We start from the raw sequence: 70,931 nt of genomic DNA, 5'->3' as shown, positions 1-70,931 counted from the left end.
ACGAAAAAACCAAACCGGGAGCACGGGTTTTTTCCCTTTCCGAAAGAGGCACGCCCGTTCCTCTCACGAAATCACAACCGTGCCTCTCGCGGAAGCAAAACCGTGAGTCTCGCGGAAGGAAGGAAAAAAAGAGAAAGCCCATTTTTTTTTCGTTTCCGAGGAGGCACGGCCGTGACTATCATGAAAGCACAACCGTCCCTCTTGCGGAAGCAAAATCGTGACTCTCGCGAAAGGAAAAAAAAACAGAAAACGTGTTTTTCCCTTTCCGAGAGGCACGGCCGTGACTCTCGCGAAAGCACAACCGTGCCCCTGCCGGAAGCAAAAACCGTGACTCTCGCGAAAGAAAAAAACAGAAAACGTGTTTTTTTTCGTTTCCGAGAGGCACGGCCATGACTCTCGCGAAAGCACACCCGTGCCTCTCGCGGAAGCAAAACCGTGACTCTCGCGAAAGCAAAAAACAACAACAGAAAAACGCGTTTTTTTTCATTTTCGAGAGGCACGGCCGTGCCTCTCGCGAAAGCAAAACCGTGCCTCTCGCAGAAGCAAAACCGTGACTCTCACGAAAAAAAAAGAAAAAAAAGCGTTTTTTCGTGCAAAAAGTTTATATTTTCCAAAAAAAATTGATTGAAAAGCTAAGGAAGACCGCGGAAAACCAAAACATTGAAAAAACCCGGGAAAAAACCGTTTAAAAAGCCGAAACGCGTGCGGAAAAGTAAATAAAAAACAAAATCTTGAGGGAGCGCCCAAAGCGTGACACGTGGCGAATGGCAGAGAGCGCGCCAAGTGGCGCTAATCATTGCGAGGCTCCCGAAGAAGTGCTCGTTAACTAGTTACGTACCCTCGAGCGCTCGAATTTCTATGGGCCGGCCCATTAAATTTGGGATTTAACCCCAACTGGTTTTGGGAAGGTTCTAGGACTTTCCTTGAACCAATTTTTTCTGGTTTTCTCCTTTTGATTTTTTCTTTCATTTTTTTCCTTTTCCTTTTTCTGTTTTCCATCCTTTTTATTTTATTTTTTCATTCTTCCTTTTGATTTTTTCTTCTTTATTTTTCACCTTTTTGTGAATTTTCTTTTCAAATCCATGAATATTTTTTTGTTCATCAAATTCAATAAAACTTCATTGAAAGTAAATTTAGTTCATTGAATTCAAAAAAATTATCGAATTCAAAATAATTCATCAAGATTTAAAAAATGTTAATCAGAATTTAAAATTTGTTCATTGTTTTAAGAAATGTTCTTCAAATTAGAAATTTGTTCATCAATTTTAAAAACATCATCAAATTCAAAATATGTTCTTGCATGTTTTTCAAAATGTTCATCTAACTGAAAAAATGGTCATCATATTCAAATTTGTTCCGCATAATGTTTAAAAATGTTCACAAAATTTAAAAAAATTTACCAATATCCAAATTCACTAGCATTATTTGAAATAAGGAACATCTTTTCAAATTCATGAACATTATTCGAATTCAGGGACATTTTTTGGCTCCATGAACTTTTTTGAAATTCGCATTGTTTTTGGAATTTTGGAAAGTTTTCGAAATCCCGAATTATTTTAAAAAGAAAAATGAAGCAAGACAATAGGGGGCTTCGCGCTGCACTCATGGGCCGGCCAAAAATAGGCGCGCGCGTCCGCTCCTTAGCGCGTGCTGCACCATATAGGAGGAACCTTAACCCTGCTCTAGCGAGGCGCCGGCCACGGCCGTCGACCTGGGAGGTCGGCACTTTCTTCATAGCTGCCAACATCCGCGTGCGAGCGTCGCTTCGCAAGCTTGTGATCGTGCAAGTCTATGGACCAGTAGATCACTCACTCCCGGCCGAGTTCTTGGGAGAACTTGAAGCCAAGGTGAGGGTGGTATCTGCAGCTCAAATCCCTTTAATGGTGGGTGGTGACTTTAACCTGATTCGTTCGGGTGCAGATAAAAATAACGACAATATCAATTGGCCAAGGGTGGCCATGTTCAACAATGCTATTGCGTCAATGGCACTTAGGGAAGTGGCCAGAACTGGGGCAAGGTATACTTGGACTAACAAGCAGCTAGCCCCGGTGCGATCCGTCTTGGATCGTGCTTTCATGTCTCCGGACTGGGAAGTGGTGTTTCCTTTATGTTCGCTCCTTGCTGAAACAAGGATTGGATCGGACCATGTTTCCCTCATCTTATCTTCAGGGGAAGATAGGATTCGCCGCAGCCCGCGTTTCTTCTTTGAAACCGCGTGGTTTGAGGTTCCTGATTTTGACACCATCTTTAGGGAGAGATGGTTGCGATGTGTCCAACTCGCAGGCCAGCAACGCGGCCCAATGGAGTTTTGGATCACTGTCGGGGGTCGCCTCCGCACAAGCCTAAAGGGATGGGGTGCGAACCAGGGGCGTGACGACAAGGTCCTCAGGGCGAGGCTACTCGGTGAAATAGCACTTCTCGACAATCAAGCGGACACACGACCTTTCTCAGAGCAAGAATGGGCGCATCGATATGCCTTGGAAGGGCAAGTCGAAGCTCTGCTGCGATCCGAGGAGGAATATTGGAGGCGTAGGGGAGGCCTCAAGTGGACGCTCAAAGGCGATGCGAACACTAAGTATTTCCACGCGTACGCGAACGGCCGGCGCAGGAAATGCTCAATTCTTAGGTTGCAGACGGAGCAGGGGCTTCTTCTACAGCAATCGAAGATTACCCAACATATCTACGACTTTTATATTAGTCTGATGGGGACCGACGAGGCTCAACGCGCGCGTCTGCGAGCGGACGTGTGGCTCCCGTCTCAAAAGGTCCTCGATAGCGAGAACGAAGAGTTGGGGCTCGCATTTCTCCCTAAGGAGATAGACGGTGCACTCCTAAGCATGAAATCAGACACGGCTCCGGGGCCGGACGGGTGGCCGGTGGCGATGTTTAAACACTTTTGGCCATTGCTGCGATCCCATATACGATGTGTGTAATGGCTTCATGCGTGGTTTCATGGACATTGCTAGGTTAAACTACGGCGTGCTCTCGCTAATCCCGAAAGTGTCTGGGGCGGACAACATTCGCCAGTACAGACCCATCGCGCTCATTAACATACCGTTTAAAATTTGTGCCAAAGGTTGCGCCACTCGGCTCACGCCGATCGCTCATCGCACCATAAGTCGTTCTCAATCTGCGTTCATACGTGGTAGAAACATTTTGGAGGGGTCGTTAGCTTTGCAAGACACCCTTCACGAGCTTAAGCGCACGCACGAACCTGCGATTCTCCTCAAATTAGATTTCGAGAAGGCTTACGACCGCGTCAATTGGGATTTCCTCAGTCAGATCCTCACCAGTCGAGGCTTCTCGCCGATGTGGGTGCACCGAGTCATGCAATTGGTATCGGGGGGCCAAACTGCGGTCTCGGTGAATGGAGAAGTAGGGCACTTCTTCAGGAACAAGCGTGGCTTGCGCCAAGGCGATCCCATGTCACCGCTCTTGTTCAATTTTGTCGCCGATGCATTGGCGGCTATGCTGCGGAAAGCAACGGAGGCAGGACACATAAAAAGGGTGTTGGGACACCTCATCCCAGGGGGGATTTCGCAGTTGCAATACGCGGATGATACGCTATTGTTGTTCCAACCCGACCTCCATAGTGTGGCTACGGTCAAAGCCTTGCTGATTAGCTTCGAGCTCATGTCGGGGCTTAAAATTAATTTCCACAAGTGTGAAGTGATGCCTATGGGCATGGAGGCGTCTGAAGGTAGGCGTATTGCGGACCTGCTCAATTGCAAACTAGGCAAACTCTCGTTTACCTACCTGGGTCTCCCGTTGGATGCCAAATGCATCACGATCGACGGGTGGGCTCCGCTCTGGACCAAGGTGGGAGGGCGGGTATGTCCGTGGAGGGGGAAGTTCCTATCCTCTGCAGCTAGGCTGGTGCTCACGAACGCGAACCTCTCCTCGCTGCCACAATTTGCTATGGGTCTGTTCCTCCTGGCAGAAGGGGTTCATGTCAAGATGGACACACCTCGGTCCCGTTTCTTTTGGGAAGGATCGGGATCAAAACGCAAGTACCACATGGTTAAATGGGCTGCGGTGTGCCGTCCCAAAGACCTGGGAGGTCTAGGGATCACAAATACCAGAATCTTAAACATTGCACTTATGTGCAAATGGATATGGAAGCTCTCGCAGGGGGTGACGGGTTTGTGGATTGACCTGTTGCGTGCCAAGAACTTCCCGAACGGGAATTTTTTCGAGGGTGTGGCGAGGGGATCTCCTTTCTGGAACGATTTTCAAGCGGTCCGACCGGCCTTCGCACTGGGAGCCAAGTTCTCCATTGGTAACGGCCGTTCGGTCCGTTTCTGGCTAGACCACTGGGTGGGATCCCAACCCCTTTGGTCAGAATTCCAGGACCTTTACGCTCTGGCTGTCAACCCGGAGCAAACTGTTGCCACGACACTTGCCTCTTCCCCTTCGGCGATCCATTTCCGAAGAGAGTTAACGGGAGCAGAACAAGCTCACTTAACGGAATTGCTTGATTGCATTGAGCCGGTGTCGCTGTCTACGACCGCGGACACTGTCACCTGGGCCCTTACCCCGTCCGGCAAGTTTTCGGTCAAGTCTCTTTACCGTAAGCTGTGTCAGGGCCTGTCCTTCCAGGTGCCGAATGGCTTGTGGAACGCGCGCCTTCCGCTTAAGATTAAGGTGTTTTTTTGGCAACTGTTCCGCAATAGACTGCCCACTTCGGCTAACGTCGCCAAACGCAATGGCCCGTCGACCGGCCTGTGTGCGATATGTAACGTCACGAAGGATGCGAACCACGTATTCTTCCGCTGTCCGCTGGCACGTTTTGCTTGGAGTGCCGTTCGTGCAGCGGCCAACACCTCTTGGGACCCTCGGTCGGCTTCCGACCTCGCGGCCATAGTAGACTCGGTTAAAGGAGGCAACAAACATGTGCTTTGGAGTTGCATCGGCGCCTTGGCCTGGGCTATCTGGCTCACTAGGAACAAACTAGCGATCGAGGGAATCTTCCCATCACACCCTGCTAACATAATTTACAAATGCAACCTTCTACTGCAGCAGTGGAGTCCGTTGGCGAGGCGCAAGGATGCTGAGAAACTGAAGCAAGCTCAAGATCGTCTTCACCAGGTCTACGTTTTGGCTAGGGAGCCATCCGCCACTTCTACGCCGTGAAGTGACCCTTTTGTCACGCGAGCGAGCCTGCGTGCTCTATGCTCTGGCTTCGGGCCTTGTATTTGCATCGCTGCGTGCTTCTTTTGGCCCGTTTTAAAACTCTCGTGTCTCCGCGTCGGCGTGGCCTGAGCCTCCGTGCTCGTGTTCGATGTCCTAAGACTATGTTTGTTACGCTGCCTAAGTTGTGGAATTTATTAATTTAAAGCCGGACGCTTCTAGCGTCTTTGTTCCAAAAATAATAAAAAAACGGCCGTCGACCGAGCTCCGAGGACGGCAGCGCGGCTCCGTCGGCACGTCCAGCGCCAACCCCGAGCCAGGCCTTCGGCTTGGGGCGCGCCCTCGCCTGCGACCCTAAACGGTATGCGTTCTACCCACCTTCCCTTAGCAAGAAGAAACCCATCCTCTGTTCCCGGTGAGCTGAACATCTTTGCTACATCTACATTTACCCTCTCGATTACAACATTAATTAATCGTACGATCAGCCACCTCCTCCTTGACGTCGTCATCTACCGCCGATGGCAGCATCGTTGATGGTTCGTCGAGGAACTTACTGGCTTGCTCCAGGTACTTGTCCCTGCGTGGCGTGGCCAAGAGCCGCATGTTCTCAATGTTGCAGCCCCTCGTCACGAAATGTTGCCAGATGTGTGAAGACTCGGATGATAACGTGTAGGGGCGGCCCTGCTTCTCGTAGGTTTCTGGTGTTTCTAAGAGCTCCTGCAACTCGGTCCTGAGCAGCGGGTTTGAGCGCTCCACCAGCATGTTCTGAGCCTCCACTAGCTTGTGCTGGGCATCGAGCAGCATGTCGTTTGACTCAGGATAAACCTACAACTTCAATTACGGAGAACGGAGGGAGTATCGCGTAATCACTGACTAGGAAAAACGCGAGCGACCCAGCAGAGTAGAAAGGATGTGCTTTATGATGTCTACGCCTTCTTCAGGTCAGGCCGGCCAGGGTTTCAATGAAATGCAAGAAAACACATGGAGGCCACTACGCCTTGTCGTTTGAGACTTCGCATGCTGTACCAGAAGCGTTTCACGGTCAGAGCTGGCCTACGGTGTAGCCGCCGTCGGCGGACGAGGACCGATCTTAAGGAGGAGGCCAAGAAGTTCCACGATGACCCAACCACGCAGCCGCCGCCGGTGGACGACGAATCAACAGTTGAGACGCTGCCAATGGCGTGTATGTATACGTCAAGTGTCTATATGGTTGAGGTTGAGACGCTGCCAATGGCGTATATGAATACGTCAAGTGTCAAGTGTCTAATTAAGCTAAGCAGGCGTGCTAAGCCGTAGCGCACTTCGATTAGTTTGTTTATTATTCTTCTACAGGTATTCCCACTCCCTGTGTTGTACTCCTAGTAAACTTCAATTAGTTTTGCACTCGAAACCCAAGTCATAAATCGGACCAAATCCATTATTACAACAGATTACATCAGAAACCGGCATACTGATTGCACCAGAGCAACATTGTGGACAGGATTAAAAATATTGAAAGAGAAAGTCAATGTTTTCTTGTTGCTTAGGCAGTTGGCTTGTCATTCTCACACGTTTTTGCTAGAAATGTATTCCATGGGGTGCTAGGCCAATAATAAAGATTACAAATAGATGTAGTTTACAAGGATACATTGACTTTCTGGTGGGGAAGCTATCTCCCCCGGTGACCGTTCGAAAAAAGCAAGGATACACGTTTACCGCCGTGTGTCGCCCACCTTTGAACATATCGCCATCAATAGTTTGGAGACTTATATCTGGTGAAGAATCTCTATAAGACTTGCAGAGGCTACTCAATTTGTCCAGAGTCCATAGAGATCACCAACAACTTCCATCATCGACCGTCTTCTTGCTTGCCATGGAGGCTGCCATATCCGTAGTCACGGGTGAACTAGTGAGTCGTTTCATCTCCTTCCTCAAAAACAAGTACAACTCCTCCTTGAGCCATGCACAATCAGAGAAGATGGAGGAGAGACTGCAGCACCTCTTGATGAGAGTCAGCATCGTCGTCGAGGAGGCGGATGTGCGGTACATAACCAACTCTGGGATGTTATTGCAGCTCAAAATGCTGTCAGGGGCCATGTACAAAGGATACCACATGCTGGACACCATGAGGTTCCAAAACCACCAAGAGAGTGCATGCTTTGACAAGGTTAGAATCAACGACTCATCTAGCAACAACTTGTATTTATCCATTCCTTTCAAGCGTTCTCGGACAAAAACTGAGATGGATGACAAGGCCATGCGCCTCGAGTCAGATGGTGCCTTGGAAAGCTTAGAAATTGTTGTTGCTAACATGACAGAATTTGTTGTGTTTCTGGGTGGATGTGAGCGCATGTCTCGTAGGCCATATGATGTTCATCTTTACACCAACAACTTCATGTTCAGCCGACATGCTGAAAAGCAAAAGCTCTTGAGCTTCTTGTTGGAGCACAATGATTTTCATGCACCTGCAGTTCTTCCAATCATAGGTGGTGTTGGAGTTGGGAAGAAAACATTGGTTGCTCATGTGTGTGCAGACGAAAGGGTTCGCTCACAATTCTCCACTACTTTGCACTTGAATGGAGACAACCTCTTGACGGTACTTGACCATGGAGGGACCATGTTTCGGATGATCTTGGTAGTTATAGAGTTTGCTTCTGATATAGGCGACGATGACTGGAAAAAGTTTCACTTGTTTCTCATAAGAATGAACAAAGGAAGCAAGATCATCATCATAAGTAAACTTAAAAGATTAGCCCGGTTTGGATCGGTGCAACCTATTTTCTTAAGTGTTTTGTCTTATGACGAGTTTAGGTATCTTTTTAAGACCCTAGCATTCGGGAGCGTAGACCCTGCAGAACATCCACGACTACTGCAATTAGCAGATGAGTTTGCCAATCAGTTGCACAATAAGCAAGGTTCACTTGTAGCAATAAATACGTTCTCACATGTGTTGAGAATGAACCTCACTATTCAGTTTTGGCGTTGCATATTTGACAAGATGACAAGGCATGTTAAAAGAAACCTCTTCATACATGGTGCGCACCCCAGCGTGCTTATGGAACAAGGCCTTCCAGTCGACATAACGGACTTTGCTTTGCATCCACTTACTATGACAAGTTATACAAGTAATGTTCCAATCAAGGAGAAATCACCAAGTGTGACATTTGCAGAGCTTCTAGCAGATCCTAGTGTTAGACCAGAAGGAGACTTCACTCTAATTAGATATGAATCAAGGATACCCCCTCATAAATCATTTGTTCATTTTGTTACAAGTCGTGCTCAGGATACACATGAAGGTAGTAGTAGTACCTTGCCAGGGAGGAAGCGACGGGGTGTGCCAATCTAATTTTGTTTTGGGACTCGTGTAATGTAAATCTTATTGTATTTTTGGATACATGATAAACATATGTGTTCATGTATCATATATATCAATTAAAGTACTGTAAATTTGTATTATGTTTTTGTTTTGGGTGGGGGGATTTCCCACCTGAATAAATTTCAGAATAAGGCATAGACCCAATCTATCTACTATATAATTAAAATAGAAGACGTGAACCAACCCGTGATTAGATGGTTAGGTGAACAATGGTATCCCCAACCCACCAGGTTTAAGTCGATGATGTGTCGGCTCAGTATCTCGGAGGTGCTCATAGGGGTAGGATGTGTGTGCGTGCGTTTATGGGGTTGAGCATCTGCGATTGTACTATGATAAAAACAGAATACAAATAGGTCAACACATTAATCCATATAAGCTAAAATTATTTTATCCATTGATCTTGCGTATGACAGCTGGGATTTAAAAGTCTAAAAGATATGACAATATTATTCATGTACAACTAGTGTTATAACTAGAGAATACCCCGCGCGTTGCTATGAGAATTGACTAAAATATATTTTAGTGATCTGATTGTATGAACTAGAACTAACAATATTATATATTATATTGGACTACTGTAGTCATAAAATATTTGAAATCAGTGACATAATATAATGAAAAACCTTTTCCCATGCATGTTAAGTGGACCTTTGACGAAACGACATGTGCGGTGAGATAAGATGTGCGCATGGGATCAATTAATAATGAAAACCTTTTTCCTACGCATGTTTGATGGGCCTTTAATGAGGTGATATGTGTGCATGTTAAGATAACAAAGATCGTGGGGATAAATTATTGAAGTATATAGTATATAGGATATGTCACGTATACAACCTTTCCACAAAAAATAAAAGAGCACCTCAGATATCAAATAACAAACAAATATCAATCGGATTTTAATGTGCCTGATTAGAAGGACAACGTACAACTGTACAAGTTTAGACATGTTTATGACAAAGAACTCTCAGAAATAAACAAAGGAACCTGTAAAACATGTTTTTGGGGAAAGGCCATCATGGCTAGCTTTATTAAGATCAAACAACGATTACATCATTCACTAGTTGGCTAATCAAGAACCCTGGAGGTTCCTCGGTCCAAATATTATTATATTTATTACAAAAACTAAATTTAGCTAGCTCATGAGCTGTCGAATTTGCTTCGCGAAAACAATGACTAAAGATGACCTTTCCTATTGACGTAGTCACATCTGTGCATTCAACAAAGATGGCAGCAGCTGCATCCCACCATTGGTTTTGTCCCTGGCAACATTTCACAATGTTAAGCGAGTCAGACTCTGCTCCCACCCTGTTACAGCCCAAGTTGATCGCCAAGTTTAGCCCGTCACGCATCGCCATGGCTTTGGTTGTGACTGCATCCACTGCATAATGAATATATTTGCACTGTGCCGCTATGAATCGTCCTCGTTCATCCCGTATAACTGCAGCCGTTGCTCCTGACCCCTCATCTGAATGATAGGACGCGTCGACATTTAACTTAACAAATCTCGTCTCAGGCCTCTTCCATTCGCGCTCAATCACCTCCCTCTTCTGGCTAACAGATTTTACATAGTTAGCAACAATTGACAAAATTGAGGTAGTCCATGTGGTGAGTATGACTCCTCCGTAGCCACCAGAGGTACCAACAACCCGCTGAAATCACTTCCTTGTAATTTAAACTTGGCGTGATACTCAAGGGTGAATCAAGTTCCAGGAGAAGAAACTCCAAGACCGCCGATCCCGATCTGTCCACTAGCAGGGCGTGGTTTATGCGATCCATGAGTCCCAACACGCTCCATAGTTTCCTAGCAATATCACACTGGAACAACATATGTCGCATATCTTCAGCATCCCTGTGGCAGATCGGGCATTCCCCACTGATGGAAATATGTCTATTAGCAAGTACAGATTTTAATGGGACGATTCCTCGAAGAGCACGCCAACAGAATATTTGGATCTTCGTGGGCACTTACAAACACCATAGCTGCTTCCAAATCGCTAATTGCAGGGTACTACTGGACGTCAGATCACCGAGAGAATGGCTCCTGTACTTATGTGACCATTGTTCCATATATGCGCTTTTCACTGAAAATTTCCCATGTTTAGTCAAGTGCCAAGCAATGAAGTCATCAAAGGCCTGAAAGTTGATCGGTATTTGCAAAATCCTATTGGCATCTACGGGATAGAATATGTCTCGAATCCACTGTTCATGCCATTGTGTGGTGACTGGATCAATAAACTCAACTACTCTTGATATCACCGTATGACCTCGCGGGGTTATTACTTTCCTATCCGGACTCGAGGGAATCCACGAATCATCCCAAATATTTACATTCTCCCCCGAGCCGATTCGCCAGATAAAACCTCTTTTAAAAGTAGCTAGTCCTGCGACGATGCTCTGCCAAGTAAAGGAAGCACCATTTCTGGGACCTGCATGCAACAAATCAGTGCTTGGAAAATACTTTGCCTTCAAAATCCTTGCACAGATAGAATCTGGGTTGATAATCATTCTCCAACACTGTTGAGGATATAACCATTAGAGTCACCGGCGCAGGAGGGGCCGGGTTACGTTATAATAATCATCACGTGAAGCCCAGTACCAAGCTTGCGGAAGGCGGGTCAGTAATGGGCTTAAGATCCGGAGGCGGCTTAAGGCCCGTAATGATGAACCGCCGTTATGGCAAGACTTGTAGTGTAAGGCAAGAATAGCTAAGAGTCCGAGCCGGACACTGTTATAAGCCGGCCGGAACTCTGAGAGCCGCCGGGGGCGTCAACCTCTCTATATAAAGGGACGACCCGGCGGCGGTTCTGGACAAGAGAGAACAGATCGATAGCCAGGCATAGCGATTAAGCTCCCTGGTCATCGAAACCCCAAGTAATTCCACCTCAACTGGAGTAGGCTGTTACCTTCACCGTAAGGGGCCGAACCAGTATAATCCTCGTGTCCTTTGTCCCGTTTAACCCCTTTAAGCTTCCTAGTTGCGATGGCTCCACGACTAAGTCCTTGCACGAGGACATCTGCCGTGACAATTCCACGACAGTTGGCGCCCACCGTGGGGCCAGCGCACGGTGGATTTGAGTTCTTGAAGGGCAGCTTCGAAGGGCTCAAGGGATACGCTGTGGGCCGGATGACCAAGAGTCGTCGCGGCATGCTCTACATCGACGATGCGAGCTGGGGCCCCGACGCCGGCTCAATCGAGTACGGGTACCGGGTCCCCTTCGGCGGAATCCACGTTTTCATTGGCAAGATTGGCGAGCCGGGCCCTAAGCCGGACCTCTGCGCCGACCTCATCGAGACGGCTCAGCGTGCGAAACCCGCCCGGACTCTGCCTGCCTCGAAGCGTGCTTTCGTGGGATGCGTCCATGGAGGACTCTCTGAAGGATCTGGATCTGGCGATGAGGCGGCCGCTCGCTCTGACGGCGAGTCATCCACGGATGAGACCGGCTCGTTATACCAGCTTCAAGATGGCAGGCTTAGGGGTTGTTCCGATGGTGATAGTATTCCGGACCCCTTTGAGCCGCCCAGCCGGGTTGGAATCTTCATGGCCGGCGCACAACCTGTTCAAAACTCCGCCACTGGGGCAGGAGGCCCTGTGCACTCGCCGGCTCAGGTGCTGATGGATCTCACAGACAAGATGACGACCCTGTTAACTGCTACGGTCGCCCCAGCGGATCAGGCTCAACATGATGCGGAGATAGCACAGTTAAAGCTGGACATAGCAAGAGCCAAGGAAGATCTGGCAGCGGAAGGGATCAGGATGGCTGCGGAACGGGCGGCTCTCGACACCCAGACTCAGCTGATTCAGGCGCAATCCTTCCGGCTCACGATGGATCAGAACGCATCCAATGAGATCATGAGAAGGAGGCATCAGAAGGCTCAATGTCGACTCCCTCCGGTTTACGACCCTCGAAACCTCTTCAACACGCCTGGTGCAGGACCCAGTAACCCGCCGGAGATCCTGGCACCCGGGGCTGGAACGCCGATTCAGCCACAAGTGATGGGGCCTCCCCGGGTGAGCACTACCCCGCCTCAGTACGTGCCAATACCGCTGGGTCATTATGCCAACCCATTGGAAAACATGATCGCCGCGGCAGCGCGACTGGCGGCTCTTCCAATCGAGGGCGACTCTCCAACGGCGGTCGAAACCCGCCGGGTCAGAGAACTTCTTCAGACGGCTCTGGCGCAGTAAGAGGCATACTCATATAGCCGGGACAGGATTCATTCAACCCCTCGTCCAAACCAGAGCCCAAGTTATAGCAGGCACATGGAATCAGCGACCGGCTCAAGCAACGTCCGGCGCCGCAACTTGCCAGCTGGCCATGGCCTGGCGCATAATGAAGCCGTTAACATGGTAGACCATGACAGAGCACGACAAGAGGCGGAGCAGGCGGCTCAGTTGACGGCTTACCAGCCACTCCCGGCTTATCCGACGGCTTCTATCGACGCGGGTATACCTACGAGGACTGAGGTGTCCCTTGTCTAGTGCCGGCTCTCCGTAATGAACGCCTGCCTAAGGATTTCAAAGGGCCTAGGAAGGTACCTAATTACACGGCTGATTTACAACCCGGAGCATGGATCGAGAGTTACGAGATGGCTATGGAGTTGCTGGAGGTCAGTGAAGCGGCAATGGCCAAGTACTTCACCATGATGTTAGATGGGACTGCCCGCACTTGGTTGAAAGGACTACCGCCTAACTCTATCGGGTCTTGGGCTGAGCTAAAGGCCCGGTTCATCCAAAACTTCAAAGATACATGTAGGCAATCTATGTCAATTGTGAATTTGACTAACTGCAAGCAGCAGGAGGGTGAGTCTACAACCCATTGGGTTCGGGTCAAAGAGATAATACATTCCTCTGATAAGATGGATGCCGGCTCTGCGGTCTTAATGTTGGAGCAGAATTGTCGTTTTGCGCCCCTGAAGATGAAGCTCGGGCGGCTCAAGCGCGATTGCAATGATATGGGTACGCTGATTGCGGCTCTGGTCAAGTACGCCGACTCTGATAGTACCAAGGATCCCGCGTCGGATGATGAAAGGACAGGGAAGGGAAAACGGAATGGCAATGGCAAGAGCCCCCAGCATAACCCGGCGAACCAGGAAGGTAACAAGCGTAAGGCTGATGGTAGTATGGAGTTTGTGGCCAACGCCAATTCACAGGGTAACAACCACTGGCGTAAGGGGAGACCACCTCCCCGAGCCGGCTGGTCAGGCCCGACGCTTGAGCAGTTGTTGAATGAGCCTTGTCCAAGGCATGGCTCTAGGGAAAAGCCGGCCACTCATCTATGGAAGGACTGCGCAATCATGAAGGCCTTTAAAAATTCCAATGCTTTCAATGGCAACAATGGCCCGGGCGGCGGCTCAGGTGCCGGCGGTTTTCACGGCCCGGGCGGCGGCTCAAATTCTAACTCTCAGAATTTTCAAGGGGGCTTTAATCAGCGATCTGGCCAGGGTAATCAGCAGCAGCAGCAGGGGGATACCAGACCAATCCAAAGCAGCTCAATGGTGGACAGTATGATGTGTTTACCACCAGTCTGTGCAAGCGAGACCAGAAGCTTCATAAGAGGGCTGTAAATGTTGTTGAGCCGGCGATTCCCCGTTATTTAAGATGGTCTGAGCAGCCTATTGTGTGGAGTAGAGAAGATCACCCTCCACGGGTTGATAATCTGGGTCACCTGGCCTTGGTGGTGGCTCCTCAGGTTGGAGGGTACAAATTCACTAAGGTGCTCATGGACGGAGGTAGTAGCATCAACATCCTCTATTATGAGACCTTCCGTCGTATGGGGTTAACTGATAAGAACTTCAGCCAGTCTAATACCGTTTTCCATGGGGTGGTGCCCGGCAAGTCGGCGTATCCAGTCGGTAAGATCGAGCTGGAAGTGGCCTTTGGAGATGAGTACAACTATAGGGCGGAAAAACTAACCTTTGAGGTGGTTAAGATAAGAAGTCCGTACCATGCTTTATTTGGGCGGCCGGCTTACGCCAAGTTCATGGCACGGCCGTGTTACGTGTATTTGCAGCTCAAAATGCCGGGTCACAATGGGACCATTACGGTTCATGGCAGCAGAAAGATAGTCTTGGAGTGTGAGGAAGGTGACGCGGCTTACGCGGAATCTGTTTGTGCAACAGAGGAGTTGAAGTTTTACAAGGACAATGTTGACCCGGCAGATATGACATCTTTGAAAAAGCCAACCACGGAGCATGAGCCGGTAATGAAATTTAAGTCAGCTGATGAGACTAAACTTGTTGATTTTGTTCCAGGTGACTCATCTCAGCAGTTTAGCATCAGTGCCAATCTGGATCCGAAATACGAAGGCGCGCTCATCGAGTTCATCCGTGAGAACAGGGACATCTTTGCATGGAAACCTTCTGACATGCCGGGTGTACCTAGAGAACTCGCTGAGCACACTCTCAATATTGATCCGAAATTTAAGACGGTCAGGCAATTCCTCCGGCGGTTTAATGAGGAGAGGCGGAAAGCCATTCGTGAGGAGGTAGCCCGGCTCTTGGCGGCCGGGTTTATTGTTGAAGTTTTTCATCCGGAATGGTTAGCTAACCCGGTGCTCGTGCTCAAGAAGAACGGCACCTGGCGGATGTGTGTGGACTACACGGATTTAAACAAAGCTTGTCCGGCTGATCCTTTTGCTCTCCCCCGTATTGATCAAATTATTGATGCTACGGCGGGTTGTGAGCGCTTAAGTTTTTTGGATGCTTATTCTGGATACCATCAGATTAAAATGGCAGTTAAAGACCAGGAGAAGACGGCGTTCATCACTCCCTTTGGAGCCTTCTGTTATGTGTCTATGCCTTTTGGGATCAAGAGTGCACAGGCGACTTACCAGCGTTGCGTGCAGAATTGTCTTCATAACCAGATTGGGCGCAACGTTCATGCCTATGTGGATGATATCGTGGTTAAATCCAGGGAGAAGGAGACCTTGATAGATGATCTTAGAGAAACCTTTGATAATCTCCGGGTTTACAAGATGATGCTTAACCCGGCCAAGTGTGTTTTTTGTGTTCCCGCAGGCAAGCTCTTGGGTTTTCTGGTTTCTCACAGAGGCATTGAAGCTAACCCGGAAAAGATCAAGGCAATCACCTCTCTGTCCTACTCTATTACAGGACTCCCCGAGTCCAAAAGGTGAGGCATTGTTTTTAAGGTGTAACCATGAGCCGCCTAAGAAATCAAGGTGCTTGTTGGGTTGAAGCTCCCGGCTCATCCCTCTCCGCTCCTCCGGCTGTTTCCATGACCTGGAAGGTTGATGATTTCCAGTCAATGCCACTCAAGGCTTCAAATTGAGCCTCATCATCAATTAACCCGGCCGGGTCAACTTCTGGGGCGAAGGTATGCTTACGAGTCTGAGGGATCAGGCTGACTACTTCATAGCGTGGAGTTGGGATCCTCTGATTTTCCGCGTCATAGCCCGGTTCATACTTGGTAAGGTCTGTGTCATTCCCAATCAAGGTGGCCATCGGGCGTACGCTCTTCACACAGGCGGCGAAGTCTTTCTGGTCAAAGGGGGTGCCGTCTTCCTTCAGGCTGGGGTATCCAAGAGCGATGTCGGCCGGGTCTAGCTCCGGTAGAAACGCCTTGGCCCGGCTCAGAGCAGCTATAGCTCCGGCTCTTGCAGAAGCCCGTCTCAGCTCTTGGAAGCGCTGAGGAAGTACGGCAAGCCGCCTGAGTACATCTGCCAGGTGATTGGGAACTTCATTGGACAGAGCCACAACGGCTAAAGCACGTTGTGACCCGGTGTAAAGTTGCTCCACTAAAGTGTAAACCGCCTTCAACTTGGTCAGCACGCTCTGGTTGAGGTTGGAACTCCTGGGACTTGCATTACAAAGTCAAGTGAGCTGTTGGCAATTGAGATGTTTCTGGGAACTAAATGATGTAAACTGATTAGAAATTTACCAAAGATTGCGGAGACCATCTGAGAGACATGGCGTTTTAAGCCGGACAGCTCGGCGGTTCTCTCAGTAAGAGTGGCTTCCGCTTGTTCGGCCCGGCTAAGCAAAGCAGCTTTTTCATCTGCCCAGGCTTTCCTTTCCGCTTCAAATTTTTTCTTCAGTTTCTCTTGTGCAGATACACTGAGTTCAAATTTGGAGTTGGCTTTGTGGGTTTCACTTTCCTGGGTCTTCAGCCGGCTCTTCAAATCAGAGATATCCGATTCAAATTTCTTACAGGCGGCCTGTACAAATTCCAGGTTACAGTTCAGGTGATTATAATGCAATATTAAGTCCCAAGCACTTTGCAAGCAAAGACACTTGGTACTTGGGGACTAATGTCTGCTGAAAGGCTCTATCTATAGTGCCGGTTCATGAAAGTAAGTCCCGAGCACTTTGCAGGCAAAGGTACTCGGCACTTGGGGGCTAATGTGCAAAGTTGCTCAACTACTTGATTAAAACATAAGATAAAAGACCGGGTCACCTAGGCTGTTTAACCCGGCCCTTGAGTGTTACCAGGTAAGCCGGTATTAAGTCTACAACATATTCTATCATAAGTAATAGACTTGGGGGCTAGCATGGTAAGGATGACTATGGAGTAAGCAAGAGGGTTGTGCCTCAGATTTTTGCTATATCTGCTTCACCATGTCAATTTCCAGGTCCCGGCTGTTGTGCACTTGACTAATATAACCAGCGACAATATCTCCAATGCTCAGATTGGCATAGTTAGTAATGTCCAGCCTGGCTCTGCGGCGTTCCAGAAGTTCCTCCTTAGCAGAGCACTTGGCCAGCACGGTGGGTCTTCCGGGTTCAACAAATTCGGTCCGGGTAATCACCACATCCGGGTCATCCGGATGAGCCGGGCTGGGGATCTCCGGGTTATCAGAACCCTCCATAACTTGCTCGTCAGATGGGGCGGTGGTGGTTTCTGGAGCTGGTGCAGACGGCGGCTCAGAGGCAGAGGCGTTGGGTTCAGTCAAGACCGGCTCTTCGACCGGTTTACTTTTCTTTGTCCTCTTGCTGGGCTTGGCTTGTGCACTGAAAGTCAAAAGGTTAGTGCAAAAAAATGAGTAAGATAAGCACAAAATAAGCTGATCATCATTACCCGGGTGCGGTCTTGAAAGCCGGCAAGTTAGATTGCATGGAGTCACCGGAGGAAGGTGAAGTTTCCTGATAGTTTGAATCAGAAGAATTGAGTCGCTGACGAGTGACGCCTGCCAAAGGATGAAAAGGATATAAGTTGGAGATAACCTCGGTCCGGCGCTTCCTTGATCTTCAGGTAAGCCGGAGGAGAGGTATGCATCCTTGTTGGTCCGGGTTTGCCTCCGGTTCTCATGAATCTGTCGCTTCAAAAGAAATTGAGGATCTTGATAAGCTAAAGGATGTGAAAATCTTACTTTCCGGGTTACTCTTCGGACTTTCAGCCTTGGCAAGGGCTCCGAGTCGGAGGAAAGTATAGTTACCTCTTCAATCACTGGATTACTCGCTCCGGTATCCTCCTGCTGATAATCAGTGTCAATAAGGTGGTTAAGAACAAACAAAACACAAAAGAAGAGCCTAAAGAATTAAGGGCTACCTCTGACTCGGAGGTGTCATCCAGTTGAAGCAGGTCTGAGGCGCTAGGCTTACTCCCCTTCTTGCGGGGAGCGGCTCTCCTGACGGCTTTTTTAGCCTTCCTGGCTTTTTTAGCAGCCTCATGGTCATACCCGACCTTCCAGAACTTATCATTAGCCTGAAAAATACAACAAAGGTTTCTTGAAGTTAAGACGAAAATTGTTAAAATGGAAAGTAAGGTGTTCAGATTAGTAGCTTACTGCCGGAGCCGGGTTAGCCTTGCAGAAGGGACTTAAGCCTGTCCTCCCGCAATCTGCTAAGCTCTCGTTCAGAAGGGACTTGGTCATGTCATCAACGACGTCCTCAGGTAAGTCGTTGGGGCTATGCCGAAGAGGATCATCCTTCCGGCCCGTGTAATCACACATTAAGCCGGGGCGGCGGCTTAGAGGAATCACCCGCCAAGCAATCCAGACCCGGACCAGATCAACGCCGTTAAGGCCGTTTCCCAGAAGAGCTTTGATTTTGTTGATGGTGGGGATAAGTGGTTGACGCTCAGCTTGAGATAATTTGTCTGGCAGGGGGTGATTTGACTCCAAACGCAGCGCGCGAAAGCCGGGCAGAGGGTTGTCATCAGCCGGAGAAGTATCCTGGCAGTAGAACCATGTCTGGTTCCAGTCCTTTGGGTGGCTTGGCGGCTCAGCATAAGGAAAGAGACAATCTCTCCGTCGTTGAATTGAGATTCCACCAAGTTCCAAGCTAGGCCCGTTGGCGCATTCATTCTGGCGGTTCAGGTAAAATAACTCCCTAAAGAGTAGCAGGCTGGGTTCTTCTCCAAGGTATACCTCACAGAACACTTGAAAGTTGCAAATGTTCGACATGGAATTGGGTCCAATGTCTTGAGGTCGCAGATCGAAAAAGTTCAGAACATCTCTGAAGAATTTTGAGCCAGGAGGAGCAAAGCCCCGGCTCATGTGGTCAGCAAATATAACAACCTCTCCGTCTTTTGGTTGAGGTCTCTCTTCGGACGGGTCAGGCGCACGGTAGGACATGACCTCCTTTTTAGGCAGGTAACCCGTTTTTACGAAGTCATCTAAGGTGCTTTCAGTAACGTTGGACCTCACCCAGTTGCACGTAATGGGCGCCTTGGGAGCCTTGGGCGGCATTGTGGAAAATGGAAGCCTATGACAAAGGAAAATTTCCGGTTCAAATTTAAGCCGGAGATAGATTTCAGTTCAGTATTCAAGACGGCGTTTTATGAAGGGGCCTAATGATATATGACTAATTGTGTCAGGTTATTTAAGCCGCCGTGGATATTATAAGCAATTTAAGTTATTTAACTCTATTATGAGTAAGCCGGAAATCTCACAAAGCATGGCTTCTTTTAAGCCGGCGATATGAGCCGCCATGGCTAACAGATGCAGTTTTTGTCTAAGTGTTGCATAAACAAGTTCCACAGATTGCAGGAATTATTTTGGATCAAACGATCGTCCAGAAAGGAGAAATTTCTAGACCTAAAAAGCTGATACAGAGAAGTTCATAAGCCCTAAACAAGGTCTTTTTGCGGGCAAAGGGGATCTACTAGCATAAAAATGGGTGAGAAACTACTACTGCAGGGAGTCTGTACCGTTTTTGGATCAAAGGGAACCTCGGTGGCGGAACTGTGAAGAAATCGTGATGAACTACGAAGAACACAGAGAACTTGCGAGCCCTAATGCGGATCTAAGGTACGGGACGGCGAGGACTTACTGGTGCTGATAAGCAGCAGAGGTGCGCCACAGGTTTCTGGTCAAGACAGGTTGATGCAGCGGCCTTGGTCGGTGAAGACGAGGTGCGCGGCGGCGGCGGCGGAGCTCGGGCTCGGGAGCGTCAAAGGAGGAAGACGATGGAGGAGGAGAGTGACGAAGGCTTATGGGATGCAGCGGCCTTGGTCGGTGAAGACGAGGTGCGCGGCGGCGGCGGCGGAGCTCGGGCTCGGGAGCGTCAAAGGAGGAAGACGATGGAGGAGGAGAGTGACGAAGGCTTATGGGCCGGGCCTATTTATAAGGGACGGCTGGTAAATGGGCGCGAGAAACGAGGAGGCTGAAGACGTGTGATTATCTTGCCGCAGAAACGCCTCGATTTTCGGGATGGTCATTAAAGATAAGATCCGTTGGGATATGACAGAATAAAAAATGAATTTAATGGAAGATGACGTCATAGCGGGTTACCAAGAATCCTGAAGATGACGTCATGGCGGGTTATAACCTTTGCACAAGCAGAAGCCGGAAGATTTTGAAGATTGACGTGAACCGGTTCAAATCAGTCTGGGGCCTAATGTTAAGGATATAACCACTAGAGTCACCCGCCCAGGAGGGGCCGGGTTACGTTATAATAATCATCACGTGAAGCCCAGTACCAAGCTTGCGGAAGGCGGGTCAGTAATGGGCTTAAGACCCGGAGGCGGCTTATGGCCCGTAATGATGAACCGTCGTTATGGCAAGACTTGTAGTGTAAGGCAAGAATAGCTAAGAGTCCGAGCAGGACACTGTTATAAGCCGGCCGGAACTCTGAGAGCCGCCGGGGGCGTCAACCTCTCTATATAAAGGGACGACCCGGCGGCGATTCTGGACAAAAGAGAACAGATCGATAGCCAGGCATAGCGATTAAGCTCCCTGGTCATCGAAACCCCAAGTAATTCCACCTCAACTGGAGTAGGCTGTTACCTTCACCGTAAGGGGCCGAACCAGTATAATCCTCGTGTCCTTTGTCCCGTTTAACCCCTTTAAGCTTCCTAGTTGCGATGTCTCCACGACTAAGTCCTTGCACGAGGACATCTGTCGTGACAATTCCACGACAAACACTGTTTTGCAAGAAGTGCCAAGTTGAAAGAATGTAAGTCTCTAAATCCCATGCCCCCGTCACTCTTTGGGATACACAATTTCCACCATGAAAACCAATGCATTTTTTTATTTTCCTCATCATCTCCTCACCAATATTGAGCAATAACATCCGTGATATCCTTGCATACTCCTTTTGGCAAGAGAAAAACTGACATAGCAAAAACAGGAATAGACTAGGCTACTGCTTTTAACAAGGTTTCTTTCCCTCCTGTTGACAAATTTTTCTCCATCCATCCTTGTAACAATTTCTTTATCTTCTCACAGAAATGTTTAAAACAATCGCTTCTATCTGCCCCCACCATAGAAGGCAAACCAAGGTACTTATCAGAAATAGCTTGGTTATTAATGTTCAGATGTTGACATATTTCATCTCTGGTTTGCTCACGAGTGTTTGGGCTAAAGAAAATACTGGATTTCCCCAAACTTACCAACCTGTAAAACGTGTTAACATAGGACACGTACCAATTCTTGATTCAGTTTAGAACTCCACATGGAGTATAGGATAAAAAGAACTCTACATAGAGTCGGTCAAGGCAACAAAATAGAAAGACACTCAGCCGGCCACATCCAAAGCACGCCCAAGAGTCAGAGTCAACCAATTCTAGACAAATCCAAGTCTGCAAATCTGCTTTCCGACTGAGAGCACCACCAACAAAATCAAAGTCTTCCATAATCTGCTACCCAGGAAGAGTAACACCAATAGAATCGAAGAGTGCAGAACAAATTTGCGACCTGGCGAAAGCACCACCAACAAAATCGAGTTATGTGATGCCAGACAAACATAAAAAACAGTCAAAACTGTAATGTTAGTGCAACTGGACGACCGACCAAGTTAGGCAAAATCTTCTGAGCTTTTACAGGTATGGAACGCTATCTTTTATTATAGATCAACAAATGATCCGTGACTCATGTTTATTCACCAATGTAAAATAATAGTTTTACTTGACTAACTCCATGTGTGCCGGTACTCGGCAGAAGGAAGTTACCAAAAATGATTGAGATATATAGCAATACATAAGGAGCACTAGAAATATTTCCCAAAAGGAGAAGAATTAGGGCATTTCTAACTGATCCCGTATATCAATTTTTTTTGCGGGGCCCTATATCAACTTAGTGGAGTATATTGGCTTTTTACTCCACTAAGTTTGACCTAACCGATCCCCAACTACTTAGTGGACTATAATTTTTACTCCCGTATCCACCGGTGTATATATACTTCTCTCTGTGGCCGAGTAAAATCGGCTCTCTTCTCCCCGCCTCCCCCCCCCCCCCCCCGCATTGCCACTGGCGCGGCCCCCGCCCTCCCTGGCCTCTTCGATGGGCGGACGTGGTGGTCGCCGGTCCCCGCCGCCAATCCGCGGCGCGGATCCACGCGCGGGTCATCCTCCGCGAGCGCTTCTCCGCCGGTTCGAGGACTTCCCCGTCCTCCCTCCGCCCCGGCTGCCGACGAGGACCTACCTCGGGGTCCGGCAATGGCAGTGGGGGACATGGATGGCCGAAATCACGTATGGGGAGACCCACACTCAGGAGCTTCCATAAGACCGTGCTCGCAGCCATGGAGTACGATTGCTGGCAGGTCCGCTACCACGGCACGGCAGCCCGACTCAACTTCCCCTTCGGCATGGCCTCGGTCCACCCCGTCCCGCCAGAGCCGGGGGTGGTGAACTCGGCTATGGCGCGGGAGGACCGCGAGGCGAGGGAGCGCCTCGAGGCCAAGGCCGCCGCGGACGCCTACATGCAAGAGCTCCGCCAGCGGCACCCAGAGGTCGTGGAGGCGGAGCGGATGATCTTTTGCCGATGCTGGCGGCAAGGTTATCGTTATCTCTTCCGACGACGAGGTTAAAGGCGGCGAGGGCGGCGAGGTGGGCAGCAAGGACGAGTAGATCGACATCTACGAGTGGAGGAGTGTGTTCCCCGACGACGAAGACGACGGCACCGGCCCGAACCCAAATCGCAGCACACCGTACCTGACGAGGAAGGATTGGCTCGACCTCACATTCGACCGAACGTAGTTTAGTTAAGATTAGTTTAGTTTAAATTTGTGTTTTATGTTCGGTTGTGCAAAACTATCTACATTTATGTTTGAATGCATGCTAAATTCGGTTCAAATTGCTTTGAATTTAATCTTATTGAGGTTTACTCCGTTAAGATTAGGGAATCGGCTAGAAACGGCAAAAAAATTAGTTAAGTATATATACTCCACTAAGGGTTTTACTCCGTAACTTATAGGGGATCGGCTAGAGATGCCCTTACTGGAATGAGGCACAAAAAGCAGAGAAGTTAGGTAATACATCAAACTTCTTCTTAGACATGATATCACCACTTCTTGAGGAACGAGACCCTCAGACATGTAGTGACAACTGAGTAATATCAGTTATAATGGAACCTTATCTATTTATGTCTCTCAACTTTTTCGGGTCGCTAACTTTATTTTGTTTTCACGACAATGGCTATAAGAGATCTCCTACACGAAAATATTCAAATGATCGTGTTTTGATTGACACAAACTAACTACAAAGGAAACCGACAAGTATTACTGCGATTATTGTTATATATATCAAGAAATTATAACATGTGCTAAGTACATTCTACTAATTTGAACAAGAACTTTCATATTACATATACTCTGCACTAATAACAATGGTATGGAAAGATTGTTGAACTCATTGGATGGAAAATCCGAGAAGCGCCAAGTAAACCATTGGACGGAACATAGCCGTGGAACCCGACTGCATAGCTCTCGACCCAGTGCCACAAACAGGAGAGCAGCGCAAATCAGGGAAACAGATCTCTCATATTCTCCAGTAACCTCCCCGGTTGCCGCATTGCCTCGCGTCCTCGCTTCGAGGGGGCAGAGAATTCGCGGCAGGAACGCGTGCCCCAGCCTCGGTCCGATCTGGCCTCCAAGAGCATCTCCTTCCCACTTTTAATGATGCACGGGTAGGCCACTCGATGGATTTGGTGCAGCCACTAGCCTTCACGTGGGCAAGCCAATTTCTCATAGCCAAAGCAAATCTCCACTCCTTTGGCAGGATCTAGCAACGAATTGTGGATGAATCCATAGATCAACGAACAAACGGAGAAAAAGGAACGGGATGAGAATGAGAATGGGAAGAGGGATGAATAGTACTACAGCCGGACGGAGAAAAAGTCCACATAGCCACCCCCACCCCCTGCGGAGATTTCATCCGTAGACTACTTAACCCCCTCAACTGTGAAATAGGGTATCTAGCCCCCTAAACATTACAAATACGGACAAATCACCCCCCCCCCCCCCCCCCCCCCCCAAATCTATTTTATGTGGTTTCTCAGAACAAACTTTCATCCTGCTTTATAAATGAAGCAACCAACCGTTCTAACATCGAGTTGCAACATACAAACATAGATAGTCTGGTGCGGCCACGTCACAAGCACGCCCAGAAAACATAAGAGAAAGCATAAACAAGATCACCAATGGGTCATCCCATCAAGTGGACGCTGGCGAAGCTAGTCCACGCGACGAGGCCTGCAGCGCATCCAGCATCCGTTCTAGGCGCACCTGATCCCGTTGCCTAGCTAGCAGGGTCAGTGCTACAAGAACGCAAAGAAATTTCAAGAAAAAGCTAGAGGCACGTCGTAGAAAGACCCTCTCGATCACCATCTTATTTCCAGTGGTCCATAGTGTCCAAGTAAGAGCAACAAAGATCAGCCAGAAGAGGCGTCTTTGCCTTCCGGTCTGCATCGCTCTGGCCTGGAGGAATCCGGAAAGCAGTGATCACCTCGCTGCCATCAAGCACCTACTTCGGTACATCACGGGTACGCTCACACATGGATGTGTGTCGTGGCGTCGGCGAGAGCTTGGTCGGATATAGCAACTCCGACCATGCTGGTGACGTGGACTCCCAGAAGAGCACCTCGGGCATGTTGTTTCTTCTCGGGGGTAGCCCCGTCAGCTGCCAATCTATAAGGTAGAAGGTTGTCGCCGGATCTTCGTGTGAGGCGGAGTACATCGCGGCAGCTACAACGGCTTGTCAAGGCATCTGGCTTGCTCACCTTCTCCGCGAGATGCTGAACCATGACACTGCCCCTGCGCTCATCTTCGTCGACAACAAGTCGGTGATTTTACTCTGCAAGTATCCAGTGCCCCACGACCGCAACAAGCACATCGATCTCCACTATCACCTCATACGTGACTACGTCGAGAAGGGCAAGGTCATCGTGGAGTTCATCAGAACTAGTGAGCAGAAGGCCGACATCCTGACAAAGGTTCTTGGCCGCGACCGGCTCCAAGAACTGCACGACAAGATCGGGATCGTCGATATCTAACCCCAGAGATAGGGTTGAGGGGGAGAATGTTGGGTTCAACCCAGTCTGCCGGAAGGGCTATCCCGAGAAGGAGGTTCCTGGGAAGGAAGCTCGCGTCAGGCCCCACGTGCGCCGCACGTGGGGTGGCCCCCCATGTGTTGACTACACATGGGGCGGCCCACACGGCACGGCTGTTCCACAATCATGACCCATGCGGCATGTAGGGAATAGTGGTCTTCGATCACTGTTCCAACCACTCCATGGTGATATCATGAAGTGGTTTTGTCTAGAGAAGATAGGTACTCCCTCCGTTCCTAAATATAAGTCTTTTTAGAGATTTCACTATAAAGACTACAATCGGATGTATATAGACGCCTTTTAAGTATAAGTTCACTAATTTTGCTTCGTATATAGTCTATAGTGGAATCTCTTAAAAGACTTATATTTTGAAACGGAGGGACTAGTATTCTATTACTCCGTACTTAGTATGAAATCAATGAAACGCTCTCAGTAGAGAGTAGCGAAAAGGGAGAAAGCCTCCCAGACCAAATCTCAGACACATTGCTCCTCCTCCTCAATTACTCCGACACCGAGGTTCTGCCACGAGCTCATTCCGGCGGCCGGCAGAAAGATTGGGTTGGGCCAACAACCGCCACCAACTTCTGGGAAGATAGTGCTAGCCATTAGTACGTAAAAACAGAAAACAAACAGTGGTAAACAGGTTAGATGAGTTGCACAATGGAGAAGGTGTGGGCGTAAGCAGATGATGACCATGATTGATCTAGCCATCACAGTCAATTTGTTTCTAAAATGGCTGTAATTTAGTTTGACTTATTAGATAATGGTTACATTGTTCCCAAGTAAAATAAACTCTGTCTAATCCAGTAACACAATTGGGGGATACCTATCAACTCTCTTCGATAGCTCTGTGCTAGTTGACATGTAAACATCACATGCATCATGGTTTTGTTTCTGCACCTGCCACACCAGGGATTCGTTATGTGTTGATTGAAAAATAGCTCGGTGACATGCCCACGAATAGTACTGCGCACACACCTATCAATCATTATCTGCTTACATTCACACCCTTCTCGATTGTGCAACTGATCCATCTGTTCTAACATGGTTACCACTCTTTGTGATGATGTCTAGCACTATCTTTTTGGCTGGAAGCTGCTCTGGACTTCAATTGACACTGTCGATCCAAAGGTCTTGGCAAAACAGTACCGGTTCCACACTGTTTGCTATGGCTGTAATCAACTGAAATTCATGTATGTTGGTTTAAAAACTCAATTTCTGGGTAATATGTGTTTCATCTGTATTTCAGTCAACCATCAGCTGGATAAAAACAGTACAAGGCAATTAGCCACGTGTCCACGACCATGATTCCCATGATCTTTGGGGAGGGCTAGCTAAAAAGGAATTTACCAGCTGTTTAGGACCAAGTTGAGCAGAATATATAATAAGAGTGGTAAGTGATTACCTTTGAGTAGAATAGTGAACTCAACTAATATATATAGGGATACATTTGCCCACAGCCCAAACCTTCAGAGCTGAATTTATGTAATTTTGATTTCTTTTTTATCACAAATCATTGCAATAAAAAACTGCACAAATGTACAGTATAATTTGGTCACTGAAACATTGCTCCTAGCTAGGATGTCAACGGGCGTTATGTGCGTCTTTAGTATTCATAAGAAACCACAGGTTGAGTGAGAAGTGGTGTTGAATTAAGGGCTGCTGCACTAGCCTCACCGACGGCAACGTTCTTCGAAATTGCCTCAGTAATTTGTATTGTTTCAGTTTCCCAAATTCTATTAGAAAATTACTGCTTTTATGGGAGGTACTGGCGCCCAGCACACTTAAGCTTATCTTTAACTGTAAGCTACCTTACTGAGAATAGCCCAGTAGGTACTGCCACTTTAGATGATGTTGTTCGGTATCTAAGAAGAGCAGGTGCTGGTTTGCTCGATATATGATAAAACATACAAGTCTGTTGTACAGTAATTGAGATATGTGATACCTTTAGTTCAATGGTAATAGATAAACACAACCGTTTGTCATGTGTCAGAAATACAACAAGAGTTACATTACACAGAGTTCTGAAACAAAATTAGATTGGCACTCCTCGTCGCTTCCTCCTTGGCAAGGCACTACCTTCCAACTTGCTACCTTCATATGTTTCCGCAGCAAGACTTGTAACATAATGAGTGAATGATTTATGAGGCGCTATCCTTGATTTCCATGCAATTAAGGTGAAGTTTTCTTCTGGTCTGACACTAGGATTTGCTAGAAGTTCCCCTAACGCAATACTTGGTGATTCCTCCTTGATTGAAACATTAAGTGGTGGTTCCCCCAATGTCATGCTAAGTGGATGCAAAGCAAAGTCAGAAATGTCCACTAGATGGCCTTGTTCTATAAGAATGCCTGGGTGCACACCATATATAGAGAAGTTCCTTCTAAAGTATCGTATCCCCTTGTTCAATACGCAACGCCAAAACTGAACATGGAGATTCCTTCTCAGCACATCCGCGAACACATTTATTTCGACGAGTGAACCTCGCACATCGTGCACCACCTTGACAAATTCATCTGCTATTTGTACTAGCTGTGGATGTTCTGTGGGGTCTACGCTCCCGAATGCCATTGCCTTGAAAAGGTACCTCATCTCATCATAAGATAGAACCTTAAGGAAAATTGGTTTCACTGATCCAAACCGGGCTAATATTTTAAGTTTACTTATGATTATGATCTTACTCCCTCTGTCCATGCTTATGAAAAACGATTGAAACTTTTTCCAGTCATCATCGCAGACATCAGAAGCAAACTCAATAACAACCAACATCGTCAACCCAAACATGGTCTTTCCATGGTCAAGTATTCTCAATAGGTTGTCTCCATTCAAGTGCAAAACAGAAGAGAAGCGTGAAACAACCCTTTCGTCGCCACATGCATGAGCAACCAAAGTTTTCTTCCCAACTTTGGCACCACCTATGATCGGAAGAACGACCGGTGCATCACCAGGAGGGTTTTGCTGCAACAAGAAGCTCAAAAGATATTGTTTTTCAGCGTGTCGGCCGAACATGAAGTTGTCGGTGTAAAGATAAATGTCGTATGGCCTGCGAGACATGCGCTCGCATCCACCCAGAAGCACAACAAATTCTGCCATATTGGAAACAGCGACTTCTAATCTTTCCAAGGCATCATATGGCTCATGGCGCATGGCCTTGCCATCTTTCTGAGTTATTGTTCGAGAACGCTTGAAAGGAATGGTGAAATGCAAGCTGCTGCTAGATGTGTTGTCGATGCTAACCTCGTCGAAGCCTGCACTGTCTTGGAGGGTATGGTACCTCAAGGTATCCATCACGCTGTATCCTCTGTACATGGCCTCCGAGAGCATCTTGAGCTGCATCATCATCCCAGAGTTGGTTATGTATCGTGTGTCCGCCTCCTCGACGATGGTGCAAGCTCTCATCAGAAGATGCTGCAACCTCTCCACCGCCTTCTCTGATTGTGTATGGCTGGAGTAGTGGTACTTGTTGATCAGGAAGGAGATGAACCGGCTTAGGAGTTCACCTGCAACTGCAGACATGGCAGCCTCCATGGCTGGGATTGATGAGGTCGTTCTGTCTAGACAAATTTAACTAGGCTGGCCTCTGCCAAATCTTGCAGAGATTCTTGGCAAAATAGAAAAGTCTCCAGAGATGACTTCGATTCAGACAAGGGTGGCTGACACGTGACAAGGACATGCCAACTATCCAAGCAGCATGAAACAGTTGACTAGTATTTATAATATCCACAGTAAGTAGGTCCAGATTAATTATTGCCTAACCTTGGACACTTTCTACAGTTATATCTGCAAGTGTGAGAACGACAAGCCAACTGACCAAGAAACATGTAAACATATCTTTATTTTTCACATATCGACATGTATGTAAGTTAATTTTTGGCTCTTTCATCGGACTCGTTTTACATTTTACACGGCATATCCAGTATATGTGCACTCTACTCTAGCATAGTTTGACCGTGGAAACTGACTGGGCTTTTGCAGATGAACTTCGGTGGAGAAAGCAGAGCGCAACTCATCAGGAAGGCAACGGTGTGCGCCCTTTTATCTTGGTCAGTGATGAGGGCAATCACAACTCCATGCTTCAGCAATCATGCAGGGAACATGTATTTAACATATTTACTCCTTTGGTTGGTTTCTTCATAACCCAATCAGTCTACAGGGTTCAGGCTTACTCCTTTGTGCTAGTTCAGTATTTATCGGAGACTGTCACATCTTATGCATTCTACAGGGTTCAGGCTTGACCTGATGTTGACCCCCGAAATAGCGAAAATGGAAATAGGAAAATAGTAATGACTTGTTTGCGTAAATGAAATTGTTTTTGTCGCCCTGTATATTTGCTCCCTGTAATGATTATGATGAGAGAAATGACCAAAGCATCATGCATTCTGAAATTTACTGACTGAGAATTTTGGCCCAAATTCTTGCAGAGAAGCTAGTGATGGAGGAGTTGCGTGTTGTAACCGGGGTGCTACACGTCCAGCCAGTGCAGCACCTCGCTGGTGGCAGCAGAGGGCTCTTGCAACCTCCTTGTGCAGTCGTCCATCTTAGCAAAAGTGAGCACTGAAGTTGCTGAGCTTCAGAATTTGCAAAGTCAAATTCCAAGAACCTCATACATATACACTAGCACATATGCCCGTGCGTTACAACGGGAGAAAAAATAGTATGCATTTAAAGTTAGTGAGAATTATATGTGCAATCAAAACCTTGTGTCACGTGAAAAATGAACATTTAGCTTCTCGATTTCGCCGGGTGTGAAGGAATCAATCAACTATTTTCCATTCATTGATCGAGGGCATTTAAGAGTTTCGTTATGTCATTGTACACCAGAGAAGGCCCATGAATTATTGAATCTAGTTTTCCTTTCAACCGAGGAGATTTTAAGGTATAAAGTTTCTAAATATTGTAGGAAACATGAACCATTTTTTAAATACTGAACAACTTTTTAAAAGTTATGTACACCTTCATAAAAACGCGAACAAAATTTGAAACAGGGACATTTTTCTAAATTCAACAACATTTTTTGAAAACACCAACTTTTTTTATAAAAAACATGAACATTTTTTGAATTTGTGAAAAAATTTAGAATGGGAACATGCGTTCAAAATTCATAACATTTTTCGAAAATGTATATCTTTTATACGTGAACATTATTTTGAATTGTGAAAATTTCAATAAAAGTAGAATATTTTTCGAATTTGGAGCATTTTTTGAAAAGCCATTTTCATTTTAGAAATCTTGAACAATTTTGAAAACCAATAAAAAAATTGAAAAAATGGGAAATTTTTTCAAGTTCCTAATATTTTTCAAAATAATAACAAAATTTTGGAATTCTGAACATTTTCGAAAATTTGATGTTTTCTAAATTCTGAACATTTTTTGAGAATTTTGAATTTATGAAAAATTCTACAAATAAATTAACTTGTAAGGGGAAAAAATAAATAGGGGATGAGAATAAAATAGAAGTAAAACACGGAAACAAAGAAAAATGGGCCAGCCCATTATTGGTTGTCCTGTGCGAAGCTCCAACTATTCGTCGGCATGTGCAAAAAATAGAATTTCCCAACTGCGTGGGCAGAAAATTATGTGGGCTGGCTTCGCTGGGCCACAGCGTGCGGCCCACTTACGAATTGTGGAATAAAGGTCTTTTTTCTAGCGGACGAACGTATAAGAATTTAGTACCACTTTGGATTAAAAAAATCCTTTTCGGTGGTGAACAAATGAAAAAACTGGCGAAACGCATCTTGCTACTCCCTCCGTCCCAAAATAAGTGACTCAATATTGCACTAACTTAAATATAGATATAGATATAGAGGTATAGATAGATGTGGGGTTTGATCTGAGGTAGGGTACAGTTCTCGTGCACCCCATCACGCCTTTTATTTTGGCATTGGAATTTTTTCCTGGTCAAAATGTTAATTTAATCATTTTGGAAACATATAAATTTATCATTGTGCCTGTATATCTTTTACTAAAATCCTATACTGTAAGTTTTTCAGGTTGTTTCATAAAGACTTTAAAAAGGACACACGTCCTTTGCAACAACTACAGCACGTCCCGCCATGCGTTCATGTAATCCTGCCGGAGCAAGCTAAGATTTGAGCCGATGAATGCATCGTGAAAACCAGAAGGTGCGGAGATGTATGTGTGACTTGATGCTACATTAATTCGAGGTTCTTTAACAGGCCCCTTAACCATCTTCATTCAAGGATCAGGTCAAAATCTTGCCAGCTCAAAATGACTCCGAGTAACTTATGAGTGAGTTAATCTTCTTGGTCAGACTGATGATGATGACCCCAAAAGATGTAAAAGTTTCTGAACGTACATTAATTTAATTTTCTCAGTTGTGCATCGAAAAATTGGAGCCAGAGTTGTCCATTTTCTTGGCTGAGAGATTATTATTTTTAATTGGCTGAGAGAAATTTTGGACCAACTTGTTGTGCCTTTGACGTGTGGGACCTAGCCAGCAGAGAGTTAACAAAAGCCATACCGTTTCTGTTTTCATGTGCGGCCCAATGCTCAGTCCCCTACCAGTGATGATTAATGCACCCCGAATCTTCTTCCCCAAACACACCAATAGCGACAACCGGTGTCGAGCCACGCACCACTCAGCACGTAGCATTGCCGCCACGCCTCGTACGAAGCGATGGTGGTCGCCAACTTCAGGCTGGTTGTAATGCTAATATCATAGCTAGTATCATGCATACCAACTAGGCAATTTTGATGACGTGTCATAAATTAAATGAAGAAAGAGAGGCTCGAGTATCATATCATGATACCGTATCATAATAAATGATATGCTACTATGTGTCATGCATGACAATAAATAAAGTAGTACATGATACTGATATATAATACTATGCATTAGAGAGGTAGTATCATACACTAGTATCATATGCATGATACTAGTATATGATACTCCCTATTACAACCAGCCTCAAGTGGGGGCAATACACATATGTTCTTCATTCCTATTAGTTTCTAATTCACGTTTTACCATATATTTGACAATATTCAGAGTAGTTCAAGAAAGAAATGTGCATTTTACTTTTACCATTTTGACGGACAAGGACCTGAAATTCTCTGAACCTGGCTAGAGGTGTTCTGCTTATGTTGTAACTCACGTTTTAGAAACAGCAAATTATGGGGAGTCAAGTCACAGATATACATAAAACAGTGTTGATCCATGGATGATATAAAACGATAAGCAACCATTGGTTGGTTGGTCACGAATAAGGAGGGTGGTTGTGGTACCAGTCCACTAGGCCAAATCCCTATCTAACACCACATGTATGTCCTACTTAGCTGGTTATTTTTCCGGTGTAGGCGACATTTCTATTGACAACGATCTGTTTATGGTGACTTCATCAATCATCATGACTCTAGTTTTGGGTAAACATTATATGAGTGTACTGTGTGAATGCCTATGCCGTTTACCCAATATTTATCCAAGGAAAAGAATAAGTAAAAATAAACTAGAATTGGGGATGGCGTCCATGCATCCATCTTATTGCGTGGGCACGGGCACCTTATTGCGAGGTACTAGCAATATAATCATGCATCATGGAGCCGCTTGGTGGGTGACACAGCCTCTATAGCTTCTCCGAGGGGCCACTTGGCTTCGATGAAGTATTCCCCGTGCTTCACCTTCTCCACCACTGTGATCTCCTTGGCTGGCTCCAAACCTGCACTCGCCATATGATTCATATCAGCTAAACCAAGTCCAACTGGTTATCATCACATTGCCAGAAAACACTAGCAACCACGCACTAAAAATCCATCACCGGCAAGGACTGAAGACTACTATATGTAGCTACTTACCGAACCCATCCACAAGCAAGGAGTACTGGTAGACGAGGTCCATGCAAAGGTAGGGCACGTCGGTGGCTCGGGCCTTTGGGTATGCCGCCTTTGCTTCCTCTAGGCTCAGCGTGCAAATCTTCTCGGCAGCGGCCCTGTACGCTGCAGGGGTGGTCTTCCCACTGGTAGCCTCACTGTCGATTAATCCAACCTATCTCAGCCAGAAAGAGAGACACAAATACAACAGTTTTTTATCGAAAAACAAATACAACAGTTTATTAGTTATTCTCACAAAGATGTTTTGAAATTAAATTAGCCAGTGGCTCACCCTTGATGCCATGTAGTAGAAACTGGAGGCGGCATAGAGGTCGGCCTGGCCAGCACCGCCGCCGCCATTCCACACGCCATTGAAGGTGCAGTTCTTCGCTTCACAGGGTGCACTCAATTTTAGTGCCTTGGTCACATCCTCTTTGCACTTGTCATATGCTGCTCCTGTTGGTGATGCAATGGCGTCGTACTTATCTCCGTTGTAGGTGTATTTACCTTCAAGGGTAAATATGTATATATCAGATGGAGCTATCCTTGATTACGAACTTACTCAACCAAAGTAGGAAGGTGTTCATGCATGTGTAGTTTGAATTACCAATGAATCCACGCAGCATGCAGTAGCTGACTGGTCCATTCTTTGCCTTGAAGATCTCTCCTCGAGCAGCCATTGCGCCGTAGTGCAAGTAGCTGAAATGGAAACACCATTAAATTTTCCATTAGCACAAATAAGTTATTGATGAATCTAGTAGCTTAAATTCAAGTAGTCAAATAATGCAAGCAAAATACTCCCTCTATGCCAAATTATAGTGCATATTAGATTTTTCATAACTCATAGTGTTTGATATAAGTTTATGAAAAAAGTATGAACATTAATGAAAACATTGTTTTTTTGGATCATTCTTACTTTGGCTACATAGAGCAGCTTCTGGCTAGCTTTTAACTGCATCCAGTCATTTGTTTTATATTTTCATTAGCTTCAAAGTTTTTCGCAATTTTTTTAATTTGAATGGTTCTATTTTTTATTGGTCGACACAACATAATTTCAATAGTCTATTTCCTGTTTTTTTTTCCTATTTTAGCCCGATAGAATTCTAAAACTTTTCTGTTTATTGCATTAGGCTGCATAGGTGCGAGACCGTCAACCCCTACTCTGAAACCATTTTGATTTGGTGTGGAACTTCATAATATACCACACATCTTCCACTAGTATGCATAATATATATTTTCATTTAAATGAGTATGCATAATACTCTCTCCGTCCCAAAATAAGTGACTCAGCTTTGCACTAACTTTAAAGTTTGTGCAAAGTTGAGTCACTCATTTTGGGAACGATGGAGTACATGTTATTAGTTCTGATTCTGGTTTTGTACTATCTGTACTCACTATCTATCATTATTAGTGATTTAATACACCTATAACTGGTTTTACATATTCCTGCAAAAGGAGTAATAGTTGGTTCTACACATTTTTACACCTCTCTATTTTAAAATAGATATCTGCTTAAAATGAGGATCTATCTTGTATTTAGATTTCCCAACCAAATATAAGGATGATCAATCTTGTTTGATTCCAGATCTCCAGATCTTATGGATCAAATGAAAGTTTAACTTTGTATATTCTTCTCATGCCGTTCGCCCCACTAGTATTTATCACACATCTATTGTTTTTAAACTGAGTGCCTGCAACACATTTTTGCACCTCTCTATATTCTAAAATAGATATATGCTTAAAATCAGGATCTATCTTGTATTTAAATTTGCCAACCAAATATAAGGACGATCAATCTTGTTTGATTCCAGATCTGATGGATCAATTGAAAGTTCGACTTTGTATATTCCTCTCATGCCGCTTGCCCCACTAGTATTTATCACACATCTATTGTTTTTAAACAGAGTGCCTGCAACCCTTTTTAATTAAATTTTTTACCATTGATCAAGGTATCAATTAATTTTGGGAGCTACCATAGGGCCTTGTAACATTTAATCTTGATGTAAGTAAAATAACCAAGGATATTCTGAGGGTCCAACGACTAACCTGTGAGCATATACGTTGTAATCTCTTCCTTTGAGATACTCTTTCGTAACGTACTGATCCTTAACCACGGGAGCGGCAGCAGCAGCATCTGCAGAAATGGCATATGCCATTTGCACGGACCCACCTCCAAGGTCAATCACACCTACTGTCTTGGCGTACTCTCCTCCCAATTTATCCAACAGATAGTTTAGCGCAACCTACAATTTGCAACATTTATTTATTTTTCTAGCATATGCTATTAATTTGTGTGAATTAATACAGAGTACTGTATGTAATACTACTATATGAATTTCATGTACAGTAGTATATACCCATAAGTAAGATCCTTCCTGAGATCCCTCGAGCACATTGATCCAACTAGGATTGTACTGAAACTTGCTCTTGGTGTGGACAACACTCCTGACCTGTATTTTAGGAATCGGTTATGTTTTAGATTTTAGCAAGTCCATTTCAGATTTTGACAGCTGTTAAAACGAGACTAGCAAAAATAATCAAAATATACAGTTAGCCTCTAATTAAGTGATCAAAATAATTATTTACCGCTTCAAGAATTTGCTCCGCCTGCTCGTCTCCTATGAGTCTGAGTCCAGCCGTCGCCTGCACATTATTTCAATTTTGTTGGCCCAGAGGAGAAAACAATACAAGTACTCCCTCTGATTTTTTACTTCACATATTAGCTTTGTCTTAAGTTAAACTTGGAATTGAATGGACGGACGCACCCCAAGTTTAATGGGTGTTCTCTTCATGAGTGACCGAGGCACAGCGGTGTTGGCCTTCTCAAGCAGAGGCATGATGGAGTTGGCAGCGTCCTGTGGCCGTCCGGCGTACGAGCTCAGTCCCGGATTCACCTGCGCCAACAAATTACGGGATAATTAAGGCAACAAGAACATACTAGTGTAGATGAACACATGAACGGCTGACTGGATGTGCAATTGTGCGTAATGTATACATACCGTGGCGAAGACCTCAATGTCGCCGCCAACGTCGACGAGCTCCATCCTCTTGTCGAACCTGAAGACGTGGACGCGGGTGCCAGTGCTGCCGGCATCCATGATCACTGCGTACTTCCCCGGTCCTGGCCGTGCCTCCACAGCCGCGCCGGCCTTCTGGCCAAGTACGATGTCGGTAGACGCCGCCGAAGAGGCCAGGAGGAGGAGGAGGAGGAGAAGTGAGTGGATGCCCAGGGCGTGAGCCATCGCGACTGAGCTGCTGCACCCTTAGCTAGGTAGCTAGCTAGTGCAACTGCTGCTACTCAAGCTCAAGTGTGTACTCGTGAGTTGGGAGGGTAGGGTTTAAAAAGGGAAGGATATGGGAGAGATCTAGGGGAGGCAGCATTTCATTAATTAAGCAGTTTTCAATCCATGCGTAACACGCTCCATGTGCAAATATTCTGGCGGGGCGCCACTTGGCCGTGCGCGATCTCTCCTCGACTGTCGGTATCTTCCTCCCTCGATTATGAATGATATCACAAGAGATATGCACCACTATGTTAGGAGTAGGCTAGCTATACTCTGAAGAGTAGTAGTATTACTGTGTTTGAAAAATGCTAATGGAGCCTGAAATTAAAAAAAATAAAAATAAAAATTTAGGCTTAAAAGAAACTGGAAAAAAGTACACATATGCCTATAGAGTTATACTACTTGTCTATAAAGGCAAAATATATTTTCGTGCAAGCTACATAAAAATAAAAAAAATCCTGTATTTCTAACACATGTACTATTCACTAGTATAAAGGTTCATGATTTTGTCTTTCTGTACAGCTCACATCAAAATGTATTTCATAACGAAATTTTAGTCACATCTAATGTGCATCTAGAAGTACTTATGCATTTATTTTCAGATTTGTTTGCAACTTTAGAAGTTGATTATTGGATTTTCGAAAAGTTTATGCTCCGTGAAGCCGGAGAGCCAAAAGGGCTTGCTCGTCTGCTCTCTTATCCACAAGCAGATCTTTCTCTCTTATTATTATGTCCACTGGAGTACTGGACAGCAAGCTGTCAGCGGGATGCACGAACGTACCATTATGTTATGTATTATAATATAGCAACTATAGTATCTTGCAAATGGAGCCCCTGCCATGTGGTGTGATGCGATGTGGAACGGCTCTCTCTATCTCTATTCCTGACTTTGTCTGGTTCGAAGAATCAAAAGACTGTTGACCAAGATCCAATCTTGCTAGTGGCCGGCTTACGGTTTTCGAAGTACAGCGCAGTGAGATGAAAGGAAGAGGAGATAGATAGGCACACATCCCTTTGGGGAGCTCTGGCCCGCGAGGTAAGAAGGTCGTGGGGCTTCCGCTTCTGAGGCCATGCGCAACAGATCCTTCTTAGGGGACCAGGCCTGACCTAATTTTCTTAAACGGGCGAACAGAACTCCAGGCCCGAACCAGCCCTGGTTGCCACAATTCTCCCATGTACTAACACATATTCAGACGCCTTTTGCTACAAATGTTTTTATCATTTCATTTTTTTTGCGAGTGATTTCTTTCATAGATGATCTACAAGCTTTGGCAAAACCAGCACACGGTAGAGGACCAGGCACCCCGGCTAGACAGAATCGATGGATTGTACCCCGCAAAAAAAAAAGAATCAGTGGATTGCACCACCTGAGGATATGAAGACAATTAATGTGGATGCTGCTCTAACTAGGAACGCATCGGTAGGAGTCGTTGGTGGGGTGTGCAGGGATTCACAGGGAAATTATATTGAAGCCTCGACGATCACCTGTTTGGGAATTTTGGATCCAACCACACTTGAAGCCCTCGCAGTCCGGGAAGCGCTAACTTTAGCAGATGATCTCTATGAACAGAGAATTTGTATTGCCTCACATTGCAAAACTATCGTCGATGACATCAAGCAAAGATGTGCAGCAATTTATGTCACGATTATTCGGGAAATCATAGATCGTTCTAATCTTTTTACTAGTTGCATTTTTAGTCACGAGTTTAGGAGCTCGCATACTGAGGCTCACAATTTAGCGAAGCATGCTCTTACTTTCGATGTTGGCCGCCATGTTTAGTTAGGCAACCCGAGTGATGTAACTTTTGTCCATGTAAACATTGTAACATTTTTAATAAAGGTTTCACGAGATTGTCTTAAAAAATGTAACAAATCGTATAAACTCGTCAATAATGTGATTCTGTTTCACTAGACTTCAAAAAATAAAATTGATAAACTTATGAGTGAGTTCCTATGTTTGTGCACTAGGGGTTTAAGTAGTCCCCGACTTCGAAACAGCGTGGACGGCTGCTTTGTTCTCTTAGAGTGTTGGGCGAGCCTGATGGGCTGGGTAGTTTGGCCCTGGCCCATGACATTCCCCTCTCCATTACCAGGATTTACCCCAAGCCACGACATGAGGGAAACGAGTGCGAAGCTCCTATTCATTCTCCCATGTCTCTGGCGATGGCGGGAGCCCTGGCCACTACACCAATACTTCTTCGATGTGTGTATGATGGCGAGTACATTGGCAGTGCTACAGGGTGTACTAAGAAACTTGTACTGGCAGGTCCATGTCCTCCGGGTGCGGCAACTCCTGATGCACGGTACATGACGGCGACACTCCGGTGGGCAATTGGGAGATATGAAACAGTGGATGGATATTCGCGTGCTCCAGCAACTGCAAATGGTAGACTTGATTCATGACAGGCGCCAAGACTTGGGCATGGTGTGAAATAGCGGAAGACCAACTTGGCATTGGTGTGACACGCCGGAGATGTTTGGATGTATGGCTAGACCCGCAAGAAACCCAGTCACCGAAGGCAAAAGATCGATTAGAGCGCTTGTGGTCCGAGAAATCCTTCATCCGATGTCGAGCTCGGTGCAGATGTTGTCGGAGCAGCATGGTCGCCAGACAACAATCCTAAAGTCAGAGCTGTAAATCTAGTGCCACTGGCACTGATTCCATGGAGATGCCGAAGTGGTGCTGTTGGTAACCACACAGTGCGAGAAACATCTCGCTACTACTATGGACTCATGGGTCAACTGAGAACTACCCACACATCAACGGGGCCGCAGCAAAGTTGATGTAGAAGCCCTTCGTGATTGATTTCCCCTTCGGCAAAGTACCAGTGAAGGCCTCCATATGGGATCGCGGAAGAACATAGATTTGCGACGGCGGAATAATTGCTTCGGGTCTCACTCTGGGAATTTCCGAATATTTCTGAATTTATAGCACAGGAATTAGGTCAAGAGGACCTCTGTGGGGCCGACAAGCTCAGGGGCGCACCCTCCCCGCGTGCCCTATGAGCTTGTGGCCCTCTCGTAGCTCTCCCCCCTCGCTCGTTATAGGACTTGACCAAACATCTCACGACACGAGCTGACGACAGCCCCCCCCCCCCCCCCCCCCCCAAGTTTCCATGGTCCCTTCTGGTCCAGAAAAAATCAAATTAAAGTTTTATCGTGTTTGGACTTCGTTTGGTATGAATTTTCTATAAAACCAAGAAATAAGCAAAAAACAGAATCTGGCATTGGGCACTAAGTTCATAGGTTAGTATATAAATACAATATAAAATGGCATATAAATCATACAAAATTTATAATATAATAGCATGAAAATATCAAACATTATCTGACATATCACAATCCCTGTCCCACAGGCATCAAGTGAGCGAAATTGTGGAAGGCATAGGTGTAAACTGTATTGGCATTTGTTGCATGCCTCCAATTGTGTACCTCCACCACCATGCATGGTGGCCATCCCCTGTTGTTTTTCCTGCTGGGTTTTTCCTGCAAAATTTGCCACATCTGTAGGAGAGTTCCTCGAGCTTTGTCCACCTTGTCCATTATCTAAAGAACTCCCATTATTCCTCCCCTGAGCTACAGAACCACCAGTATTGTTACTACTAGATCCAGCAGAGAAATTCCCTCTAAACCCTCCTTCATTTCTCTTGCCATTAAAACGATCATAGCTCCGATCATCCTGCCTTCCATATCCGCCATGACCTTGAGCAAATCCCCCTCTTCCCTATCGATCTACCGGTCTATTTCCCTGCGAAGATCCCCCGGTCTGTTCTGCCAATTACCTTGCCTCCCAGCCGTCGGAATGTCACCATGATCTACTCCCTTTCCCTCGTCCTCGCCTCCAGCACTAACCGCCCCCGCCTTCGCCTCCTGTTTGGGGAGGGGAGGAAATAAAGATGCCCTAGGGCTGGTTTACTGAAGGTATATATACCTTTATCTCCCTCTCCAAACTGCTGGCACGTGTTTTGATGGGACACTTCAAGCCTTTTTCTATCATTCCGGGCTGCTCTGTTTTCAACATCATGTGTTTGGCCCAACTCTCCATATAGCTCTTGTATGTCCACTAGATCCACTGTATCTTTCTTTCCAGTATCAATATACCAGTCAGCACCCTCGCGTCGCGTCGCCTTTTTTTCTCCTCCACCTCACGTCGCCTCCCCCTGGGCGACGCCAGGGGCCCCGAAACCCTAGCGCCGCCAGCACCCTCTAGCGCCTCCTCCTGCCGCCGCTGCCGCCTTCGTGGGCCGCGGTGGCGGCGGGCCCGGTGCCGAAGGCATCTGGGCGGGTGGACGCGGTGGATCTTATCTGAGGTGGCAGGGGCGGCTCCTCTCATGCGATCCGAAGGCGGCGGCTGGGGCGGCGACCCCAGGCCGTGCGGCGGTGGCCGGGGCACCATAGCCGGCGGAGCGGCGGCCCTGGATGGACAGCGGTGGTGGCAGCGCCCCATCTGGCGGGGTGGGTTGTTCTAGTCAGGATGGAGACGATGGTGACTGCGGATCCAACTCCCCGATTGGATCCGTCGCGGGGAGGCCTTCCGCCGACCGGCGGCACGTGGAGGGGCCGGTGAGGAGATGCCGGATCTCTGCCGGAGTACCGATGGCGACGTACGTCTTCGTGGCGAGGTTCCGCTCGGTTCCAGCCAGCCTCGAGGTCGGGAAGACGTGGCTTCCGGTGAAAATCGCGCCTGACTGCGGTCTTGGCGGACGATGGCGGCGTCTCGGGTGTCGTTCCCTTCTGGAGGCATCGTCGTTGCAGGTCACGTCAACCTGATCGGGAAGTTCCGGGGGAAGCCCTAGATCTGGGTCTACTGGATCGGACGATGACGGTGCCTTCGGTGTCGTTCTCCCTCCCGGGGGCATCGTTTTGGAGCAAGTGCTGGTTGGAGGGGACAAGAGGAGGAGCGGTATTTCATCTTGTTCATTGATGACGGCGGATCTCGGCGGCGTGGCGCAATGGAGACTCGGCGCCTGATGAGCGGAGATGGACTCGCGCAGGAGGGTGACGCTGTCTGGCGTCGTGGTGGCGTCGGCGGCAGCTAGACCGGGCAAGGCAGATGCAGCAGTACAGCTCTGAAGATGGATTGGTGGCAGGTGGCTGCGGCGGCCTCATACCCGGCAGGCGTCCTTGTTGAGGAGCACGCCGGACTGGTGGGTGCCCATACCCGGCAGGCGTCCTGGTTGCGACCTCAGGTCCTAGATGTTAGGTTTGGCTGCGAGGTCTGTTTAGTATTAGGCCCAGACTATCAGCATCCCTTCATCAATTGGATAGGAGTAGCGACACTTTTGTTGCCTAGACGGTGGCTTCAGTCTTACTGTAGTATGACTTTGTAAGGTCTTGTGTGAATAATTAATAAAGCGGCTGCATGCATCGTCCAGATGCAGAGGCCGGGGGTCCTCCTCCATTTCTGAAAAAAAATGTATATACCAGTTAGCAAAATGTTCTAACAGCAAATTACAAGGAATTTTGCTACCAATTTTTTCCTTTTTTTTTATCACAGCAACTTTCCCTTTCCCCCCTGTTCTTCAATACGGAAACATAACAAAATCTAAGACATTGGCCGTGAATTTTCGCAGGCCACCTTGCTAGTTTGACTTCAAAATCTAATATGAGCCATATTTTTCGACGGATATGGAGAATACGAATTACTCTCCCACTGCAGGGCCTCGTCAAAGTAAACAGTTCAACTAGAAGTAGCTCCACAACAGAAAAGTTGAGGTAGCTCCGGCCGATCTGCCTTTGGAGACACGTGGCGGGCTCTCGCATTTCTTCTCCTCGGATAGGCTGGCCGGCCGCCTGCCCGCCATTCACATGCGTCAGATTTTAAAGGTCAGCTTGCGACCCACGAATCACGTACGATGCAGTGACATATAGTATCACTATATACCTAGTTAGGCGCTGCGAGCCTTGGGTACAGAGCTAGCTGCAGCTGCTACGCGATCGATAGCCATGGCTCCACGGCGCCTTCTCCTCCTCCTGCTGCTGCTCCTCGCCGTTGCCGACGTCGCTGTAGAAGCAGAGGGGCAGACGTACTTCCCGCTCTATCCTTACTGCTCGACCACGGACAACTACGCGGAGGACAGCCAGTACCGGTTCAACCTTCTCGCACTGTTCGGCGACCTCCCGTGGCGCGCCATCAGCAACCGTGGCTTCTACGCCGGCACGGCCGGCGAAGCGCCCGACGAGGTGTTCGGCCTCATGGGGTGCTACGCGGACAGCAGCTGGACCGCGTGCCACGACTGCCTCTACACGGCGGCCGCCGGGATACAGCTATCGTGCCGGTACAGCCGGGAGATGAAGGGCGCCTACGACGCGTGCATCCTCCGCTACTCCAACCGGGCCTTCGTCTCCGTCGCCGACCTCAGCATCGCCTTCAACACGTCGCTGGACTCCCACGTCGCCGACCCGGCCAGCATGAACGCCACCAGGTGGGACCTCATCACCCGGCTCGCGTGGGAGGCCTCGCGTTCGCCTCTGCGGTTCGCCAACGGGAGCGTGCCGTGCATGGTGAACGGGGCCTCGCAGATGATGCACGGGCTGGCGCAGTGCACCAGGGACCTCAACGCCAGCGAGTGCAGCAGGTGTCTTACGGAATTCGTGGCAGCCCTCTCGGATGTGCGCCCCGACAACATCAAAGGTGGCGTGAAAGGCTACAGCTGCTACGTGGCGTACAGCATCGGTGAGGACCTCAAAATTACCATTCCACCACCACTTGCACAGCCACCACCTGCCGAAGGTTTGCGCTATTTCCGACTTTTTCCATACCCAAATTATCATAGATTTAGCAGCCTTTATTATTGAATTATTATTGAAGTTGATGTAAGACACCAAGGGGGTTTGTGAATTGTGCATAGCATAGATAACTACACCCTCCGTCCGGAAATACTTGTATCTAGACGTATTTTAATTCTAAATAAACCATTTTATTATATTTCTGTGACAAGTAATTTCGGACGAAGGTCAAAAAAATTACAAGAATAAATTTAATACCCATTACTAAGTTGGCTTCTTCCGTAGCCACAGATTTAATGAAGGGATAATATCCCTCTTGTCACCATAGTCAACCAGAGACGACCAGGGGCGGACCCAGGATTGGGCCAAGCCCAGGGCCCCATGCCGCTATAGTGCGAACTAAGCTACAGTCAACGAAGTAAATCACTCTCACGCCCGGGGCCCAGCCCCCCCCCCCCCCCCCCCCCGGCCTGGGTCCTGGATCCGCCACTGGAGACGACCAAGATAAGGTCGGCACGCACTCCTTCCAGGGCAAACATACCAATCGACCCCGCTAAGTGCGCCACACTGCATCAATTAGAGCGATAGTTCCACTACAGCCTCTGTACCACTGTAGATAAAATATGATAGATATACGGGCCATACAGGCTTCTACGGACTCCTTCCTAACTGCCCCCCCTCCCCTCCTAAGTTTCAGATGGGTGGGGCCCCTCCCTCCCCTTTGTCCAATGACAATTTGCCAGCTCAAACACACCTCGTAAAACCCCGTAAATGTCTGTCGCTGTAGCATTATTGGCTCTAGATATAAGAAAATCTCTATTTATTTGTAGAGGACCTTTTCTTTGAGGAAAAAAAGGCAATCTACTCTCTCACTGCCATTGCCGAGCATAAAACGTATCGAAAATGTTTACACGACCAACACTATCGACTTACATTACATATAAGAGAATCTAAGTCAACTAACGAGTTCTCACATCTCTCATCTCCATTATCCAACATAAATCATACATTATGTGTCATCTGATAAATGCATAATTTGATGAATCAGAAGCTACACCACTTTCTTCCCACCAAACCGGTACAAGGACACAACTGATGGCTGGCGCGTATGCTAGTTCAGTTGCCATGGTTATTATCACCATGAATCTCTTGATTTGGTTTTTTATACGGCGGAGGCTAAACCGCATGGCCAGAGAGGAAAAGGTAGATGCTTTTGACAATGATCCATTAGAAGACGACTTCGAGAAAAGGACTGGGCCAAAGCGGTTTCTCTACAGCGATCTTGCCATTGCCACCGACAATTTCTCAGATGAGAAGAAGCTGGGGGAAGGAGGATTCGGATCGGTGTACAAAGGATTTTTGAAGGAGCTAAAAGTTGAGGTAGCTATAAAAAAGGTGTCCAAGAGCTCCAAGCAAGGAAGGAAGGAGTACATCTCCGAGGTGAAGATCATAAGCCAGTTGAGGCATCGGAACCTCGTGCAACTCATTGGCTGGTGCCATTGTGGCGACGAGCTCTTGCTTGTCTACGATATTATGCTCAACGGCAGCCTCGACACCCATCTTTACAGTTCAAACACTATATTATCGTGGCCACTCAGGTAATTACGTTACATTTGCTAGCTTTTTTAGTGCTCATTTCATATGCCACTTTGTATATTCATGAATGGTTATCACCTTGTGTCTCCAAATTAATGATTTTTTTGTTTACTGCTATTTATAGGCATGAGATAGTGCTCGATTTAGGATCTGCACTCGTGTATCTACATCGGGACTGGGAGCAATGTGTTCTGCACCGGGACATCAAGCCAAGCAACATCATGCTCGATGCGTCATTCCATGCAAAGCTTGGTGATTTTGGTTTGGCGCGGCTCGTGGACCACGGACGAGCACCATACACGACAGGTCTTGCAGGAACACTGGGCTACATGGACCCTGAGTGTATGGTCACAGGAAAGACCAGCGCCGAGTCTGATGTCTATAGCTTTGGTGTGGTTCTCCTCGAGATCGCTTGTGGAAAGCAGCCAGCGGTAGCTTGTGAAGAAACCAAGGACGTAATTCACCTTGTACAATGGGTATGGGATTCACTGGGAGGTGGAAGGATCCTTGATGCAGCAGATGTGCGGCTCGGCACGGTGTTCCATGACCGTGAGATGGAGTGTGTGATGGTAGTTGGGCTCTGGTGCGCCCACCCTGACCTCAACCTAAGGCCATCCATCAAGCAAGCTGTCAACGTGCTGCGGTTTGAGGCGCCACTGCCAAACCTACCCGCGAAAATGCCGGTAGCAACATTTAAGCCGACTTCTGATTCTATCATTTCCGCTTCTCAACTCTCAGGTGGCAGATAATATGTCTTAACTGGATAGACCCTGGAGATTGTTTAGTTACCAGCGTTAGTGGATATAGATATAACTAGTGGAAGAAGAGGACGAGTGCCCGTGTAGATGCCGTGTTGGTGCCCATTGTTTGTGTGGTTTATGATTTATACGGTTGTTGCCTTTTGTCTTAAGAGTTTGAGTGAAGTAAATAGATGTATGAAAGAAATTAGTTTTTCTAACGGCGATGGTATGTGTAGCAGTAAAGGATCCGTCGTTCATGGGGGCGTGAAGATAGGTGCAATCTATTCTGGCATTTAAAGAGCGAAACATTTTTCTTTTCAATATGCATATATAACAGCTGACAGGTTTCTACCTTGATACTCGTTTCAAAACACTTTTTCACTCATTTATGAAAAAATCTGATTCATTAGGGTGGCACCTCCACTAGGACAACCGCGCCGGGATCTTCTACACTGTTGTCTCCTACTCCAATTGAAGGCGCGGTGGTCGGTTGTCACTGGTGCTAATCAGAGATTGGATGCGATGGAGGTGGCGAAATTGGAATGGTGCCGGCAGCGATTGTGTGGCAAAATTATGGGCATATCACACGATAAAAGCATATTTTTTGAATGAAATGAACTTTTACTTCTACCAGTTTAAACAGACAGGATAATCAAATCCTTGGAACCAAGAGCCGCTCTGCATACATAGCGACTCTCTTATAAGAAACAACAAATTAAATCATGGGGAGTCAACCATAGATAGATCGGAGTGTTGATCCACAGATAAATTGATAACGAACCATTAGTTGGTTGGTTAGGACTTAGGAGGGTGGTTGTGGCACCGGTGCACTAGTGTCCAAACCCATATTTCACACCATAGTTTGGGGTTAAGTCTCAACCCGAAACAATGCAAGAGAAGGAGGTTTATCTATTCACCATTTAAGAAAATGGCAACATAAAACATCCAAAGTAAAAAATCATTTTGTAGTTAGGGAAAAGTTCCGGGGCGTTACATTATGTATGTCTCATTTAGCTAATCATCCTTTCGGTGTAGGCAACATTTCTATCGGTAGCGGGTCGTCCATAGTGACTTTGTCAATCTTAAAGCATCACGACTAAAGTTTTAAAGTAAACGATGTCTGAGTGTATCCGTGTGATTGTCTATGCCGTTTACTCAGTATTTCCTAAAAGAAAAAGAATATTAAAAAATACTACAATTGGCGATGGCGTGGTCCATTCATGCATCTTATTGCGAGGGCGCGGGCACCTTATTGCAAGGGACTAGCTACCATTTAAATCACGCATCCTGGAGCCGCTTGGTGGGCGACACGGCCTCAATAGCTTCTCCGAGTGGCCACGCTGTTTTGATGAAGTATTCACCGTGCTTCACCTTCTCTACCACTGTGATCTCCTTCGTCGGCTCCAAACCTCCACCCACCATATCATATCAGCTAAACCAAGTCTAACTAGTAAGTATCACAATGCCGGAAAATACCAGCAACTGCACTAAGATCCATCGATGCATCCAAGAAGACTGAATAATAATGTATGTAGCTGCTTACCGAATCCATCCATGAGCAGGGAGTACTGGTAGACGAGGTCCATGCAAATGTAGGGCACGTCGGTGGCTCGGGCCCTTGGGTACGAAGCCTTTGCTTCCTCCAAGCTAAACAGGCAAATCTTCTCGGCGGCGGCCCTGTATGCCGCAGGGGTTGTCTTCCTGCTGGTAGCCTTGCTGTCGATCAATCCAACCTGCCTCAGCCAGAAAGAGAGAGACACACACACAGTTCATTAGTTATTGGCACAAAGATGTTTTGAAATGAAATTAGCGAGTGGCTCACCCTTGATGCCATGTAGCAGAAACTTGAGCTTGCGTAGAGGTCGGCCTGGCCGGCACCACCGCCGCCGTTCCCCGCGCCATTGAAGGTACAGTTATTTGCTTCACAAGGTGCGCTCAGCTTTAGTGCTTTGGTCACATCATCTCTGCACTTGTCATCTGCTGCTCCCGTTGGCGAGGCGACCGCGTCGTACTTATCTCCGTTGTAAGTGTATTTACCTTCAAGGATTAATATGTATATGTCAGATGGAGCTATGCTTCATTACGAACTTACTCAACCAAAGTAGGAAGGTGTTCATGCATGTGTAATTTGCGTTACCAATGAATCCGCGCAGCATGCAGTAGCTGATAGGTCCATTCTTTGCCTTGAAGATCTCTCCTCGAGCAGCCATTGCGCCGTAGTGCAAGTAGCTGAAATGGAAACACCATTAAATTTTCAAGTAGCAAAAGTTTTTTTTTTCAAGCAACCAGCAGGAGCTCTGCTTTTCATATATAGAAAAAGAGAACTGACTAGTTAATGAGGAAAACTGGCTGCAAAGCAATACCCGCACCAGCCCCCCAGGCTGCGTACCAAATGAGTTGATGACTGTAACCCAGGCAACCAAATTCGACACCCCACCACATGACCCGAAGTAGCTCAAATTAAGTAGTTAAATAATGTAATTGAAATATTTTTACAAATATTTTTTCTAATTTGAATTGTTCAATTTTTATCTGGTCGACATAACAAAATTTAAATAGACAATTACTTGGTCAATTTTCCTTTTAATGCCCGATAGAATTCTCAAACTTCTGTTTTTATTGCATTAGCTCAGATGCATTGGGTGAGAAACCGTCACCCTCTACTCCGAAATCATTTTGATTTGGTGTGAAACTTTGCATAGCTAAGGCAGTTAGGCTATCTAAAATAAGCTTAGCACAACACTGCAGTAATGTTTGACTTAAAGACCCAACATGTATGGTTTTAGAGCTTAGGGATCAGATGAACTGTTGTACAAATAATACAACTATACAACTATAACTTGTTTTACATATTGCTGCAAAAGGAGCAATTGTTGGTTCTGCATTTTCTTACATCTCTCTGTTTTATAATAGAGATCTCTTTAATAAGGGTCCATCTTGCATTTAGATTTGTCAACCAGCTTTCTCTATTTTAAAACATGGACAATCTTGTTTGATTCGAGAGATTAGCTAGGGATCAAATGAACGTTTGACTTTGTATATTCTTCTCATACCACTTGTCCCACTAATATGCATCACACGCATATTGTTTTCGAACTGAGTATGCCATATTGCTGCAAAAGGAGTAAATATTGGTTTTATATTTTCATTTCTAATACCGTAAAATCATGTCCGAAATTAATTGAAACGGTACCTGCACTCCCTGTGAGCATAGGGCGTTCCCGCATTTAATCTCGATGTAAGTAAAATAACACTGGATCTGAGGGTGCAACGACTAATCTGTGAGCATAGACATTATAATCTCTTCCTTTGAGATACTCTTTCGTGACATACGGATCCTTAATTATGAGAGCGGCAGCAGCAGCATCTGCAGAAATGGCATATGCCATTTGCACGGACCCACCTCCAAGGTCAATTACACCTATCGTCTTGGCGTACTCTCCTCCCAGTTTACCCAACAGATAGTTTAGAGCAACCTACGTTGCAATATGAATCGATTTTTCTCAGCATATACCATTAATCTGTGTAAATTAAAACAGAGCACTGACTGTAATATATTAAGGTGATGTAGCAGTATACCCATAAGTAAGATCCTTCCTGAGATCCCTCGAGAACATTGATCCAACTAGGATTATACTGAAATTTGCTCTTGGTGTGGACAACACCCCTGACCTGTATTGTAAGAATCAGTTAGATTTTAGATTTTAATGAGTCTGCTCTAGATTTCAATAACACCTAACTGTTGTAACAAGGCTATAAAAAATAAGAAAATGTACTGTCAGCCACTAAGAGATGAAAAATATGTACGGCTTCAAGAATTTGCTCGGCCTGGGCGTCTCCTATGAGTCTGAGTCCAGCCGTCGCCTGCACATTTAATTGGTAATTTTGGTCAAGGATCCAAATATCAGTTTTGCCGGTAGCTAGCTAGCTAGTGATGGCCTTATATAAGCTAGATCCAGCAAAAACTATACAAGAATTTAGTTATTTACCCCTAGTTTAAGGGGTGTTCTGTTCATGAGCGACCCAGGCACAACGCTCTCGGCCTTCTCGAGCAGAGGTTCGATCGACTTGGCGGCCTCCTGGGGCCGCCCGGCGTACGAGCTCAGCCCCGGGTTCACCTGCAGCAACAAATTACGGGATAATAATAATTAATGCAGAAATAATAATCACAAGAGATATGCACCAGTATGTTAGGAGTAGAGCTGTACTATCCTCAAGCAAAAATGCTACTGTGTTTGGAAATTGCTAATGGAGCTCGAGCTCTCCACGGTGCCCTGAACTTCAAAATTCAAAATTTTATGTTTCAAAAAGTCGTGAGAAAAAATAACACACATGTACTTGTGGATGTATTTTTTTTCTTGTAAATTTCGTAACGAAATACTCCCTCCGTCCAGAAATACTTGTCCGAGGAATGGATGTATCTAGAACTAAAATACATCTAGATACATCCATTTGTATCCATTTCTACGACAAGTATTTTCAGGCAAAAATAACAAAATCATGCATATGTATTTCGAACACATATACTATTCACTATAAAAATACAATATTTATTTGTACAGCCCACATGTAAACGTATTTCATGTGCGTTGATTCTGAATTCTTGAAAACTTCAGGTTCCGTGGACCCCGCCGAGAGCCAATAGCTCGTGTTCTCTCTTATCCACCAGCAGATCTCTCTCTCTCTCTTATTGTGTCCACTTGACATCACGCTGTCAGTGGGATGCACGTACGTAATATTATGTTATGTATTATAGTACTGTATAACAACTAGTATCTTGCAAATGGTGCCCCTGCCCATGTGATGTGATGCCATGGAGACGGCTTGGGAGTTGGGAGTATATACATAAATAGTACTGTTACCCCTGCATTTAGAAAGTTCCACTTGCTCTCCCTCTCTCCTTATCTCCCTTTGTCTGATTCGAAGAATCAAACGATTGTTGACCCAGATCCAATCTAGCTAGTGGCCTGGTAACTACTCCCTCTGTCTCATAATATAAGAACGTTTTTTACACTACACTAGTGTAAAAAACGTTCTTATATTATGGGATGGATGAAGTATTTTTTTTTAAGTACTGCAGAGTGAGATAGAGACCACCGGACATACAGACATAGGAAGCAACCTCCCTCCGAGGAGCTCTGGCCGGCGAGCAGGAAGGTAGTGGGGCTTTTGAGTTCAGGCCCAATAGATTTTTTTAGGAGAGCAGGCCTGATTTGCTACACTCACAAACAAAACTCCAGGCCCGAACAGGCCTTGGTTGCGCCAATGCTCCCATGTAACACAACCATATCCCCTCAAACAAAATGTAACACAACCATATAAACTCGGCAATACAGGGCGTGTTTGGTTGACGTTGTGAACAGTTCCTGCATTGCATACACTTCTCAACCCAGCCTGGTTGAGCAAAAACATGCCCTAATACGCCATCTGCAAGTTGTTTGGTTGCCTGCATCTAGTGTCCCTGCATTAGGTAATACGCAAGTGCACTTTGTTTGGTTGCCTGCATTGGCCCAAGCGGCACATGAACATGGCGTTTGGTTGCATACGGCGTACATATTGTGCTTACCTTGTACCCTAGTTGGTGAGCTTGTAGGAGATATGCCCTAGAGGCAATAATAAATGATATTATTTATCTCCGAGTTCATAATTATGTTTATGTTCCATGCTATAACTGCTATGGTTCTCGAGTCTGCAATAACCACGAGGCTCGGAGGAAGACTCATATGCACGTGTGGAATAATAAACGGTAAAATGTATTCCTAGTCTGGCCTCTAAGACTAGCTCAAGTGTTGCATGATGGTTATGTTTTCCTGATCATGGGCATGTCTATGTCACCAACCTTGAGGGCATAATGTTAAGAGAACATTTGTGTTGAATCGACCCGGCATGATGTTATGCTATGAGATTCATTCGTCACAAGTTTATTGGTACATAACACAGAGATGGTTAACGTTTGCATGATTTCTTAGACCATGAGAGTATCGAGTTTCTTCATGCTTGCTTCATGAACTTTGGGGTTTGTTAAACGTCATCCGTAAATGGGTGGCTATTACGGCGGCTTACGGGTTCATGAAAAAGTGTGTCAAGTAACTTGATAGCTCAAGATTGGGATTTGCTCCTCCGACGATGGAGAGATATCTCTGGGCCCTCTCGATGTTACGGTATCCATCATCGTCTGGCCAGACACTTTGTGATTTGATCACGGGGATGCCGGAGCACGATAACGAGGAAAGAGAACAATACCGGTAACGAGGTAACTAGCATAGTGGACAAGTTGTTGATCCACGGGAATGCCAACATGTCTCACCTCGGGTATTTGTAACATATCGCGAAGCAACAGGAATAGCACACGGCAACTGGAGGTTCACTCGAATATTTATTCGTGTGGGTATAGGGGTCAATATGGGTGTCCACGGCTCCGATGTTGATCATTGATTGGAAGGGGTTCCGGGTCATGTCTATACTTCACCGAACCTATAGGGTCACACGCTTAAGGGTCATCTATCTGCTGAATACTAGACAGGGAGTCTGAGAGAAAATCACCGAAAAAGTTTCGGACACCGAAAAGTTTCGGACAGCGGAATCGTACCGCAGAGAGAGGTCATCGGATAAGTTTCGATGATACCGAAAAGTTGTTTCGGGATACACCATTAAGTCAAATTGGTTTCGGCACATGCCTGATAATTCTTGGAGGATGCCAGAATCATTCTGGAAGCTTTTTGGAATTTTCTGAGATAAAAACCGGAAATGTTCCGGAGCTGCCGGAGCCACTTCAGATGCGTTTCGCAGATGAAAATCACTAAAACCGGAATTGTTTCGGAACGCGTTGAAAATCATTTTAGTGGGTACTGGAAATGTTCTTAGCCCACATAAATATTTTCAGTTCGATCAGACGCTGAAAAATGTCGTCGTGAATAGTGAAAATCAGCTTTATGGTTACTTTATGGAAAGCCACCTTTTGGGGCTTTGCTCCAAAAGATCTTGGGGATGACATGGATGGATAGGAACCATTTTTTGGGCCCCTCAGGGGGGTGTGGCCGGCCACATGGGGTATCCCCCCTTGGGGACCCTCTTGTTCCTTGGTTTGACTCCTAGGTCCTTGTGGAAGGACTTCAGTCATGTGCATTTTGGGTTTTTTGTGAAACTACCCTACCCCCTTGGGATTTCCTATAAATAGAGGTGGAGGGGCAGCCCTCCACAATCATCCCTTGCTCTCATACACATGCCATGCATTATCTGGCTTCTTCTCTCCCTCCCACGAAAAGAGTTTCGTAGAGCCGTAAGGTTGTCTGGGTTCCGGCAGGAACTAGTTCTGGACGGGGAAGCCCTGCCGGATAGATGACACCGTATGTGTGCAACTCTGTAGAGAGATCGTAGTTTCGGTCTTAGTTCGTGAGTGCCTCCCGAAGGGCTGTCCATGTGACCGTCCGAGTTTCGAAGGTCCTCCCGAAGGGCTGTCCGAGTGACCGTTCGAGTTTCGAAGGTCCTCCCGAAGGGCTGTCCGCGACACCGTCCGGGGGGCTGTTCGACCGCCTCCTGGAGGGCTGTCTGAGGGGCAGATGAGGGTATACATCCTCGCGGTTGGGAGGTTGTAAATCCTAGCTGCGGGGATCTGCACCACCGATCATCATCGACTCTACTTCCCGCTGCGCTACGAGTCGGTAACGAAAAAGATCAAACCTTGTATGCAGTCTCCATAGTGGTCATGGGCTGGTGCGTAGGTCGGAAATTTTTTGTTTTCTGCTGCGTTCCCCTACAGTGGCATCATGAGCCGTGCTATGCGTAGATGCAGGTTTCGATCTAGAATACATAGAGATGTATGGGTATTGCATAATATAATTAGGTAGTAGATGAGATCTATTGCTGAAAATTATTTATGCGGGTGACAGCTGAAATCTGTTACCCGACGTTCTTGTTGCTTCCCTAGAATTTGCGTTTGCTCAATCTCGAGACAGCATGGTGGAATTTGACAAAGTTCTGGCAATCCGTGATCCTGATTGATCATGGAAGTGCTATCAGTTCTTTGGGTTCTGCCGTAGTCAAAAGAAAGATGAAATTCGCAGATGAAAGGGCATTGCAGATATGATCTGCACGGGGGTCATGCGTATGACGAAGTTTAGTATGGGGCTCGAGATTTAATTATCTCATGTTTCATACACCCCGAGATGTTAATCTAGCAACTTGAATAATCATACTTGATGATAAAACGTTGGTAGCTGCGGTTTAAGTCAAAACCTTAGAAGCCACGTAATTTAAATTTTGCATAAACCGATTAGAGGCGTCTAACTTGGTTTTGCAGGATGTGCATGTGATGTGGTATAGCAGTGCTCATACTAATTCGATTATGTATGAGATGACTATATGATGTAATTTGATTAACATGACCTGCGTGTCATGATTCGGCATGATGGCTGGAGCCATATGATTGCATTTTAATGACCTGCGTGTCAACCTTGTTGTAATGCATTATTTTGTTAGCTATAGAGATAGCAATATTATCTGGTGCATCGACAAGGTGGTGGCAATCTTCGTGAAGGTGACCACCGACGCGAATGCCGAAGACGAAGAAATGAAATACTTCTCCGTCAGAAAGGGCTATACCATATCATGCTATTATGAATTGCCTGAGATGTTTATCCCTTATGATGCACCCTTCTTGATTGCGGTAGTCGCTTTTATTAGGGTGATCTCTCACTTAAAATATCAAGTAGTTAGTGTTCTCCCAAGTGTAGCACCGTCACGGCACCTATCTTTTCGGGGTGCGCCATGGATGCATGGGTACGAACGATTAGAGAAGTGTGAGGCGGGTGAGGTCAGACCTCGCAGCAAGATCACTTGGTTGTCTTGACGTTCATGGCAGGATCGTCCTGAGCTCGGAACACACGCATCGAAAGATGAGCAAGAGTCACATAGAGATGTGATCGGCAAGTTGGCCTACCGATTAAAATTCCCGTTATGAGATGATGATTCTATGGCGATGAATTGAAGTCTGGATCTTGTATCACTCAAAATTAATTGTGAGAGATATTGATTTGAGTGGGAGCGCACTGTTGAATTAACATGTTTAATTCTCAGTGCAATTAATTATGAACACTGTCTAAGTGTTTCTTGCATAATAGTTGTAGAATAATGGCTCGCATTTCCACCTTCCCTATTAAAATTGAATAGCTGTTAAATATCTGGTTAAAACTTTACGATTGGTAACGTAATATGAGGATTGTCCTCAAAAGTGCCGAGAAGGACTTTGTCCTATCGCATGCTTTCCGTATCCTCCCGCTAATGCTATGGATCATGTGACTCTCGTCCTTCGATCCAAAAGCTAGAATTCTGTTACGGTCAAGTGGAATATGTTTGCTTCCATGAAACCCAAACTTCGAAAGTTGGGATAGTTATATGATATTCATGGAACTGAAAATTATTTTCAGATACAAACAAAGCAATGTTTGTTTGCAAGTATTAGTAAAAGTGTTTACTATGCATTTGACTGTTGGGAAAGGGATCCAGAAGAACGCCTGTCATATAATGAAAGGTGAATAAAACAACAACTTAAAGAGAAAGGAAGTGTCCAAAGGGTGTTAGTACGACTTACACGCCTAGGAAGTCCGGGGCTAATGCCACTCTTAAGTTGGGTGCTTCTTCTGAGAGTAGGAGAAATACTAAAAGTTAAACTGTTAGAAGTATAAAGGCAAAAGGAAAGAAGACTGGAATATCCAGCTCATGTATGAATGTCATACAAGTTTTTGATGTATAGAAGGCTGGTCAAAGATATAGTTCTTGCGAATTATGGTTAAACATGTTAATCACTAATTCTTGGGTATTGTGAGTTCATCACAAAATTGCCCGCTCGATTGCATTCTGTTGCAACTCGATGTAAGAACTACTATGGCCTGAAAGACTAGCTAGAAATGAGGTTAACGTATACACAGGGAACATAGTAAATGTTACTATACCTTCCATCGGTGTATTGCCATCTGTATTTATTTTCATAATTCATTTAGAGTTTTACAAACTCTATCCCATTGCATAAGGTATCTTGCAAGAAGGTTGTTCATAAGAGAACTTTTTATGTTCGATGTTATGAATAACACAAGGGCCATACTTTCATTATGAATGAGATGTATGTTATGAATATTGATAATAATACAATACCTCTGGGTTTACTTTCATAATTCATTTTAGAGTTTCATACACGCTAGCCCATTGCACAATGTTTGTTGCAAAAGAGTTGTTCATAAAAACAACAATTGTTGTTAAGTATTATGAATAACATGAAGGGCCATGCTTCCATCCAAGATGGCATGTATGTTATGAATATTGATGGAAATATGATACATCCATAACACCGACGCTAAATGTCGCAAGACTAAAAGAATACCACACAAGTGTGGCACTACATTTGGTCACATTGGAGAAACCCGCATGGAAAATTCCATTATGATGGATTTTGAAGTCTTTTTGATTTTGAATCATCTGACACTTGCAACTTTCCTCCGAAAGTGAAGTGACTAAAATACCGTTCACAGGCCATAAGGAACGAACAACAAACTTATTAGTGATCATACATTTGATGTGTGTAGTCTGATAAGTGTTGTTAGTAGTGGATTTATTTATCTTCAGAAATGACTCAAGTAGATATATGGATATTTACTTGATGAGACGTAAGTCTGGATCTTTTGAAATCATTCAAAAGGTTTTCAAAAATGAAGTAGAAGTTATTGTAACAAGAAAATTATGTTTCTGCAATTTGATTGCATAAAGGAATATTTGAGTTACATGTTTAGCGAATGTCTGATGAGTTGTGAAAGGGGTTTCATAACTTGCACCTCCCGGAACACCACTGCAAGTGGAAAGTCTGTGGAGATGTAATCAAACCATTTATGACATGGTAAGGTCAAAGATGACATAAATAAATTTTCCATTATCCCTTTTAAAGTGATGCTTTAAAGACTGCGGCTTTTACACTGAAAAGAGCTACATCGGGTCTGTTGAAATGAAGCCATGGTATGGTACGCCCAACCATGTTATATCTTTTCTTAACATTTGGAATATGGGGCTTGTGTAAAAGGTTACAAACCTATTCCAAATCAGACAAGTGCTACTTTGTAGGTTATACCAAAATGTTGGGTATTCCTCCCTCACTATACCGAGGCAAATAGTTTTGCCGCGAAACGGTGTGCTTTTAAAGAGAATGGTTCTTTCAAAAAGGTGAGTGGGAGAATAGTGCAACTCGACGAGATAAACAGTATCTACGTCATCAGATCAAAGGAAAGAGACCTTGGAAGTAATTCCAGAGTTTCCTACTGCGACTGATACGGAAGTCTCTACAATAAAATGTATGAACTTCGGTCGAACTTGCAGCTGAACCACGTAGGCAAGGCTCGTGCAAACCTCTCAGGTGCGCAAACGAGATATTGTTGTTAGACAACATTATACCTACGATACACAAGGAAGCGTTGATGGGCCCTGACTCCGGAATTGGCTAAATGCCAATACAACCCGAATTAGTTTCCATATAAGTGATTCAAGATTTAAACCTTGATACACCTTTCGGAAGACTTAGAGTCTAACGAATATTTGTGGAACTTAAAACTCATACGGATAAAAATGTTTTACCCATAAAGCTCGACTTGTTGAAATAACAATTTCAAGAGTTGACTACGATGAGGTTGTTTTCATCGTAGCGATGCTTAAAGTCGGTTCGGGTTGAACTAGCAATTAATACATATTTCAATCATGAGATATGAAACATGGATGATAAAAGGATTTCCATCTGATGGAAATGAAAGCTAGGACTTGTATATGATACAGTCCAAAGTAATTTGTCAATCCAGAGGATGCTAGTAGGTATGCAAACTTCAGAGTTCTAGCAATGGATAGAAGAGAGCAAAATGGAGTTGGAATCTTCGTGTTTTGATGAAATGGTCAAAGGGGTTTTGACTTCATCAATGGGTAACGAAGATGCTTGTAATTCAAGAAAGTAAGTGGGAGCGTAATAATATTTCTAAAAACCTTATGTGCTTGGCACATTGGTAATTGGAAATAAATTTCTTGACACGAATTAGGACTTCATTTGAAAATAGTTTTTCGATGAAGTGCTTAGGCTAAATAGCCTCAATATTAGGCATGATGATCTATGGAGATAGATTTACCTAATGGGGCTAAGCAATGAATACATATTGACAAGATGCTAAAACCTTTTAGCATTTAAAACGCCAAGGAGTGATTCTTGCCAAAGTCACATGGAAAGAGTTTTTACAAGACTCGGTTTCCCAAAACACTGATGAGTAAAATACATAATGCAGATTCCACACACTTTTGTGTTTGGATTAATCATGTATTCCATGGTATGTAAAACAACCAGATATGTCCGATGCTCCCAAGGTGTTGCGAGTATGGATACTAAAGTGATCAAAGTACTGATCGTGGACAACAGTGAAAGATGTCATTGAGTACTAGAGTAAGTACTGATGATATGTTTTCTTGCAAGCGGAGATCATGAAGAGTTCGTTGTAAAATGTTACATCGATAGTCTTCATCTTTCCACCGTGCGATTTTCGATTTAAGTTAAGGGTTTTGTGTAACACACAATGTGGTGGCAGAGTTAGTTGGAATTTGTTCAAACTAGTTACTGTGGCGAATTCTATAACAAGGGCTAAGTATGTTGACGCTTTAGAAGCGACAAAGAAGATGTTGAATCATATAGTTCCTTCATGAACTTAGTATAGTTCCAAGATGGCTTTTGATAATGGGACACTACTGCAGGTAGTTGCTCCATAACTCAGTCTGAGGAATCCAGGTTCGACCTGTGATTCACATACATTCAAAGCCAAGTCCACACAAAATATGAATTTTGTGAAAACGTGAAAACGCGAGGACATGCAAAGATACACACGGAACTGAAGTCGTCAGATCCGTTGGACATCAGGCTATACCACAAGCGAAGCATATTTACACCGGTGTGCCACAGGTGTAAAGTGCATTAGCATTAACTAGATTATTGACTCTAGTGCAAGTGGGAGTCTGTAGGAGATATGCCCTAGAGGCAATAATAAATGATATTATTTATCTTCGAGTTCATAATTATGTTTATGTTCCATGCTATAACTGCTATGGTTCTCGAGTCTGCAATAACCACGAGGCTCGGAGGAAGACTCATATGCACGTGTGGAATAATAAACGGTAAAATGTATTCCTAGTCTGGCCTCTGAGACTAGCTCAAGTGTTGCATGATGGTTATGTTTTCCTGATCATGGGCATGTCTATGTCACCAACCTTGAGGGCATAATGTTAAGAGAACATTTGTGTTGAATCGACCCGGCATGATGTTATGCTATGAGATTCATTCGTCACAAGTTTATTGGTACATAACACAGAGATGGTTAACGTTTGCATGATTTCTTAGACCATGAGAGTATCGAGTTTCTTCATGCTTGCTTCATGAACTTTGGGGTTTGTTAAACATCATCCATAAATGGGTGGCTATTACGGCGGCTTACGGGTTCATGGAAAAGTGTGTCAAGTAACTTGATAGCTCAAGATTGGGATTTGCTCCTCCGACGATGGAGAGATATCTCTGGGCCCTCTCGGTGTTACGGTATCCATCATCGTCTGGCCAGACACTTTGTGATTTGATCACGGGGATGCCGGAACACGATAACGAGAAAAGAGAACAATACCGGTAACGAGGTAACTAGCATAGTGGACAAGTTGTTATCCACGGGAATGCCAACATGTCTCACCTCGGGTATTTGTAACATATCGCGAAGCAACAGGAATAGCACACGGCAACTGGAGGTTCACTCGAATATTTATTCGTGTGGGTATAGGGGTCAATATGGGTGTCCACGGCTCCGATGTTGATCATTGATCGGAAGGGGTTCCGGGTCATGTCTATACTTCACCGAACCTATAGGGTCACACGCTTAAGGGTCATCTATCTGCTGAATACTAGACAGGGAGTCTGAGAGAAAATCACTGAAAAAGTTTCGGACACCGAAAAGTTTCGGACAGCGGAATCGTACCGCAGAGAGAGGTCATCGGATAAGTTTCGATGACACCGAAAAGTTGTTTCGGGATACACCATTAAGTCAAATTGGTTTCGGCACATGCCTGATAATTCTTGGACGATGCCAGAATCATTCTGGAAGCTTTTTGGAATTTTCTGAGATAAAAACCGGAAATGTTCCGGAGCTGCCGGAGCCACTTCAGATGCGTTTCGCAGATGAAAATCACTAAAACCGGAATTTTTTCGGAACGCGTTGAAAATCATTTTAGTGGGTACTGGAAATGTTCTTAGCCCACATAAATATTTTCAGTTCGATCAGACGCTGAAAAATGTCGTCGTGAATAGTGAAAATCAGCTTTATGGTTACTTTATGGAAAGCCACCTTTTGGGGCTTTGCTCCAAAAGATCTTGGGGATGACATGGATGGATAGGAGCCATTTTTTGGGCCCCTCATGGGGGTGTGGCCGGCCACATGGGGTATCCCCCCTTGGGGACCCTCTTGTTCGTTGGTTTCACTCCTAGGTCCTTGTGGAAGGACTTCATTCATGTGCATTTTGGGTTTTTTGTGAAACTACCCTACCCCCTTGGGATTTCCTATAAATAGAGGTGGAGGGGCAGCCCTCCACAATCATCCCTTGCTCTCATACACATGCCATGCATTATCTGGCTTCTTCTCTCCCTCCCACGAAAAGAGTTTCGTAGAGCCGTAAGGCTGTCTGGGTTCCGGCAGGAACTAGTTCTGGACGGCGAAGCCCTGCCGGATAGATGACACCGTATGTGTGCAACTCTGTAGAGAGATCGTAGTTTCGGTCTTAGTTCGTGAGTGACTCCCGAAGGGCTGTCCGTGTGACCGTCCGAGTTTCGATGGTCCTCCCGAAGGGCTGTCCGAGTGACCGTTCGAGTTTCGAAGGTCCTCCCGAAGGGCTGTCCGCGACACCGTCCGGGGGGCTGTTCGACCGCCTCCCAGAGGGCTGTCTGAGGGGCAGATGAGGGTATACATCCTCGCGGTTGGGAGGTTGTAAATCCTAGCTGCGAGGATCTGCACCACCGATCATCATCGACTCTACTTCCCGCTGCGCTACGAGTCGGTAACGAAAAAGATCAAACCTTGTATGCAGTCTCCATAGTGGTCCTGGGCTGGTGCGTAGGTCGGAAATTTTTTGTTTTCTACTGCGTTCCCCTACAGAGCTTACCCACAATGATGACACCTAGCACACCAACGTCACAACACAACAATGACGATGAACTAGGCAAAGATGATGAAGTTCTTCAGCTTCAGCCCAAACGGACGATCCACCTTGACACCTCCAACCTTGCCACTGTCTACACTGCTGCCTCCGTGCTTCCGCACCCAGTCAAAGTAAGCTTGTTCTGCCTAGTCTTGAACCCTCTATGGCTGTTGTTGCTATACGATGCCACTTGTGCACTAGCTTCTTCCCATGAACTATAAACCCCTGGAGCCTTACCGATGAACACGTCATACCACTTGCCCTAGCAATGCACAAGAGCAAGAGTTGAAGCAGCAAATCAATGGAGCACACAAGTAACAAGCAGAGTAGCACACAAACAACAATAGAGCAGAAGAGAAGAAGTAAAGCATGCATGATCATACGGCATACCAAGTTCTACCTAGCAGTACCTTGGTGTTAACCTACCACCACATCCAAAAGAGGGTGTCGTCCTACCACCGCAAGTTCACCATCAGCGTGAGGGGTTAGTATATACCACCTCACCAAAATATACGGACCATCAAATTGTTTTTCAGCCCTAGCTACACAAAATGTACGTCATCATCGTCGTCGTCGTCGTCGTCGCCACCGCCATCGTCGTTGGGGATCATGCATGCTCACAGGCAGCACTACTCTAGTAGTAGTGCTTGCCCAGCCAGCTCCTGAGCCACAGCACCCTGTGAGCGTCTGCCATGGCAACGAACCAAACACCCTGGGCCTTGTTGTCAAGCAGGTGGCTGAGAGCTGCCATGAGAGCCTCGTCGCTGAAGCCACCCTGGGTCATGACAGCGCCATACAGGTCAGGGTGGACATTGAGGGGCTTGCACTCCCTGATGGCTGTTGCCACCTCCTTCACCGCCTCAGTCATGTTGTAAAAGACATTGATCTCCTCCTCCATCAGGCCTCCTCTCTTCCTCTTCCTATCATGGATGGGGTCAAATGGCTTGTCGAAGGGCTTCACGAAGGGCTTGTCAGGGCCATCAAGGACCTGGACGTCCGGGGTCCCAGGTAAGTCTGGCATGGGAGAATCAAGAGGCTCCCCCGAGCCCATGGCATGCTTCTCAGTTGCCAGCCCGAAGGAGAAGATGTGCTGCATCTGGCGGTAGTTCTGTATGGGTGTGTTGAGGAACTCATCATCCTTTGGGTGGCCTAAGAATGAAACACAAGTGTTGTTAGTTGCGATTAGGAGTAGGCAATGGTGGACAGTATGAAAAGGAAGAGGGCTGTTAGCTAACCGTGACATGGCCGGCGTAGTGCTCTGCCTCTAGAACTATGGAGCAAGTGTTCTCATCCCATGAGGCGCCACTAAAGTCTCTCAGCTTGGACACTTGGATCCATCGACTTCTCCACTTCCTCAGGTGGTTGTACACATGGGTGCCAAACAACTCCTGCCCATAGAACTTGAACACCTGCTTCGCAACGGTGTTCAAGTGCACCTCCTTGAAGCCCTTGTTAGTCCTAACTCCACTAGAGATGAGCTCACACATCTTGTTCAGCACGAACGTGGACATGAAAGGCTGCCACTTCATGTTGTTCGACCTACCATCCTTCTTTGCCTTTGCTGCTGCTACCTTGAGTGCAGCGGCAGCAGCAGGAGTTGGCTCAACGAGCACTACTGGCAAATAGAGGGAATCAGACACGAACACCTCTGAATCAGGTGCCATCTCAGACATAGGCTGTGAGTCCTCGACAAACGATGGAGCAAACTGGTTGTCTGACAGGACAAGGGCCTGACTAAGATCTTGTGTCTGCGTGGTCATGTCCTACAATCATAGCACGCATTGACAATAAGCATAGCACACAACATACCGGGCAATGCATGAAAGGAGGAGCATACATGTACATGGTTCATCACTATCATAGCAAGCACATGCTTCATCACTATCATACTAAGCACATATGGTTCATCGCTATCATACTAAGCATACCGGACAATCTATGAGCACGAACATACATCTACAACAAACAACATGCTACAAATGGACCACCAATAGCTACAAATCACAGATCTAAGCACGAGTCAACACAAGCACAAGGTTCAACTTCAAACTCTACTACTAATCTAGCCTACCACATGCTTGAACATCTAGCCATACCACAAATTGCAACCGCGGCATAGCAATCAACCATATCAGCTCACAGATCAGACCACTAGTCAACCATGCATCTAGATCAAACCCTAGCTGCAGCTCAGATCTAGCTAGAAGGAACAGAGAGAAAGGGGGATTGAACTCACAGAGGCCATGGCTGCAGCTCGAGGACGAGGGGGGACAGTCGTGGAAGATCAATGCCGGCCGGTGAAGGAGCACCGACGCCGTGGACTGCCGGCCGATGAAGATGTGCCGCTTACCTGCTCGTCGATGCCGATGCGCGTCGGCGGGAAAGCTCGAACGGAGGGAGAATGGTGGCGAGAGTTGGCGCGGTGAGGGAGGGGGCTAAATAGGGGCGGACTCGGCGGGAGGTGAGCCGAAATCCTCCCGCCGATTTTTCGGCGACGCGGACGAGCTCGCGCCATCTCCCTGGTCGCACGAGGAGAGAAGCGCGTCGCCCTCCCTGCCTCGCCCGAGCCAGGCTCGCGAGCTAATACCTATTCGGGCGTTTCCCCTGGACCTGGCCTGGACGTGCTTTAAGTTCCGTGCGATGCTGGCCGCACAGGGCAGGCAACCAAACGAGCCAAGTTCTTCCCACGCGGGCTACGTTGGGCCATATGCAAGCAACCAAACACGCCCACAGTGACTCTGCTGCTTGGTTCCTGTGTTTGTGCACTATGGTTTAAGTAGTCCCCGACTTCGAATCAGTGTGGACAGTTGCTTGGTTCTCTTTGGTTGCTGGGCCAGCCCGATGGGCTAGGTAGTCTGGGCCTGGCCCATGATATTCCCCCCTCCTTTAGCAGTGGCTTCGCATCAAGCCACAACATGAGGGAAGCGAGTGGTGAAGCTCATTCTCCCATGTCTCTAGTGACGGCGTGAGCCCTGGCCACCAAACTAATACTTTAATGTTTGTATGATGGCGACTACATTGTCGGTGCTACAGGCCGCGCTCCAAATAACTTGTAATGACAGGTGCCTGTCCTTGAGGTGCGGCAACCCCTAACGCATGATGCTTGACGGCGATACTCCGGTGCACAATTGGGAGATATGTTACACCAAATGGATCTTCGCATGCTCCAACAACTGCATACGGTAGACTAGATTCACGACGGGCGCCAAGACTTGTTATGGTTTGAAATAGCGAAAGGCCAACTTGGCGTTGGCGCGATGCGTTGGAGATGTCTGGATCTATGGCTAGACCCGTAAGAAGACCCAAACACCAAAGGCGAAAGATCGATTAGAGCACTTGCGGTCCGAGAAATCCTTCATCCGATGTTGAGCTCGGTGGAGATGTTGTCGAAGCAGCATGGTTGCCAGGCGACGATCCTAAAGTCAGACTTGTAAATCTAGTGCCACTCACACCTGATTCCGCGCGTGGAGATGCTGAAGTGGTGTGGTTGGTGACCACAGAGAAACAACGTTGTCTTGATAACCAAGTGGCATGATATACTGTACCAGAACTCAACCACATGAATCCATTGACTCCACTTGCTCGGGTACGAACTAATGAAACATCGAATGTAGGTCTCAAAGAAATGATTGACGTGCGGCCAGGTCGAAGCCCTAGCTGGTGGTCCCTGATTGGCCCAACATGCCGCGGTAGAAGACGTGGAGCGCGTAGGCTTTGCCGTCATGTGTGACCATGAAGTCGTAGCCGACATCGAAGGAGTGGATCATATTTCTCTAGAAATGCAGCGAGGCAATAGGGTGGAAGAACTTCATGTTTTCGTTTCCCTCGCGGATTGCCTCGAATTTTCCTCTTTGTTTCCACCTCCCCATGGCTTTCTTGAAGGACGGAGCCAACACCTCCCATCCCAAGCCTTGTGGCGCAAGGCAATCTCATCACCTGAAAGAGGACGGAGTTTGTGGGTACATTGAAATCGAACTGGTTTCAGTTTCTAAAATCTAGCTAAAGTTACTGATTTTGTGGGAGAAGCTGGCCAACGTTGGCACCGGGCACCTAGTCGGTTTCTTAGTCTAACTGTATCATGTAATTGTAAATATAATCTGATCCGATCTTAGTTCTTTGTAGAATCCACATCCACACGACAGCAGAAGACATCACACTTCATCATCGGTATCAACTTTAGAAAAATGTGATGATGATTATGATGATGATGATGATGCATGTACCTCTTTCTTGTAAAGCAACATTACTGAGACAGCTAGAAATAAATACTAGAAGAGCATGTGGTGGATAGTTTGATCTAGTAAAAATACAAAGTTTACTTTAAGTTACATGAGATCCGCAATACATTTAGTTCAATTGTACTCCGTATACATGAACATATCTGTTTATAATGTATGAAGTAATTTACAACAAGAATTACATTACACGAGTATTGAAATAAAATTAGACGGGCACTCCTCGTCGTTTCCTCCCGGGATGTAAAGCACTACCTGCACTTGTGTCCTCAGCATGACTTGTAACAAAGCGGGCAAATGTGTTGCGAGGGGGTATCCTTGATTCCCATGAAATTAGAATGAACTCTTCTTTGGGTCTAATGCTAGGATCGGCTAGAAGTTCCCCCAATGTCACACTTGGTGATTCCTCCTTGATTGAAGCATTAATTGTATAACGTCTCATGCTAAGTGGGTGCAAAGCAAAGTCCGTTATGTCCACTGGGTGGCCTTGTTCTAGAAGTGTGCTTGGGTGCACGCCATATATGGAGATGTTTCTTTTAACATATCTTATTCCCCTGTCCAATATGCAACGCCAAAACTGAACATCGAGGTTCCTTCTCAAGACATCTGCATACATATTTGTTGCGACAAGTGCGCCTTCCATAGCGTGCAACTCCTTGGAAAACCCATCTGCTATTTGTACTAGTCGTGGATGTTCTATGGGATCTACGCTCCCGAATGCCAGTGTCTTGGAAAGATACCTCAACTCATCATAAGACAGAACACTTAGAAAAATAGGTTGCACTGATCCAAACCGGGCTAATCTTTTAAGTTTACTTATGATGATGATCCTACTTCCGATGCTGATTCTTATGAGGAAGGAATGAAACCTTTTCCAGTCATCGTCATCCACATCAGAAGCAAACTCAATAACTACCAACATCGTCCCAAACATGGTCCTTCCATGGTCAAGTATCATCATGAGGTTATCTCCATTCAGGTGCAAAATAGAGGAGAAGTGTGAGTGAACCCTCTCGTCGCGACACACATGAGCAACCAATGTTTTCTTGCCAACTCCAACACCACCTATGATCGGAAGAATTGCTAGTGCATGATCACCTACAAGGTTGTTCTGCTCCAACAAGAAGGTCAAGAGCTTTTGCTTTTCGGCGTGTCTGCCCAACATGAAGTTGTTGGTGTAAAGATAAATATCATATAGCCTACGAGACATTCGCTCACATCCACCAAGAAGCACAACAAATTCTGCCATGTGAGCGACAACAATTTCTAAGCTTTCCAAGGCACCATCTGACTCGAGGCTCATGGCCTTGTCATCCTTCTCACTATATGTTCGAGAACGCTTGAAAGGAATGGCTAGATACAAGCTGCTACTAGATGGGTCATTGATGCTAACCTTGTCAAAGCCTGCCCTGTCTTGGAGGGATTTGTACCTCAAGGTGTCCAGCACGCGGTATCCTTTGTACATAGCCTCTGAGAGCATCTTGAGCTGCAATAACATCCCAGAGTTGGTTATGTACCGCCCATCCGCCTCCTCAACAAGGATGCTCACTCTCATCAGGAGGTGCTGCAATCTCTGCACCACCTTCTCCTCGGATTCTGCATGGTTCAAGGAGGATTGGTACTTGTTCTTCAGGAAGGAGATGAAACGGCTCACTAATTCAGCTGTGACTACAGATATGGCAGCCTCCATAGCAAAAGCAGGAAGACAATCGATGAGGAAGCTGCTGGTAGATGTCTATGGAGTCTGGACAAATTAACTTAGCCTCTCCAAGTCTCGCTGAGTTTTGTCGCACAATAGAAAAGTCTCCAAACAATTGACTGCGACAAGTTCGAGGGTGGGTGATACACGGCTGCTAACATGTATCCTTATAAACTACATGTACTTGTATTGTATAATGGTCTAGTACCCCATGGAGTACACAAGTTGCTCTGCTAGTAAAAACATGTGAGAATGACAAGCCAACTGCCCAAGCGACACGGAAAACATTAGCTTGGGTTTTTAGTATTCACGGTAGGTAGGTCCAAATAAATATTGTTCCATGCTAACTTGTAAATTTTAAATATCATTATATATGTGCTCTATCTAGCAAGGTTTGATGGTCGAAATTGTTTGAAGGGCTAACAAGAAAATTAGAAGAAATGCAACTTTTATTCTGAAATGTTATCAAAAAACAAATACACCTTTTATAAAGGAACGGAGCGAGTATAATTTAAGATCTTATTGCATCCAATACGAGTCATAATATAAGATCTTATTACATCCAATATGAATATTACATCCAATATAATATATTCATTGGACGTAATAAGATTTTACATTATGAGACAAAGGGAAGGGAGTATCTTCTCTTTCTCAATTATAAAGTTTGCAGTTGGTGGTCCTACGTTAACTCCCGTGCCCCAACTCTTTATCTCGGCTCTTTCAAGCGGGCCATGCTATAGAAACCTAGGAGGCAACAAGTCAATTAAAAATTCATCTCACAGTTCAACTCCTGTACCTTTCTTGTGCTGCATACTTCCCTCAATCCAAGTCCATCTGACAGGCCACCACTAACATATCTAATCTGGTTCAACCGGTTCAAAATTCACATGCCAAGTCTCGGTACACCGCCTGATTCTTTCCTGATCATTTTCATTGTACTGTACTTCTCATCAGCGTCACGATCAGTCTCCACAGCAATGCTTGTCGTAGCAGCCGGAACAAAGCGGAGGCGTATGCCCTGCCAGCGTGCTCGCTCGCAGTCGCCGGACAAGGTCGCGCGGGAACTGCGCCCGTCCTCATGAGGGCTGTTCTGCGTTGCGTCGACAAACAAGAGGGCCGTCTGTCGTGCATCATCGCCTCTCCAGCTTTCTCTTTCCTGCTTCATTTGCATCTTGACAAAGTACACCTTGTCTAATCACACCCCATTCACCTTTTTTCGATAAAAGGCGCTTTTATTAACTCAAAATGTAGCATCAAACGGATACAAAAGCATGATGAGTAACACACGGCCTCTGCATAACGAAGATGCACACAGCCAAACACCAAAAGTTTGATACAGAATGAAAATAAACGAGAAACCGACATATCAGCAACAGTAGAGTCATATAAGACCAACACTCTGCCTATGTCGAAGAAGGTGGTGGCCGATCCGGAGATTATGCTCCCACTCATGTTGGGTAAAAACCCCTTGGCCACCCGCTCCAACCGCGTACACACCGCCTTGAACAGTGATTGGTATTCCGTTCGTTGTAGCGTAGACCACATACGAAGCAAGTGCGTACAGCGAAAAATAACCTGCAAAGCAGAAAAGTTTATGTTTTTAAAAACAAATTATTTCTACATAGCCAAATCGACCACAATAAGGCATACCCTCCCACCCTCAATAACGTTTTGACCCTATTTAAAATACCGTCCAACCAATGACCAAAAATATTGGCAACACTTGTGGGCGGATATAAATTGGACGCTATTTGAATGATTGACCATATAGAACGCACAAGCTTGCACTGAAAAAAGAGTTGTTTGATTGTCTCACTGTGAGTACAAAAGCTACACTTCTTACTTCCTTGCCAATTGCGACGGGCAAGGTTGTCTTTGGTTATAGCACAACCCCCCCCCCCCCTCCGAAGATACCACGTGAAGATTTTAACTTTTATTGTAATCTTCGACTTCCAATTTTTCTTGTCATTATCCACTGGGACCTCTGAATGCGTGAGCGCATGGTACATAGAGTCGACTGTGAAGGACCCAAATGTAGTGAGGTTTCAGCGGAACACATCTCGTCCTTGTGTCAGCTTAATCGAATCCAATCTAGACAACAGATTTTGCCATGACATAAGACGGGGGCCGATCAAATCTCACCTGAAAGAAATATTCAGCGGGGATGAACTGAGGACATGTGCGAGAGTATCATTCTTACTACGAACAATGCGGTGCAAAGCAGGATATTGTTCTCGAAGGCTGGCATTGCCTAGCCAGTTGTCCTCCCAGAAACGAATCTTCGAGCCGTCGTTTATCGCAAATGATCCAAATGGAAAAGATGCTTCTTTACCGCCATTAGGCCAGCCCAAAAGTGTGAGTCACCAGGTTTCCAATAGGCCTGGGACATATCCTTTTGGTCTAGATACATATTACGTAGGAGGGTTTGCCAAACACCATCCTCAATAAGTAGTTTGAACAACCATTTACTATGTAATGCATGATTCTTGACCTTTAGGTCATGAATGCCAAGGCCACCTTGGTCTTTTGGCTTACAAACCACGCTCTATTTGATCAGCCTATACTTATTCATTTTACTATCTCCTTGCCAAAAGAATCTAGATCTAAAATAATCCAACCTTTGCAAGACCCCTTTTGGGATTTGGAAAAAAGAAAGCATATAGAGAACCATATTTGTAAGGACAGAATTGATCAAGACTAGTCGTCCTCCAAGAGAGAGCAAATTGCCTTTCCAACTACTCAGCCGTTTCTCTAAGCGCTCATCTACATGTTTCCATTCCGCATTTGTGAGACGCCGATAATGAATCGGTATTCCCAAATATTTAATTAGGAATTGGCCTTGTGCACCACCCAAACAGGTCAGCGTAATTGGCTGCCACCTCATTGGCTTCTTCAAAGCAGTACAGTTCACTTTTATGGAAGTTAATTTCAAGGTCCGACATTTGCTCAAATGCTGAAAGCAATAGTTTCAGGTTTCGAGCCTTGTTCAGGTAATATTCCATAAAAAGAATTGTATCATCGGCACATTGCAGAATAGAGAGGCCACCATCCACAAGGTGTGGCACTACTCCTGCAATCTGACCATCCTGCTTGGCACGATCAATCAGAATAGCCAACATGTCAGCAACAATGTTAAATAACATTGGAGACATGGAGTCACCCTGGGGTAGTCCTTTTTTGTCTGAAAGTAATGTCCTACATCATCATTGACCTTGATGGCCACACTACCTCCAGTGAATTTTTTTTGGATCCACTCACGCCATTTATCGGAGAATGACCATTTGACCTTGTCATAAGCCTTTTCAAAGTCAATCTTTAAAATTACTCCACTCATGTTTTTTCGGTGCATCTGGTGAACGGTCTCATGTAGGATTACTACTCCATCAAGTATATTTCTTCTTTGCATGAAAGTTGTTTGAGATGGCCGTATGACATGATCAGAAACCGTGTTGAACCTATTAGTAGACACTTTGGTGAAAATCTTGAAGCTGACATTAAGGAGACATATGGGTCTGTATTGCTGAATCCACTTAGCCTCCTTAATTTTCGGCAACAAAACGATCTCACCAAAATCAAGCCTGAATAGTTCAAGTTGGCCGGCATGAAGACAATTGAACAACTCCAAAAGGTTAGTCTTGATGACATCCAGAAATTCTAATATAATTCTGCAGGGAAGCCATTAGGACCAGGAGCTTTGTTATGTTCCATTTGGAATACCGCAGCTCTCACCTCCTCTTTAGAGAAAGGTGTCGTGATGATAGAATTCTCTTCTGTCATGACATGTGGAATATCATCTATTCTGGTCTCGTCAAGGGTGAAATTCCCTTGATCTGGCACCCCGAAAAGAGATTTTGTAGTATTTAGTGATATAACTTTTGAGCTCTACCTGATCTTCGATCCTCCCCTCATCTTGATGGAGACTAAAGTTACACTTCTTCCTATGCTGACCGTTGGCGACCAACTGGAAATATCATGTATTACTGTCTCCTTTCAAGACGATGTCAGCCTTGGATCTTTGGTAATATTTGATTTCCTCTTCATGAAGAAGACGTGCAATCTTCTCGTTGGATTGATTTTTCAATTCAATCTCTTGTTGAGACAAGATGCGAGTTTTTGCGATTTGTTCGAGGTCATCAATAATAGTTGAGAGATGTTGCTTTTCTTTTTTGTACCACCCATTGGCGTGTTTCGCCCATCCAGAGATGTATTTCCTTATGGTTCTTATTTTAATGTTCCATCTCTGAATAGGTGTACGACCAACGGCTTATGATGGATATAGCTACATATTTCGACTATGAGATATGACAGATGGATGTCAAAACTGCTTTCTTAAGTGGAAATCTGACAGAGGATGTATACATGATACGATCAGAAGCT

General features: G+C 45.9%; 6 protein-coding genes across 6 annotated transcripts; 2 read left to right on the top strand and 4 right to left on the bottom strand.

Annotated features, from left to right (window-relative positions):
- The first annotated feature begins 6,982 nt into the window (after positions 1-6,982).
- On the top strand, positions 6,983-8,455 carry LOC123048211 (uncharacterized). Its single transcript, XM_044471360.1, has one exon. It carries the CDS (start codon positions 6,983-6,985, stop codon positions 8,453-8,455), a length of 1,473 nt encoding a protein of 490 aa, XP_044327295.1.
- An 18,789-nt stretch (positions 8,456-27,244) lies between these two features.
- On the bottom strand, positions 27,245-28,735 carry LOC123055459 (uncharacterized). Its single transcript, XM_044479478.1, has one exon. It carries the CDS (start codon positions 28,733-28,735, stop codon positions 27,245-27,247), a length of 1,491 nt encoding a protein of 496 aa, XP_044335413.1.
- A 3,628-nt stretch (positions 28,736-32,363) lies between these two features.
- On the bottom strand, positions 32,364-36,333 carry LOC123048210 (probable apyrase 3). Its single transcript, XM_044471359.1, has 9 exons — positions 36,034-36,333; positions 35,800-35,928; positions 35,621-35,677; positions 35,392-35,484; positions 35,081-35,277; positions 33,642-33,733; positions 33,327-33,541; positions 33,020-33,209; positions 32,364-32,883 (listed from the first exon to the last, which is right to left on the bottom strand). The coding sequence occupies exons 1-9, from the start codon at positions 36,274-36,276 to the stop codon at positions 32,753-32,755; spliced, it is 1,347 nt and encodes a 448-aa protein (XP_044327294.1). The 5' UTR covers positions 36,277-36,333; the 3' UTR covers positions 32,364-32,752.
- A 5,931-nt stretch (positions 36,334-42,264) lies between these two features.
- LOC123048209 (L-type lectin-domain containing receptor kinase IX.1-like) lies at positions 42,265-45,392 on the top strand. Its single transcript, XM_044471357.1, has 3 exons — positions 42,265-43,051; positions 44,096-44,645; positions 44,768-45,392. Exons 1-3 carry the CDS (start codon positions 42,265-42,267, stop codon positions 45,390-45,392), a joined length of 1,962 nt encoding a protein of 653 aa, XP_044327292.1.
- A 1,269-nt stretch (positions 45,393-46,661) lies between these two features.
- On the bottom strand, positions 46,662-63,132 carry LOC123055458 (probable apyrase 3). The gene is made up of 9 exons (XM_044479477.1): positions 62,968-63,132; positions 49,373-49,501; positions 49,191-49,247; positions 48,963-49,055; positions 48,666-48,859; positions 47,521-47,615; positions 47,206-47,420; positions 46,927-47,116; positions 46,662-46,792 (listed from the first exon to the last, which is right to left on the bottom strand). Exons 1-9 carry the CDS (start codon positions 63,130-63,132, stop codon positions 46,662-46,664), a joined length of 1,269 nt encoding a protein of 422 aa, XP_044335412.1.
- Positions 63,133-65,060: 1,928 nt separating this feature from the next.
- Positions 65,061-66,542, bottom strand: LOC123048208 (disease resistance protein RGA2-like). Its single transcript, XM_044471356.1, has one exon. The coding sequence runs from the start codon at positions 66,540-66,542 to the stop codon at positions 65,061-65,063; it is 1,482 nt and encodes a 493-aa protein (XP_044327291.1).
- Positions 66,543-70,931: the final 4,389 nt, after the last annotated feature.

This window comes from Triticum aestivum, chromosome 2D (assembly GCF_018294505.1).
Source record: "Triticum aestivum cultivar Chinese Spring chromosome 2D, IWGSC CS RefSeq v2.1, whole genome shotgun sequence".
Taxonomy (NCBI): domain Eukaryota; kingdom Viridiplantae; phylum Streptophyta; class Magnoliopsida; order Poales; family Poaceae; genus Triticum; species Triticum aestivum.
The sequence above is the reverse complement of the archived record's forward strand: the minus strand, read 5'-3'. Positions and strand labels throughout refer to the sequence as shown.

What these genes read in the sequence shown, in the direction of transcription:
- LOC123048208 (XM_044471356.1), bottom strand. Translation starts at nt 66,542, where the DNA reads ATGGAGGCTGCCATATCTGTAGTCACAGCTGAATTAGTGAGCCGTTTC.
- LOC123048210 (XM_044471359.1), bottom strand. Translation starts at nt 36,276, where the DNA reads ATGGCTCACGCCCTGGGCATCCACTCACTTCTCCTCCTCCTCCTCCTC. An exon ending in ACATTGAGGTCTTCGCCACG is followed by an intron (nt 35,929 to 36,033) that starts GTATGTATACAT and finishes TTGTTGGCGCAG; the next exon opens with GTGAATCCGGGACTGAGCTC. An exon ending in TCTACTACATGGCATCAAGG is followed by an intron (nt 33,210 to 33,326) that starts GTGAGCCACTGG and finishes TGGCTGAGATAG; the next exon opens with GTTGGATTAATCGACAGTGA.
- LOC123048209 (XM_044471357.1), top strand. Translation starts at nt 42,265, where the DNA reads ATGGCTCCACGGCGCCTTCTCCTCCTCCTGCTGCTGCTCCTCGCCGTT. An exon ending in ACAGCCACCACCTGCCGAAG is followed by an intron (nt 43,052 to 44,095) that starts GTTTGCGCTATT and finishes TTGATGAATCAG; the next exon opens with AAGCTACACCACTTTCTTCC. An exon ending in ATATTATCGTGGCCACTCAG is followed by an intron (nt 44,646 to 44,767) that starts GTAATTACGTTA and finishes TGCTATTTATAG; the next exon opens with GCATGAGATAGTGCTCGATT.
- LOC123055459 (XM_044479478.1), bottom strand. Translation starts at nt 28,735, where the DNA reads ATGGAGGCTGCCATGTCTGCAGTTGCAGGTGAACTCCTAAGCCGGTTC.
- LOC123048211 (XM_044471360.1), top strand. Translation starts at nt 6,983, where the DNA reads ATGGAGGCTGCCATATCCGTAGTCACGGGTGAACTAGTGAGTCGTTTC.
- LOC123055458 (XM_044479477.1), bottom strand. Translation starts at nt 63,132, where the DNA reads ATGGCGCGAGCTCGTCCGCGTCGCCGAAAAATCGGCGGGAGGATTTCG. An exon ending in GCATCGGCATCGACGAGCAG is followed by an intron (nt 49,502 to 62,967) that starts GTAAGCGGCACA and finishes TTGTTGCTGCAG; the next exon opens with GTGAACCCGGGGCTGAGCTC. An exon ending in CATGCTGCGCGGATTCATTG is followed by an intron (nt 47,421 to 47,520) that starts GTAACGCAAATT and finishes TAATCCTTGAAG; the next exon opens with GTAAATACACTTACAACGGA.